Source organism: Humulus lupulus, chromosome 3 (assembly GCF_963169125.1).
Source record: "Humulus lupulus chromosome 3, drHumLupu1.1, whole genome shotgun sequence".
Lineage (NCBI taxonomy): Eukaryota > Viridiplantae > Streptophyta > Magnoliopsida > Rosales > Cannabaceae > Humulus > Humulus lupulus.
In genome coordinates this window covers 266,477,242-266,549,330 of record NC_084795.1, presented here as the reverse complement: position 1 = coordinate 266,549,330, position 72,089 = coordinate 266,477,242, and the positions used below count along the sequence as shown (strand labels likewise).

Below are 72,089 nucleotides of genomic sequence, written 5' to 3'. Positions count from 1 at the left end.
CAGTGTCCCAATGCCACTAGATGTTGAGAACTTTATGGCCAAATGCTTAACGGACGAGACTACCCCCAGCCCAATTAGGGTTGGTCTCCCAAGCAGTACGTTATAGGTAGATGGGGTGTCTACCACTATAAACTCCATTATCTTGGTCACTGAGACTGGATAGTCTCCCAAGGTTACTAGGAGCTCGATGGATTCTGTGTTGGCTATCCCTTCTCTTGAAAACTCGTACAACGTCGTTGCATAGGCTTTCAAATATCGAAGTGTGAGTCCCATCTTTTCTAAGGTGGCCTTATAAAGGATGTTAACTGAGCTCCCATTATCTATCAGGACCTGACGCACTCTTTTGTTGGCTAGCTGGATTATAATGACCAGAGGGTCGTTGTAGGGAAACTTGACATGCGATGCATCCTCTTTTGTAAAAGTAATGGGTTGAGTTTCGACCCTTTGTTGTTTTGGAGCTCGCGGTTCAGGCTCATAGGGAGATCCATCCCCTGTCTTGAGCTTGTAAACATTTTTTTCTGGGCATTTCTACCCGACCCAGTGGAGTGTGGTCCTTCAAAAATGGTTACCACATCCTCCCCATCTATTGGGGGAGGTCGATCATCCTCTCGCTCGCGAGGCTGTATTCTGCTAGGCAGGCTGTGTAGGAGTTGTCCTCTGTCCAGTCGGCGCTTTTAGCCAGATTTCTATTTCTTACATATTTCCCAGAATATCCTCTCAAGATCAAACCTTCGATCTCATCCTTCAGTTGCTGCATTCATCGGTGGTATGTCCGATGTCTCTATGGAATCTGCAGTACTTGTTGGTGTCTCTTTTTTATTTTTTATTTTGCATTGGGTCAGGTTGTCTAAATGGGACCTAATTTTCATTTGCGATAAAGATTTTTTCCTGAGTTTCAGTAAGCTCGGTATAAACTGTGTAAATGGAGACATACTTATCTCATTTTTTCTTTTTTCCCCCGTCCGCCTCCGAGTTATTCCCTTCATTTTTCTCTCTTTGAAGGGTTGTCTCCCGAGGTTCGAGATGTTAAGGGGGTAGTCGAGGTCGAGGCTGAGTTAACATTCATTGTTGTAGTTATAATATGCTAGGGGTTAGTTTTAATGCTGGCCTTGCCTCCTCTACATTGACGAATCGCTGAGCCCTTTTGTTGAACTCGGTTATAGTTCTTATCGGTTTCATTTTCATATCGTCCCAAATGGGACTTCCTTGAAATATCCCAGATCGTACTACCATAATATGACCACTGTCATCGACATTACGGGCTCATGCCACCTCAATGTTAAACCTTGCCAGGTAGCTTTTTAATGACTCACCTGACTGATGTCTAACATTAGTCAAACGTGGCCTTCAATTGTTTCTTGAACTCTTTTGCTAATTGCTCCCAAGATGAATTCGAATGCCTTCAAAACTTGTCAAACAAGTTTTTTTCTGGTCCTCTCAGAGTGGTTGGAAATAGCATGCACCTGAGCTCGTAACTGACGTTGCTAGCGCACATATTGTGTTAAACATGCTCAGATGACTGTACAGGTCTGAGTTCCCGTCAAAAGGAGCCACGTGGGATATCTTAAATCCGTAAGGAAACAAAATATTCGATGTGTGTGGAGCAAAAGGCTCGAGCTCATCATCAGAGTCGTCTGCCTTCTCCTTATTCCTTTCATCTTGAAGGAGTCTGATTGCTCTTTCAAGCTGGTTAATTCTTTCCTAGACCAAGTCCACCGAAGGTTGAGCTTGCACTTGGGGCAGCTGGTTATTATTTGCGAAAACTCCAGCTCCCTGCCCTAGTACAGGGTTATATTGATTCCCACATACTGGCTGCACGGGCTCTTTTCAGCTATTCAAATGTGTTCGTAAATTCAGGTTTGAAGGATTAGCCTGCCCCCGGTTTTGATTTAAATAATCTTGAAGATCAGGGTTGTTGTTCTCCTAATTCCCAGTACTCCTAGGCTCGGTATTATATACACTCACCGACCTACTGAGGTCCAAACTTCCACTCATGAAACTAGCATTTCTCTCTGGTTGTATGGCTTGATGGTTGCGAGGTGGATTTCTATTGACCCTCTCACTTCAGTCATTTGTGACCTCGACATGTGACTTCCTACTGGCCTATCTCCTCAGGGAGCCTCTTTCTCGCCCCCGTGTCTGGGTCGAGCTCTGTGGTTCCTGTCTCGGCTGCCACTCTGAGAAGGTCTTTGAGGTGCCCGCTCCTCTGTCTGGTTCCTACTGGGAGTAGGCTGGGGTGCCTCTCGAACCAGAGATGGGTGTCTTATTGGAGACGAAGGATGCCTTATAGGCAATGGCGGGGGCCTTCCATTGTTGGGTCTGGAATGTCCAGAATTGGATCAGACTGGCTCTGGGTTATTCTTGAAAAGCTCGGGGTTAGTGTTCTGAGCTGCTAAGGGAGCTCGTTTATTCCCCATTCCCACAGTTACACTCACCGTAGGATTGCCAGCAATAGTAGTTTAAGTATTCCTCCCAGGGCGACCGTTGTCAATATTTGCCCTGGGCCTGTTGGGCCCTTTGTTCGGCCATTTTGGCGGTCGTACTCCTGCGGGGATTCCCTCTGGTCCTCCAAGGGGGTGCCTAGGCCTTAGTAGCCTGCCTGGCCTACTCTTCATTACACCGTGTTGCTTCGGCCAGCTGCTGGCGATTCTGCTATTCCATAATGGGCATGTACCTCTCAGGATTATAATAAAGATCCTCATCAGGCTTGGGGGTTGGAGCAGGTGGCCCCTTGGAGTTGGATGATGCACTTTCTTCATCTAGGCCCTGATCTACCATAGGTTGCTTACCAGGCCTTCGCAGGTAGTTCTCAGCCTGAGGAGTTCGTTCCTCAGGGATTTATGGCAATGGTCATTCACCAGTTCTTGTATCGTTCGTGGTGACCATTGATGTTATGCAGGAGGTTTTAGATTAAACAATATAGAGATTTTCTTAATGCTTTCAACGAAAGCACCAAACTGTTGATGCCATTTTTCTTTAACTTAATTATGAAGAGCACTAAACAACGTTTCATAAAAAATAGAAGAACTCACAAGCTTTTTACGTGGTTCAGCAGTTAAAATCTGCCTAGTCCACGAGTCAACATTATTGATCTTAATATACTCTCAAAGCCTTTTCAGAAAGCAATTTGGAAGAGTATTCTCAATAAAATTTGTGCGTGAGTACAAATGAAATTCCCCAGGCTATTTATAGGCCTGGATGACAGAATATCTTCCCCCTATTTCAAGAATTTACAATCAATCATTCAAATTATGAAATAAATGCAAATAAACACATTAATTACATAATATCCCATGATAATTGGGATTTAATATATGATAGCAACAAATCGCTAAGGAATAGGGATTTCCTAAAAGCTGCTGCATGGGAAACGCCTTCCTGAGCTCGATTGTAAGGTTTACGCACTTTCGTGACCGATCCAGACTTCGAGCTCGTCATTCCAATCAACCTCCTCCTCATCTAGTGTTTTCATCGAACTCCTTCTTTGGAGAAGATCAGTGCTTTCGATCCTGCAACTTAAGCTCAAACTATATAACTCATGCTCAGGTGTTAAGAAATGAGCATGCCTGGAATCATATCAAACTATACAAGTGTACAACCAACACTTGTCGTTTTCGAGCTTACTCTTTTCGAGCCTACATTTTGAGGCTTATTTATTCATTCTCGAAATTTGGGTGTAACATATATAGTGTATACCAATTAGTTATTTGAGAAAATAGAAAGGAAAGAAAAGGAAGTGGGGGAAAAATTGTAAGGGAATGGAATTGCTTTGCCACCTAATTTTAAATATAATAACAATTCCATCATATAATGTAATGGACTTTCCAATAAAAAATATTTTCCCACTTCCTACTATGACAACGAAACGGAGCAACCTGATGTTCAAGAGGGTCACCATATGGCCATCCCCACTGGAGAAGGTACATCTGGACAACGTCGCCCTAGAAGACAACATGTGGACTAGGACAATGCTGGAAGTTTAGCCTCACGCTCACCAAATTCCCATCCTGGGTACGTGATAGCCATTGAGATGGAAATTTCCCAGCTAAGGAACCACCTTGCCAAGGTCAATTGGAAAATTGAGGATATTTTAGCTCGATTACCCCACCATACAACTAATGCTAACGTCGGAAGGAGGCAAAGTGGGTCCCACAGGTCCCACAGGAATAATCGACCTAATATCAGACGTTTTGTCCGAACTGCGACCCCGAGTTTCATACCTTTTGAACAGATTCTGCGAAATACTTAACTTGTTAATCCTCGTAGGAATAATAATTCAACTCACACTCCCAGGAATCATCCTAGCAAGACAGGACGAGCTGTAACCAATTCAATGAGAAGAGACGTCCCAACAAATCCACCTGTGCCTCGACCAGTAGCTCCGGCACAGAGAAATGAGTATGCACTGCCTCCAACCCTGGAAATTGGAGTATATCAAGGGCGAGTTAATCTAATATTTCCCAATGGAACAGGGTTAGCTTCACCAATAAGGCATCCTCCATCATCAATTCGACATCCAGCACCACCTCGCCCATAAAGGAATGCCCCAGCTCGAGGGGATAGCAGGAGAAACCGTGCCCCCTCAGAAGACACTTATATCTTGCGATCTCACGCCAATAATCTAGATCCTCGATCCCTGCCACAAGTTGTAAGCTTCATGAATGGGAGCTATTGGACAGAAAGCCAGCACGGAGGCAGGTCTGGGAATGCTCATAATCCAAATTCCCACAGGCACGAGAGCGACCTAATGAATCATTTAAGCTCTGCATAAAGTCTTCGCTCCAACCTGCAATCCGACCTATGTGAACATCTGAATACACAAAGAGGACATCTAGCTCTCCACAATGATTTGAGTTATACTCAGGCCAGGGGGAATCTGTCTATTGTACTCGAAAATGGGAATGTCCTGCCTAACTGAGCTCAAGCTTGGACGAATAATAACCCATCTAACACATACAATAGGGTCCTGAATGAGCTAGAGACCAAGGATTCAACCCTCGAGCCACTGGCCTTAATGGAGGAGGAGATGAAAAAACTCTTGTGGAAAGAACATTGATGACTGTGATTCTGATGAGGAGCTCGAGCCTTTTGCTCCCCATATTGCGGTAGCTCCGTATTCTGTTGGCTTTAGGATACCGACCACGCCCACATATAATGGAACCACTGATCCATCCAATCACCTAGAGACCTTCAACACTCTGATGATGGCCAACAATGTAACCATTGACCTAAGGTGTATTCCGTTCCCGACAACATTGACCGAATCAACCAAACTATGGTTCAATAAATATAAAAAAAAAAAAAAAAAAACATTCAATCACCTCCAAGAAAAAATTGTCTTTCGAGTTCAAGAGACAGTTTCAGGCTGCAAAGATACCTGAGAAGAGGCTGATTCATTGGCTAACATCAAGCAGCAGACCGGTGAATCCCTGAAGGCATATCTCAACTGATTCACAAATGCAGTTGCCTGAGCTAGAGACACTAATGATAGCTCTAAGCTCATGTCCATGAGGATGGGAATTACCGTAGGAGGAGATTTGTGGAAGAAATTTCAGGGAAAATGAGTGAAAATTGTAGATGAATTCTTGGCTCGTGCTCAAGAATGGATAAATTTAGAAGAGGCAGAGTCTACTGTCGCAAGAACCAGCCAGACCCTCTTTCAGCCCACAAGAGTGGTAACGAATGCTGCAGCTGTGCCTCATCCCACTACCCAGAATAACTAGTCAATGGGCAATAAATAGAAAGAGAATGGTGAAGGCGACCAGAATGGGTCCAAGAAAAAGAAGCACGGGGATAAAAATACCTCCATCTACACTGCCTATACTAATTTAATAGATACGCGAGAGTGTACTTATTTAGCTAACTATACTCACCTTCCATGGAAGAAGCCCGAGCCCATGAAGCGTCAAAGGGCGAAGAGAGACCCAGCTAAATTCTGTCGGTATCATAATGACATTGTCCACAACACTGATGATTGTTGTCAACTGAAAGATGAGATCGAGACTCTCATCCGAGCTAGACCATTAGCATAATATGCTCAAAATAGGGTAGCTCCTAGTCAACTAGCTTAGGCAAGCCATACCAACCCTCAACCAGCTCAAGGAAATCAGATCATCCCTCCTCCTGTCAAAGGGAGAAAAATAGCCGCAATTGTTGGAGGGCCCTATTTGGCAGGAACAAGCAACAAAGCCTAGAAAAGGTATATCTAGGAGCTAAAGACACACGATGGCACCGAATTTGTATCGAAACAAAGGTTATTGAAAAAACAATGGTTGGAGAAACAACCAATCATTTTTACGGAAGAGGACACTAGCCACATCCAATTCTCACATAATGACCTGCTGGTGATAACCATCCAGCTCACCAATCAAAGAGTATGAAGGATACTGATTGAAAATGGGAGCTACGTAAATGTGTTATTTAGGTACACCCTTGAAAAGATGGGGCTATCTGTAGCCGATCTTAAGGCGACCTCAATGACCCTCTATGGATTTTCGGGAAAGGGAATGGTAGCCATAGGTACGATGGAGCTCGTGGTGATGTTAGGGAATGATGCACGAGTTGTAGCTAAAATGGTCAAATTTGTAGTAATCGACTGCCCATCCGCCTACAATGCAATTTCGGGGAGACCTGTGCTGATGGCGTTTAAAGCTGTAACTTCAATTCGCCATCTGGTCATGAAATTTCCATCATCCTCAAGGATATGCACTGTGAAGGGAGATGAACTCACTGTCAGGATATGCTATAGCATTGCCATGAAGGAAAAATCACAACCCGGGCAGCAAGCCATGGTAATAACCGAGGATAATGAGGAACCTCAGGCAATGGTAGTTGCCAGAGAAGTGGAAGAACCTCAGGAAGTCAGAAATGAGGTTGCCCAACCCAAAGAAATTGATTCGAGAATAGGCGAAGACAGATCTGAGCTCCAAGCCTTAGAGGAGCTAGAGGAAATCATCCTTGACCTAGAAGTACCTTTGAAAGTGGTAAAGGTTGGGAAAAATCTCAGAGCTGAAAGAAAGAAGGAGTTGGTCAAGTTTTAAGAAGAAATCTTGACGTCTTTGCCTGATCGCATGAGGACATGGAAGGGATCAGTCCAAGCATGATGATGCACACATTAAACCTGGACAAAAACGTACATGCGAAGGCGCAAAAATGAAGGTTTTTGGGAAAAGAGCAAGGAAAAGCTCTTAAGGAAGAGGTAGCTCACTTATTGAAGTGTAGGTTCATCAACATGGCTAAATATTCAACCTGGATAGCCAACCCCGTTTTGGTCCCGAAGCCTAATGGAAAGTGGAGAACCTGCATCGATTTTTCTGACCTCAATAAAGCATGTTCTTTGGATTATCTCCCACTACCTAGAATTGATCAACTAGTAGACACAATGACTAGTCACGAGCTTATGTCCTTCATTGATGCGTATTCTAGATATAACCAGATCGCGATGAACCGTACCAACCAAGAGCACACCAGCTTTATGACCGAGCATAACGTATATTGTTACAAAGTTATGCCATTCGAGCTAAAGAATGTTGGTGCAACTTACCAAAGACTGGTCAACAAGATATCCATTAACTAGATCAGGAAAAACATGGAGATGAGTGTTGATGATATGATCATAAAGTCAAAGGTTGCCTGACCATGTTTCCAACTTGGAAGAATGTTTTGGCATACTGCAAAAATACGACATGAAGTTGAACCCCCATAAATGCACCTTCGAGGTCTCATCCAGGAATTTTTTAGGCTTCATAGTCAATGCAATGGGGATCAAGGCAAACCCAGAAAATATCAGGTCGCTATTGGAAATGCCTTTTCCTAGGTCGCGAAAAGAAGTACATAGTCTAACTGGATAGGTCCTAGCCCTAAACTGCTTTGTTTCAAAATCCACAAACAAGTGTCTCCCCTTCTACAATTTTCTTAGGGGAAATAACCGATTCGAGTGGACTGAAGAATGCGAGCAGGCATTTTAGGGCTTGAAGAACCACTTGGTTAAGCCCCATATATTATCAAAACCAGTCGCTGGGGAATGTTTGTTCTTATACCTAGCAATAATAGAAAATGTAGTTAGTGTCATATTAGTTTGGGAAGAAAATCAAGTGCAAAAACTGTTATATTACATGAGCAGGAGACTTCTTGGAGCTGAATCCAAATACCCTCTGATCGAAAAGCTCACATTTTTTTTTATCCTGGCTTCGAGAAAGATAAGGTCATATTTCCAGTCCCACACAATCGACGTCTTAACCAATCAACCTTTAAGGCAGGTCTTGCAAAACCCTGAAACATCGAGATGTCTATTGAAGTGGGCCATTGAACTTAGCACAAGTTGCGGATAGCGATCAAGGCCAAGTGCTTGTTGATTTTGTGGCAGAATGCATGGGTTACCAGGATGAACCAATTAGGGAACTAGTGTAGGAATTATGGAAACTCTTCATTGACAGATCATCCAACAAAAATGGATCTAGAGCTGGGATAATCCTAATATCACTTGAAGGGCATCAATTTCATACAACTCTGAGGTTTTTTTTATGCATCCAACAATGGAGCGTATTACAAGGCATTCTTGGCAGGAGTTTGAGTAGCAAAAGAACTTAAAGCAAATGCAATTTAGTGCCACAATGATTCTCAGCTCATTGTAAATCAAATATTAGGATAATATCAAGCTTGAGGAATCAAAATGGCGCCTTACCTGGCTAAGGTTAAATATGAATTGTCAGAATTTGAGTTCTATTCCATCGAGTAGGTTCCCCACGAACAGAACACTAATGTTGTTGCTCTAGCTCAACTCACCACCACCAAGGAAGCGGAGACAATAAATGTGGTCCCCGTAGAATTGTTGGAACAACCAAGTATCGAGAAAAAATTAGTGGAAGTCAGAGTAATTTGTGTAGAACCAACCTGGATGACTCATATTGTCGAGAACCTTACAACCGATAAACTACCACAAGATTGAAAGAATGCAAGAAAATTATTGTATCAGGTCCCACGGTATGTTATGGTCGAAGGAATCTTCTACAGGCGAGGCCATTCATTGCCTCTCCTGCAATGTGTTCTACTCGAGGAAGCACAAACCATCATTTGAGAAATACACGAAGGGTTTTGTGGAGACCATGCAGGGGAAAAACTTGGCTCTGAAGGTATTAAGGCAAGGCTAATTTTTACCTACACTTAAGAAGGACTTGACCTCGTATGTCCTAAAATGCGATAAGTTCCAGTGTTTTGCCACAATTGCTCGAGCAGCACCCATGGAGTTGACCATGATTTTTTCGCCTTGGCCATTTGTTGTATGGGGGATTGACTTAATCAACTCATTGCTAACTGGAAATGTAGGAGTTTTCTATGCGATCGTTGCCATCGACTGCTTTACTAAGTGGGCTGAGGTCGAGCCCCTGGCAACTATAACCTCGAAGAGAGTCCTAGATTTTGTCATGAAAAACATAATATGTTGTTTCTGACTCCCAAAAGAGATCATGTCTGACAATGGAACTCAGTTCGATGGTGACCTTTTCACAATTTTTTGTGAGAAGTACGGTATAAATAAGAGTTTCTCTTCAGTGGCGTACCCTTAAGCTAATGGACAGGTTAAGGAAGTAAACAAAACCTTAAAGGAGAGTTTAAAAAAGTGACTAGAAGAAGCTAAAGGGCTATGGCCTGAGCAACTCCCGCAAGTACTCTGGGCCTACCGGACCTCACATTGCACTTCCACTGGACACACTCCCTTCTCTTTAACTTTTAGAAGTGAGGTTATGCTCCTAGTCGAGGCCTTAGTGATGTCACATAAGCAAAAAACTTTCAACCAAGATCGAAACCATGACCTACTTAATGCATCCCTGGATTTAATCAAAGAGTAGCGGGAAGAGGGCTCAATTGCAGCTCGCCCATTACCAGAAAAGAGTTACTCGCTACTTTAATTCGAAAGTCAAAGGACGTAGACTCGAACTAGGTGATTTAGTGTTCTTAAGGGTATTTTTGGTAAACAAAGATCCTAAAGATGGTGTATTGGGACCGAGCTGGGAAGGATCCTACCATATCATTGAAATCTTGTGTGAAGGAACCTTCAAAATAGCTCGGTTAAGTGGAGAATTAGTCCCACGGACCTGGAATGCTCTACACCTCAAAAAAATACTATTAGCAATAGGAAATCTTTGTTATATTTTAATATTTTTAGCATTTTTTTCTCTTCCTTGTAAGGCTTGTTTATAAAAGCCATTATTTTGTTCAAATTTGAATAATAAAGGGTTGCGACGTATTTTAAACATGGGGCCAATTTTTTCATTTTATCCTTGTAATTTAGCATGAGTTAATTATGTAAAAGTGATCTAGAATATTTATAAATTATGATCGCTTGGGTGGCATATAACCCTCGAACAGTCTTTGAAATAATCGGAAAATTTAGATAAAAAATTTGTGCAACTTAGAATTCAGAAAATTGACTACTCTATGACTTTTTAAAGCTCGAGTAGGTAATTTTGAATGCGAACTAATTTAAGAAAATTCAAAGTAATATAAAATCTAGAGTTCAACTAGGTAATCTTGGATATGACTAGATCTGAGGCTTGATTCTTAGCAGGTGTAACGTTACTAGGCGAACGAACTCCTAGATATAACCAGGTGATCGACCATAATTAAGTGGTCGAGCCATCAGGAATTTATGTCGATCTAAAGATAACCCCTATCACTATGAAAATGTAAAGGATTTTTATTTTTTATTTTTATAAAAAAAAAAGTTCATAAACATGGCTAAATAATAGATGAAGGGGAACAAAAAATATATTATAAAATAATAAACACGATGTGAATAACTCAAGGAAAAATAACCTCGAACTAAGCTCGAATGAGATTGTCTCAGCTTTTGAAAGTCAAATTACAAAGTGTTCAAAGAACTCGAAATGAAACATAAAAAGAAGAAAAAAAAAAGAACACCCTAGACATCACTGAGCTCCGACATCATGCTCATGTGATGTCACATCTTCACCATCCCCATCAGCAGCCCTAGAAGTCTCCACGGTCTCGAAGGGCTCTTTCGATATGCGGTCCTGGAACTTAGAGAGGTATCACCCCCAAAGTTGTGCATCCAGATATGAGAAGTCTCATTCATAGTTATATGCCCAACACTGACAAAGAATTTCCCCCATAGATCCCGTTGCCTCAACAACCTTCTGGTTGGCCTTCTCAGCATCTTGCTTGGCCTTCTCAGCATCCTGCTTGGCTTTATCCTCGACCTTAGATAGCCTTCTCTTAAGCATGTGAACTTCCTCAAGTTTCTTATTGAGGTCGTCGATCTCAACCTGCACCTGATCTCAATGTTGGCTGACCTCCATGACCTGTCCCTTAGATATTCACTCGTTGTCGTAGGATGCCTCCAGAGCGGCCCTGGCCTCGTCCCTTTCAGCTCGAATCCGGGCGATGCTTCAAATTTGGGCTAAACTAGACTACAAAAAAAATGCCAGGATTAGTTTGTGAAAAGAACTGAAGAAAAAAAATATGTAGGTAAAAAGGATAGCTTACAGTTACATTCATTCCTAAGGTCGACTCCAGGACATTCTTCTGGGAATGCTCCTCTCTGGCCCTTAGGTCCTTGATGTTTACCTAATTGGTGAGGCCCACTAGGTGATTTTCCATCTCATGGAGGGACCCACGAAGTGCCTTCGAGATCCTTCTGACCTAGAGCAGAATAAATGGAAGCTGCACAGATGGGGCCTCTCCTTGTATAACTTGAGGAATCGAAGCAGGATTGTAAGGAAGAGGCGGAGGGGCTTTGTGAATGGTAACTATTGTAAGCCATGCTTTCATCTACTTTGGTTGTTGTTCCTACGGGGTAAAGCTAGTACCTATATCTTTTGTAGGGGGTCCAGTGGCAGCTCTGACTCCAGAGGTGGTTTTCTTTGATGTTCTATGTCTCTTGACGATAGGCCCACCTCCGGCCCCAGCAGGCTTGAAGGCACTCTTTAGGTCCATATTTTCGTCTGCATGAGAAAGAGAAAAATAGTCAAATCCAAGGAATGAGTCAAGATAATACAAAGAAATTAGGAGAAAATCCTACCCTCGAAGCTAGAAGAGGAGACGACTATGACTAGCTCCGGATTCTAATCTGGGCCGAACTTGACCTCTAATTCACAAACGGCCAGAGGAGGGGGTGAATCTAGAAATATTACCTCACGAGGCTCACTAGGACTGAGCACCTCAACCGGGCTAGGTTCATACTTGGGCTGGGAAACACCAAAGGCATGATTACCCTAGAAAATAGACTCCCAGGTAAGAAGGTTGGTCCCATACTAGTTAAAAATGATTGACCTGAACCTAAAGGTCTTGTCTATTATTAAAATGTATTTGAGGAGGACATGTCTTGAGAGACTACTAGATGATCCATGCATTGTTGAAGCATGATATCTAGGTCAGGGTTTTCATGATGGAAACTCTTAACCCATCTTGGGTCATCCCATGCCAAAATAAATTCGGCAACAGCTCGGTTTATCTAGAGCAGAGGTGCCGGCTGCTCCCCCAGAATTTACTCGCCCTTGTATTTCCTCAATTTTTAGGGCCTTCTCAATAGGCCTTTTGCGCACCAAGGGAGTGACCTCCTCCTATACTTCTTCCTCGATCTCCTCAATGACTAGAGCTCAAGCTCTCAGCCTTAAGGTCTCACCTTCCTTGATTAGACTACACTTAACCATTGTACCATCATTTACAACTGCCCTGTAATCCTTATCTTGGATAGTGCGGTTGGCCAAGGTTTTGTATTGACCTCCCAAGGTCAGGGATCGCTCCGTCCTCTTGTAAATAGTTGTACGAGACAACAACTTTATCAGAATCAATGTTTAACTAAGCAAAAATAAAGGATTCAGATAAAGAATTCACACGGCTGGGAAACTTATGAGGACAATTGAAGTATCTATGCTCGCAGTTCTTGAACACGTTATATGTCTTTAAAGTCACTCGGATGGTTGGGGAGGTCAATGATGGAGGCTGTGTTGGGGTGAGGTAGTAGAAACCATCACCTCATCCATTTGACTTTGGATGGGCTTTGAGGCAGAAGAAATACATAATATCGGCAGGGATGGGGACCTCCCACTCGTGCTTCAAAAATAAATACTTCAACCCCGCCAGGAGTTGATACGAGTTTGGGGGGAGCTGGAATGGTGCCAGTTCAACGTAGTAAATTACTAGTCCATGGGAAGGAAGGAACCTGCCTTTAGGTGCTCATCACTCCAAGCCCCAAAGTCATCCTGAAGAGGGGTGCAGCTCCACTCTCCATCCAATGGAGGGCGGGAACCAAGTCTTTTGGAACCCATTTCGACCCCATGGCTCAGCAAGATTTTTTTCATTTTATCCTAAGTCTTTATCTAAGACTCGATGTGTTCTGCCTCGAAGAATGCATCGGGGCCAACCTCAACTTTTCTATCCACCACTGGGAAAAAGTAGGGAATGGGGGTCTCGGAGGCGACTTGCTTATCTTTATTTTTGTTTTGGGAGGAGGAGCTCACCACTGATTTCTTCTTCATACTGGCCATAATTTAGTTTGCCTGGTGACAAAGTAGCCTATTAGAGGCGACCTAAGATATAACCTCACTTCGATAATAGAAGTGAAGGCAACCTAGAGTTTTGGATTTTGTCTACTTGACCTAAGTTACCTACGAGCTAAATTCTCACCTGACGCTATTACATGAGTTCACACGCGATTAGAAATCACGCTCTACAACCTTGGGAAACCTTGATACTTTAAGATTTGCATGTCAGGCCCAGTACCTCTCTGAGAAGTGGTTTAATGCAAAACCACTCTAGATACTGTGACCCTTAAGCTACCTAGAATTGAACCTAAAACCCCTCAAATCTTCAAATTCAGATATTCAAACATTCCTCTCTCAAACCTAGAAAACCCAAAAACTGACCCATTTTTTTGGTGCATTATTCCTAGTCGTTCTGAATGCTATCAGTTTTGGCCACATATAAAACCTAAACTATACTCGTACTAGACTGAAACAAGTCAAAAATACTGGAAAATTTCGTAAAGCTTATTTGAAAAGAGGAAAATACAATTTAAACCATATATAATTATACTTACAATTTGGTTTCTTGGTCGAAGAAATAAAGAAGGTAAGGGAAGAACAGGAAATGCTAAGAGAATGTGAGGTGAGAGTCTGAAAGTTCCTGGGAAACAAAGGAATGCAGGGAGCTTTGAGTGTTTTGAAAAAGAGGAAAGAAATGATGAAAATTAGAATGCAAATGTGGTAAGGCTTAGGCTTGGTTCTCATATTTATATGTAAACTTCAGGAAATGATCTAGGCCACATGATTAGATCAATTCGAGATCTAAGGGTCTGAATTAAATAAACCAAGTGGGGGGGGGCAAATGTTGTACCCCAAAAATCACAGGCTGAATTACTTAGCACGAGTTAAAGCTGGCAGACAAGCGATTGAAGAAAATGTACATCTTATTAACTCTGGAGTGAACAACTTACTTTACTGCCTACGTCAACCAGAGAGTTTCCAGATCTCCTCTTATGCCAAGAACTTAGTTCGAGGTACGCATCCTCTTGATCACCCTTGTGAAACTCCGGACATGACCCGGACCAATTCGCATTGGTCTTCTAACATCCAGTTTGATGAGTGTGCTCAGCTCGCAGAAGCCCGACTAAGACGCACTATGAAGGATCCCACACGACTCAGAGATTCCTTGAGAGCACCAATTTGTTAACGCAGTTTTCAACAACATGGGATTTAGAAATCTGATAATAGAGATACTAGGCTTTTAATAAACCAAATAGAAAGAAATGACAAAAAACAAGAACACAAAATGCTCACACAATTTTATGTGGTTTGGTGGTTAAAATCCACCTAGTCCATGAGTCACTCTTATTGATATGTTTAGGGCTCTTGATGAAATTATTTATGACAATTTCAGCGGAGTTTTTGCATATAGAAAGTCGATCCCTTTTTATGTCTATTCCCCCTATATTTATAGGAGATTCTCATGGATAGTTTGTTGGGGTTTTATTCCCAAATTCAAACCCAATTTCTTTGTAATCTCATTTATTATCAATAAAATAATAGAAATCAATTTTTGACTTGGTCCATCACTTTGCTCACATGTTTTATTTTTATGATTATTTGTTTAATATAAACTTTTATTAAATCCTGAGCATATAGCTAATCGTATTTATAGTGACGTAATCACAGTGGAATATATATATGATTATATGTTCAAACATAAGTTAGTCATAAGATTAGTCAGTGCACAAGACACTACTTTCCAATCTACGATATGAACTATTTACACATTATAGTGTTATGTTCTTTCTAGAACATTAGCAAAGTAGATAAGATCGGATGTATTTGTTACATCGGAGTGGACGATATTGACAGTAGATAGGATAAGTAAACATACCGTTATTATATATTCTAGTCATATCATATAGTTGACCATAGGTCAATTCAATCTCAATTCTAAGTGGTTAGTATTCTAACTGATTGTACTATTTGAGTTCTTTGACTTGTTTGTTACTAGCTTACCCTACAGACTAGCCCATACTTACATCTTGAGAACTCGGTAGTATAATTGAGTGGGAGTGTTAATCATAGATATGAACATCTATAGCTTCTGATGAAGAAGTAAAATGATGGTTTCCTTTTAGTTTGGTTCAACGTGCTAAATGATAGAGATCTCATTTTAGTAATTAATATTAGTTTACTGAAATATCATTTACAAGTAACTAAGTGTTTTAAGAATAAAATACAATGAGGGGTAAAACAGTATTTTAGTCCCATCTCATTGTAGACCGTCTATAGAGGATCGAGTGACAATTATGGTTGTAACAATGGATAATTAATAATGTAATATCCTGGATAACCAAGACCGTTACACGGTGTGTTTATAAAGGTGCTAGACTTGCTAATCAAGTCATTTAGTTAAAAATGTGACACTAAAACCATAATCGAACTAGGGTTAAAAGATTTTGGTCATAAAAGATAAATTTCCTTTAAATAAACGTTTGATACACAGGATCCCAAAATTAGGGTTAAATAACAATTTACAAAATTCTAAAGGTTATGTACAACCACAAGCCACTCTAATGGAAAAATAGGCATTTTAGGTTCTCCTATCCCTGTACCATCCCTCGGCCGTGGTGGCCGAGCAGTCGGCTATGTACATTCTGCCCCCAGAGCTCTCCAATTCAGGGTTGGTCCAACTTACCCTTGCCTTTACCTGCACCACGTAGCACCTGTGAGCCAAGGCCCAGCAAGAAAACCATAATGCAGAGCATAACCAATAACAGTAATCAAATAATTCACAAACCATACAACCAAACACTCAGCAGACCATAGCATTCACATAATCAGTGATATCAACCAACAAACCAACAATCTATCTTCCAGATATTCAACACGCCATAGTCATCAGAAATTAACAACAGTAAACATATCATACAATATCTAGGGTCGACGCCCTTAGGCCGCACCCTCTATTTATCCCACTAACTCTAGCTCACTTCAGCCGAGCTCAGTGATTATATAGTTAACCTCAGCTACCAATGGCTGAGCCGCGTCCTGTGCGCAAATATCAATTCTGACACTCTTAGGTCGTTTATTTCATGCTCACATGGCATAACATAGACATACAACATTATATACAAGTATGGGGAACCCTTAGTCCCAACATAGCCACACAAACGAGTGCATACCTTTGATTCTGAGTGGAGAAAGTGAACTGATTTCGAGCACGGTCCTTAGCCTCGAGCCTCGACAATAAACCTAGTCACAAACTTCCAATCAGAAATAAAATACCTAGGGAACAAAACTAGCCTCTGGGACCTCAATTTCTACTAAACCGGGTAGTAGAAATTTTCCCGAGCACCTAGGTTCAAACCTCCGAGCCCTAACAATACCTAAGATACTTCCAAGACCAAACTTCCGAGGTGGGTCGCGAGTTGGCTTAGCAAGTCGTGACTTGCCCCAAGTTAGAGGGCAATCTCCCAAGCCAAAGGGGAGGTGGGTCGCGACTTGGCCAAGCAAGTCGCGGCGCTCCCCCAACTCAGAGAGCTAACCAGACCAGAAGGGCCACATGCGTCGCGGCGCCCCCAGGATGGGTCGCGATGTGTCCTGCGAACCCAATGGAAACCTGGGTTTTCCCCTCCTTCTCTCATCCAAGAACACTCAAACTTACCCAAAATTTTACGCAACAACTTTCCCCAATTCAATCATCAATAAAGCTACGAATTTTAAGAATAATCCATCTATCTTAATCCTTAAAACCTCAGCAATAAACTTGAAGTCACTAATAAAATTCATCAACTATTAACACCCCAAGAACTTGTTCTAATTCCATCATCCAATTCAATTTCAAGAGTCCAAACTTACCTAGACAACCCGACAAAAAAATCAGAATTGAAAGCCAAAATTCTTACCTCAATATAGCAGTCTTCTCCTCTGAATTTCTAGCTCCAACACCCAGCTAAATTACCCTTTAATTTCCTTCTGTTTTCCTCCAAAAATTCCCATCCCAAGCTTAGCACATGCTCTCACCTTAAAGAAAAGCTTTGATATCCCAAATGGAAGCTAAGGAGAGAGATACGTGGGAGAGAGATGAGTTGAGAGAGAAAATAGGCTGAAGACTTCTACTTAGACTTAGGTGAGTGTTTCTTTTCTGAGTTTATCTCTAAGTAGCCTAATATCTTAATTACCCCTCCAACCATCTCAATCCTTCTAAGGTGTCTAAAGGGGCATTTTAGTCATTTTTCTCCCAGTTCCCACTAATTCCTCGAGTGTTCCTAATATTTACCACTTAAATCCTGTCATCCAATTCATCACCAATTATTTACCCAAAATCTATAATCTCCAATATATTCCTTAAATTCCCAAAAATACCCCCAGGCTCTCCCGAGCTGGCTATAATTCCCCACTGTAACTATTTCGCCAAACTGATCACTAGGACTGTCTCGAGCCACATGCTGCAACTATATCCACATAATAATGTGGTCTCAAGAATTTACCACAAATAATCACATTTATGCCCTTAACGAGCCAAAATTACAAATATGCTCCTATAAGCTAAACAGGGCCCGCATGCATATTAATACTCATAACCATGCATTTCACATATTCATATAATCATATAAGCATGCTTTTCACATAATCATGCATTTAATCATTTAAATCACACATAACCCAATTATGTCATCCCGGCACGCTAATCAAGGCCCTTAAGCCTTATTAGTGATTTTGGGTCGTTACAAATAACATATCTATATTTGTTATAGAGCGTTCTATGAATTCAAGAGTGAAATTTTGAGTCTTTAGTACTTCTTTGAGTCTTTTGGGATCCTTCAATGTGCGTCTTAGTCAGGCTTCCGCAAGTTGAGCGCACTCCTCAAACTGGATGTTAGAAGACCAATGCAAACTGACGCGGGTCATGTCCGGAGTTTCACGAGGGCAATTAGGACGATGCGTACCTTGAACTAAGTTGTTGCCATAAGAGGCGATCTGAAGACTCTCTGGTTGTCATAGATAGTCAAGTAAGATTGAGCAACTCACTCCATAGTTAATAAGATGTATGTTTTCTTCATACGCTTGTCTGCTAGCTGTACATCGTGCTGAGTAATTCAGCCCGTGATTTTTGGGGTACTACAGTTTAATTAATAATTTAATTTTTTGTTTTAAATTTTGTGTATATAGTTAAGTTTTTTTATGTTATTGATATTTTATTTATATTATTAATTTGTTTATCGTATACATTTACCATTTAAATATTGATATAATATTTTGTCAATTGTTTAAGTGATTCCTCTAGTCCTTGCTGGATATATTTGAGAATCACGGAAATACTTCTTGATGCTCAATGAGAACATTGCCCAGTAGTTTATCAATCTAAGGCTAAACTTATTGTACCAATATTTGGCGGCTTCATGTACGTAGTCAAGAAACATCTACTCCGAGCCCCCAAAGAAACATGACTAAAAGACAAATTTTAAACCTCAAAGTAAAGTTGTACTAGAGGAAATTGAATCCTAATAGTATTATTCAATCCATATCACCATGGATAGACTAATACTAATAGAAGGAATCAACATCTCAACAAGAAGCAACTTTCTGTCTGCTTCATCAAGAAGGATTCAACATCTCAACAAGAAGCAAATGACATGTTTGCGAGATGAGGATAATGTGAAAATGAGTACAAGTTAATAATGTCAGATAAGCAGTGTTCCCCTGGGCCTTCTGACACAATATGGCTACAAGCTACCTCCACAACACAGTGCAGGCAAACACCCGACCACATTGTGGTAATATTTGCCACCACCACTACTCAACTAAAAGGCAATAAACAATTAACAAGTGTATACCTTACAAACATTCCATACAAGAGGATGGATATATAAATAGAGCTTATAAAATAAACCATAAAAAAAAGGAGCACACCTCTTTGTAAGGGGTTGGAACCCAGGTTTTCTGAGAAATATACAACTCTTTTCATTTTCTCCCTTTGAACTTCCCTTTTATTATTGCGCTAGTATTCTTCCATCTTGGTTCTACTCTTAATACATTGTTCATGAAATTCTTGCATTAACATGTATTCATTTCATGCTTTGGGTGAGGGTATAACTAGAAATTTGTTATAAAAAAAACTGAGTATATATTTAAACATTTCAAAATGTGGCTAAAAGTTTAACGAGTTTTCTTAAATTAGGTATATATATTTAAGCTCTTATGATACTAGTTAGACTTTTCTTTGCTCAAACACTTGGTATTTTGCTTGCTGAAGTTTCTTATGTTTACCCAAAAAACGGACTACCTGATGACGTGGCAGGATTGGTCTACACGTGGGAGGCACGTGGTTGTTTTAAGTAAGTGTATCCTGCTCGACCATCGACCAGAAGATTATTGGTTTATCAAGCATCATACTTATGTGCGACCAGCCTGGTCGCATATATTCATTTATTTCCTTCAGATGTGCAATCTTGTAATTATGCATTAATTGTAATTTCTCTTATTATCTAGATACGCGAGTTGTAATTGTAATTAAGGCCCATTGGCCCATGTAACCTTCTTGAGCCTATAAATACAAATCAAAGGGCTCAAGGGAGGGGACTTTTGGGGACTGGGAGAATTCTCAGAGAAAATTATAGTGTTATTATTCATCGAAATTTTAATCATCCTGAAGCTTGTGAAACTCGTGAACCCTAGTTCATTGATCACAGTGTTGGGAGTCCACATCAATAAGAACACTAAGTGGACGTAGGTCATTACCATTTGATTGGGGTCGAACCACTATAAATTGTTTGTGTCGTTTACTTTTTCATCTTGATTTCTTCTTGTTTTCATCTCATTCTATATCGTTTATCAAAATTCGTATCGTTGACCAATTCGAGGGTCAACATTTTGGTGCTTTCATTGAGAGCTGAACTCAAGACTTTCAGAAAAATCAAATGGCAAAAACATCCAAAAAGACAGGTTGGACTTCTAGTGCTGTATCCACCCAGCCTCCTCCACCAAATGTGGCTGAAGATGAACCACAGTTGGATTTTGAAGAGGAGGAAATGGATTCTGAGACCCTGAGGAGAACATTGATTATGTTGCAGGAGGAGTTGGCCAATCTGAGGGCCAATCAAGAGAATTTGGTTGAGATGATGGTGTTGCAACAAAGGGAGATTGATCGTCAACGTCAAGAGTTGAATGACCAGTAGGCTGACATGGACCGCTGACAAAGAGATGCCACCGCCGCCCTAGAGGTAGCCATTCAGTTGGCACGGGGACAACCTGCGCCAACTTTTCAACCAGATCAGCCACCAAGTGCACCACCACAACAAGTTCTAGACCCAAGTCCTCCACCTTAACCGGCAAGCCCTCTAATGCCGGAGCAACATCCTGCTGCTCAATAGGATATTCCATTTCAAGATCCTGAGCAGCAGCCACCTTCTCGTGCTAGTCGAGATAATCCCCAGTGTCAAAGGAAAAATAGGGTCGAGCAGCCTCCCCGAAGCCCTAGACACCAAACTGTTGAGGAACCGAATCCACCGAGCAGGGGACAACGTCCTTCTGCTAACAAAAGGCATGGCGAGTCAGGCTCTGTGGTTAGGGGCCCCCCATGACATAATAATTCCTGGGGACCCACCGACCAACGCAGGCCTCCCCCTGACGCTCAAGAGGCACCAGCAAGAGGAGGAAATAGTGCAATCAACAAGTCGCGCCATGTCCAATCACATTTTCGGGACGATCATGATTACAAAGAAGCTGATTCCGGCCGAGGGAATGTTGTTCGAGGGCAAGGAAAGAACGATGGAGAAAGAAACCCCACCAAGAGAAAATAGGCCTGCGAGCCAAAACGCTGGGGGGCAGCCTAGGCAACCTAACGTCTTTGACCGGTTAGGAGCTATCGAGCAAAGGCATAGAGATGATGACTTGAGGGATTTACTCAACGATAGGAGTGAAAGGCAGGATGAGTATGCTCCTCCAGCACCAGTCGCCCCAGCAATACCAGACGCAGTGCACGCTCAAATTGATGCGCTAAATCAGGTCGTCCAGTAGCTGGTGGGGAGCCAAACATCCCATATCGAGTATGATCGGAGAAGAGGCACTCCATTCATACAAAGAATAGCAATGACGAAAACACCTAGCAAATTCAAGATGCCAGTATTGCCCAACTTCGATGGATATGGGGACCCGGTATCTCATGTGAATAAATTTGAGATACAAATGGACATCCAGAAGGTGTCAGATGATGCTCGCTGCAGAATCTTTCCAGCCACCCTATCTGATACTGCTCAGGAATGGTTTTTTAAATTCCCTCCTGCTAGCATAGTGTCATGGGAAATGTTCGTGAAGGAATTCTACAGGCAATTCTACACTGGTCGAGTACATCCGACTGAAGCCAACCAACTGGTCGAGATTCGCCAGAAGGAATGAGAGTCTTTAAAGGAATATGTCTAGTGTTTTATGCGAGCGGCAGCTAGAGCTAAAACGGTTGGTGATGAGGGAAAGATGATGGCACTTACTGCTACAGTGCGGCGCCACTCACCCCTCTAGAATAGTTTGAGGAAGAATGGGGTGAAGAGTACCCAAGAATTCCTTGGTCAAGCAGACCGATACATTAAGCTTGAGGAGGCGATTGCCAACGAAGGGAAGTCACCAACAAAAGACAAGGGACCAAAAGAAGATCCCACTAAAGCCACCAACGGGTCAGATAAACCAATGGCAACGTCAAAAGCAATGGGAAAAATGGTGGAAAAAGGGCGAACAACGAGTCGTCAACGTCTGAAAATAAGCGCCCTAAGGGCAATAGGTACGAGCCAAGATTCACCAACTACACGACCCTTGTCGAAAGCAGAGCGGAGGTGTACCAAGCGACCAACACCAATGTCCCTTACAAGGGACCAGCGCCAATTATGAAGGATGTCTCCAAGAGAGATACAACGAAGTTTTGTCATTTCCACAATGACTATGGTCATGACACCAATGAGTGTAACCAACTGAAAGATGAAATTGAGTTCCTTATCAGACAAGGACTCCTAAGGAGATATGTACGAGCCACTGGAGGTTCTCAGCGAGAGGCTCAAGGAGGCAACGAGTAGGTGCCTGTATGCCAACGCTTGCCCCCTTTATAGCCAGCTCTTGTGGCGGGTACATTGCTAACCATCTGTGGAGGCCCACACCTTGTAGGAGATAGTGGGAAGGCAAGGGATCGATACACTCGGACCTTATGCCTTGACCAGGACATCGAAATGCTGAATGTGGAGGAGCGAACTCCCAAGAAAGCTCAAACAGAGGAAGAGCTAATAACTTTCTCTGAGCTTGATACTCAGCATGTCCGGTTCCCTCATTCGGACCCTCTGGTCGTGGACGTCCAAATAGCCAATATGATGGTTAAGCGGGTGTTAGTGGACATAGGAAGCTCAGTGAACATTTTGTACAAGTCTTCGCTGGAAAGAATAAAATTGTCAGTGAAAAACCTGGAGCCATGCAACCAAACCATTTATGGTTTTTCTAGTGAAGGGCTCGCGCCAAAAGGGTCAATTGGGCTTCTGTTTACAGCAGGAACTGCACCTGCAAACAAGACATTACTCACTTCTTTTATAGTAGTTGATTGTCCTTCTGCATACAATGTTGTGATTGGAAGGCCTATTCTAGTCGACCTGCGAGCCATAACCTCAGTCTGGCACCTCGCCATGAAGTTCCCAACTGACGTGGGGATAGGATGCATGTTGGGAAACCAGCGAGAAGCGAAGGAATGCTACAATTCCTCGATTACTAAGGTGAAAAGGGGTGGATTGAGGGAAAGAGCCGGAAAAGAGTTACAATTGGTCGATGAGGTATAAGCCCAATCAAGTGAGCACGTCACCAAATAGGGTGTTGCCCAAAGTGAGGAGAGAGATTTAGATCCTCGCTTTGGGGATTTTGATGAAGAAGTAGGACCAGTCGAGGACCTCGAGGAGGTCCAACTTGATAAAGCATATCCGACCAGGGTTGTGAAAGTCGGTAAAAACTTAGAGACAACAGCAAAACAAAGATTGGTGGAATTTTTGAAAAGGAACCTGGTCGCATAAAGATATGGTTGGAATTGACCTAGCAGTTATCAGCCATGTCCTGAACATAGATAAAAGTTTTCCACCAGTACAACAGAAAAGGAGGCTGCTCGACAAAGACAGATTAAAGGCTTTAAAGGAAGAAGTTGAGAAGCTAAAGGAGAACGGATTCACCAGGGTAGCATTTTATCCATCGTGGATCTCTAATCTCGTACTAGTTTCCAAGCCGAATGGAAAATGGAGAAGATGCATGGATTTCACAGGCCTTAATAAAGCCTGCCCTAAAGATTGTTTCCCGCTCCCAAGGATTGACCAACTGGTCGATGCCACTGCAGGGAAAGAGATCCTATCATTCATGAATGCATACTCTAGATACAATCAGATCAGTATGCACCCACCTGATGAGGATCACACTAGCTTTCGGACCGATACAGGACTTTACTGTTACAAAGTAATGCCTTTCGATTTGAAAAATGTTGGTACGACTTACCAGCGACTGGTCAATCACATGTTTAAAAAGTTGATCAGTGTAAACATGTAGGTGTGTTGACGATATGCTGGTTAATTCGAAGAAGGCAGAAGAACACATTGGGGACCTGCAAGAGTGCTTTAACATCTTAAATAAATATCAGATGAAGTTGAATCCCCTTAAGTGTTCCTTCAGAGTTGGATCAGGGAAATTTTTGGGATTTATAGTGAACTCACGAGGTATCGAGGCTAATCCCGAAAAGATCAAGGCCTTGGTCGATATGTGTTATCAGGTAAATTAGCATTGGTGACGTGGCAAATAATTTCTTGATACGTGGCTGACACCTGGAAGCATCTGTTAGAGTATCGACCAAGGGACACACCTGAAGCAGGAGAGGCCTATCTTTGCCGCGACCAGTCTGGTCGGTGGTTCCGCTAGCAGAACAACATTTATGGGAAGATCTTTGTGAATCCCGAATTTATCTCATACAATCTTTTGAATATCCCACCATTCAGGGTATAATATCTGCAACAATAATCTGTAACCCTCTTTGAGCCTATAAATAGCAAGATATAGCTCAAGGGGAGAGGACTTTTCTTTTGAACGAAAAAACGATAGAGAGAGATAGAATTTCTCCCAAAACACTTGTATTGCTTTAAGTGAAGTGCTGAAACTCATTGAACCCAAGTTCTCTGATCACACTTCTGATTTCATATCAATATAATTCTAAGTGAACGTAGGTCATTACCAGATCCTGGGGCCGAACCACTATAAATTTATATTATTTTCTTTATATTTGTCCATATCATTCATATTTTGACTCCGCGTCAGTTGGCCAAATCGTGGGTCAACATTCTGGTGCTTTCATTGAGAGGACAATTCATTGCCGTTAAGAAAACTGATGGCGAAAGCAGGAAGGAAAGCTGGCCAAACTGCCGCCGCTGCACCGTCAAATCCACCACCTCCTCCTCCATCCGCAAGCATGGCGGAAGATGAGCCGCAACTAGATTTTGAAGAGGAGGAAATGGACGATGCAACGCTGAAGAGCACCCTGGGCGCATTGCAAGAAGAATTGGCTAGTCTGAGGGCCAATCAAGAGACTGCCGCAGAAGCCATGGCAAGGCAGCAGCAGGAACTTGATCGTCAGCGGGCGGAGTTGAGCGAGAGACAAGCAGAGGTGGATCGCCGCCAGACTGAGGCCATGGCAGCCCTCAAAGCAGCCTTGCTATTGGCAAGAAATCGGGCCGCACCTGCCTCGCAGCCTAACCAACCTGAGAATGGGCCACCTCAGGAGGGTCCCAATCCTAGCCCGCCAATCCATCCTTCAAGTCCGCAAAGGCCCGAGCAGCCTCAGATGCCCCATGATGACGTCCCACTGGACCCCGAGGCAAATCCACCAACCCAAGCTGCTCGAGGTAATCCCCCGCAGCAAAGGCAGAATAGGGCCGAACGACAGCCTCGTAGTCCTAGACGCCGTGAGAATGATGGGCCACACCAAGCGAACAGGGGTCACTACCCTCCTGGTAACAGGAGGGACTCGGAGTTAGGCTCTACGGTCCATGGACCCACACGGCATGATAATGCACGGGGACATCGCGACCAGCGCAGGCCACCCTCTAACGCTTGGGGCGTTTCTGCCAGAGACGGGAATAGAGGGAACAGCCAATCTTACCACAGCCAATCAAGGTTCAAAGATGGCCACGGATACAACGAGGCTGACTCAGGCAAGGGCAATGCTGATGGGAGGAACGGAAATAGAGGTAAAAGCAGGAGCCAAATACCTCAAGGTGACCAACCAAATAGGCAAGATGCTGGGGGGCAACCCAGGCAAAATAATGTCTTCAACCGACTCGGAGGTAGCGAGCAACGGAGAAGGGAGGAAGACCTAAGAGACATACTCAATGATCGTCGAGAGAAGCATGGTGAGAACATCCCCCCAGCAGAAGAGACCACAGCTATTCCTACTGCATTGCAAGCTCAGATAGACACACTGAATCAGGTTGTGCAACAGCTGGTCGGGGGAAGAGCCTCTTACATCGACCACGATAGAAGAAAGGGTACTCCTTTTGTCCAAAGGATAGCCAACGCCGAGACTCCCAGCAAGTTCAAGATGCCTACACTCCCGAACTTTGATGGATACGGGGATCCCGTCTCGCATGTGAATAAGTTTGAAATCCAGATGGACATTCAGAAAGTGTCCGAAGACGCTCGATGCAGGATCTTTCCTGCAACACTTTCTGAAGCCGCGCAGGAATGGTTTTTTAAGTTCCCACCTGCAAGCATAGTTTCCTGGGAAATGTTCGTAAGGGAGTTCTACGGACAGTTCTACGCGAGTCGTGTCCACCCAACCGAAGCAAACCAACTGGTCGAGATCCGCCAGCAGGACGGAGAGTCAGTGAAAGACTACGTCCAACGATTTATGAGGGCGGCGACTGGAGCAAAAACAGTAGGGGACGAAGGCAAGATGATGGCCATTACCGCAGGGGTAAAGCGTTGCTCTCCCCTCTGGAAGAGTCTCCGAAAGGAAGGAGTTAAAACGACCTAAGAGTTCTTGGATCGAGTCGATCGTTACATAAAGCTCGAGGAAGCCATTGCTGACGATGGGAAACCCTCGAACAAGGGTAAAAAGGCCGCCGAACCTTCCAAAGCCGCCAATGGGTCCAAACCTGATGGCAACGACAAAGGCCATAAAAACGGCAACGGTAATGGCAAAAATGGTGGGAAACGGCCATATAACGAGCCTTCCACCTCCGACAATAAACGCGCCAAGGGTAATCGTTATGAACCTAGGTTCACTAACTACACTGCCCTCATCGAGTCTCGAGGAGAGGTTTACCAGGCCACAAGCTCTAGTGTGCCTTACAAGAAACCTGGGCCCATTCGAAAAGACATTTCGAAAAGAGACACCACCAAGTTCTGTCGTTACCATAACGACTACGGACACGACACTAATGAATGCAACCAGTTAAAAGATGAAATCGAGTTCCTTATAAGACAAGGACACTTGAGAAGGTACATACGGGCCTCGGGAACTTCCCAACGAGAAGCTCCAGGTGGCAACGAGCAGACGTCTACACGCCAGCGCTCGCCACCATTACAGCCTGCCCCGTAGCCGAAACGCTCTTAACCATCTGTGGAGGCCCGCACCTCGCGGGAAATAGCGGAAAGGCCAGAGAACGATATGCTCGAACTCTACGCCACGACCAGGACATCGAGATGGTGACTGTGGAGGACCGCGCGCCGAAAAAGGCTCGCTCAGAGGAGTACGGGATAACCTTCTCTGAGGACGATGCCCAGCACGTCCGGTTCCCACATTCCGATCCGCTGGTCGTGGATATCCAGATGGCCAATATGATGGTAAAAAGAGTACTGGTCGATACAGGAAGTTCAGTGAACATCCTGTATAAATCAACGCTGGAACGCATGAAATTGTCCGTAAAGGACTTGGAGCCCTGCAATCAAACCATATACGGCTTCTCTGGAGAAGGACTCACACCAGCCGGAATGATCAAACTCCCAGTAACAACGGGTACAACGCCTGCCTCAAGGACAGTACTCGCCACTTTTGTAGTGGTCGATTGTCCTTCAGCGTATAACGCCGTTATTGGAAGACCCATACTGGTTGAGCTGAGGGCCATCATCTCCATGTGGCATCTAGCCATGAAGTTCCCAGCAGACGCAGGGGTAGGATGCGTTTTGGGAAACCAAAGGGAAGCCAGGGAGTGCTACAACGCCTCAATCACAAAGGCAAAAAGTGGAGCGTCGAGGAGCGCTACCCCAGAACGATTGCAGATGACAGAAGACAGTCAAACCCAATCAGTTGGTAAAGTCACCAAATAGGGTGTTGCCCAAAGTGAGGATATAGATTTGGATCCTCGCTTTAGGGATTTTGAAGAAAATATAGGACCCATCGAGGACCTGGAAGAGGTCCAACTCGATGAAAAAGACCCAACCAGAGTCGTAAGGGTTGGGAAGAATTTAGAACCTACCACAAAGCAGGCACTGGTGAGATTCTTGCAAGAGAACCAGGAAGTTTTCGCCTGGTCGCATAAAGACATGGTTGGGATAGACCCTGCAGTAATCAGCCATGTCCTGAACATAAACAAAGCCTTTCCACCGGTGCAACAGAAAAGAAGGCTGCTCGATAAAGATAGATCAAAGGCCTTAAAAGAAGAAGTCGAAAGACTTAAAGAAAATGGGTTCATCAGGGTAGCGTTTTATCCGTCGTGGGTCTCAAATCCGGTGCTGGTCCCCAAGCCAAACGGCAAGTGGCGGACCTGTGTGGATTTTACAGACCTCAATAAAGCCTGCCCAAAAGACTGCTTCCCACTCCCGAGGATCGACCAGCTAGTCGATGCAACTGCAGGACATGAGATCCTCTCGTTCATGGATGCGTATTCGGGTTACAACCAAATCAGCATGCACCCCCTGACGAGGATCACACCAGCTTTCGGACCGATACGGGCTTGTATTGTTACAGAGTAATACCCTTCGGACTGAAAAACGCAGGTGCGACTTACCAACGACTGGTTAACCACATGTTCAAAGAGCTAATTGGGATAAGCATGGAGGTATATGTGGATGACATGCTCGTAAAGTCCAAAAGGGCAGAAGGACATGTGAGGGATTTGCATAAATGCTTTGACGTGCTGAACAAGTATCAGATGAAATTAAACCCCCTCAAATGTTCCTTTGGAGTCGGATCAGGGAAGTTTTTGGGGTTTATAGTGAATTCAAGAGGAATCGAGGCCAACCCCGACAAGATAAAAGCCCTGATCGACATGAAGTCGCCGAAGAAAATCAAGGATGTACAAAGCCTGACCGGAAGGATCGCTGCCCTGAGTAGATTCATCTCAAAATCAACTGACAAGTGCGTTCCATTCTTCAATCTACTCAGGGGAAATAAGAAGTTTGAATGGACGGAAGACTGCGAGCAAGCATTCCAGACCTTAAAGACTCATATGTTGCAACCTCCCATCCTATCAAAACCAATCGAAGGAGAGACTTTGTATATTTATCTGGCGATTACCGAAGTTGCTGCTAGTGCGGTACTAATACGGGAGGAAGAAGGCGTACAGAAAGCTGTTTATTACGTCAGCAAAAGGCTCATCGGTGCAGAATTGAAATATCCACCGATCGAAAGATTAGCATATTGCCTAATCCTAGCCTCCAGAAAGTTGCGTCCATACTTCCAAGCCCATCCTATCACAGTTCTGACCGACCAGCCCCTTCGGCAAGTCCTCCAAAAACCTGAGGCGGCCGGACGACTGTTAAAATGGGCGGTCGAATTAGGACAGTTTGATGTAACTTATTCACCGTGAGCAGCAATAAAAGGGCAAGCCTTGGCCGATTTTATTGCAGAGTTCACCGAACTCCCCAACAGTGAGCTGCGCAAACAACCTGACGCGCCCATGCCTCAAGACGAGACTCCTTCGTGGAAGCTATTCACAGATGGATCATCCAATGAATCCCACGCAGGAGCGGGAGTGATATTGATAACACCCGAAGGGCATCGATTTCACTGCGCAATCAGGTTTGACTTCGCAGCGTCAAACAATGAAGCAGAATACGAAGCACTCCTCGCTGGGCTGAGAATGGCCAGGGATATGAGTATAAAAGCGCTCGATGTTTAAAGCGACTCTCAGCTGGTCGTGAATCAGGTCCTGGGAGAATATCAAGCGCGAGGATTAAAGATGATGGCCTACCTTAACAAAACGAAAGATTTGCTAGCCCAGTTTACAAAGTACACCCTTCAGCAGATTCCGCGAGACCAAAATTCGAATGCAGACGCCTTGGCCAAACTTGCAAGTGCTAAAGATGCTGACACCTTGAACATAGTCCCAGTAGAGAGATTAAGTAAACCAAGCATAGATGTGGTCAAAGCCAACATGGAAATTCGTGCAGAAGATACATGGATGGCCCCTTATCTGGAGTATCTGACAAATGGGACATTACCAGCAGATAGAAACAAGGCCAGAACCCTGCAAAGGCGGGCTGCTAGATACATAATGCTCGACGGTGTTATGTACCGAAGAGGATATTCAATGCCACTGCTCAGGTGCATTACATCAGAAAAAGCTAAGGAACTCATGAAAGAGGTGCATGAAGGCTTCTGCGGAGATCACGCTGGGGGGCAGAGCTTGGCGAAGAAAGTGCTTAGACAGGGCTATTTCTGGCCAACAATGAACGAGGATTCAATCGAGTACGTACGAAAATGTGATAAATGTCAAAGGTTCTCCAAAATCCCACGAGTAGCACCAAACGAGCTAAAACAGATGCAGAGCCCGTGGCCTTTCGCAATATGGGGAATAGACTTGATTGGGTCACTTCCAACAGGAAAAGGAGGAGTAAAGTACGCAGTTGTAGCAGTCGATTACTTCACGAAATGGGTAGAAGCTGAACCACTCGCAACTATCACGACCAAGAAATTTCTCGACTTTGTCATCAAGAACATTGTATGCCGGTATGGTTTGCCCAGAAAGATAGTGTCAGACAACGGGACCCAATTTGACAGCGACCTGTTCACCGATTTCTGCGAGAGGCATGGAGTTATTAAGAGTTTTTCTTCAGTCGCGCACCCCCAAGCGAATGGGCAAGTCGAAGCTGTAAACAAAACCCTCAAGGACACCCTGAAGAAAAGCTTGAAGAAGCTAAGGGAGCGTGGCCGGAACAGCTACCTGAAGTCCTCTGGTCGTATAGAACATCTCATCGAACAGCGACGGGGCATACCCCATTTTCTCTAGCCTACGGATATGAGGCAATGTTACCTGTCGAGTTAGATCCCCCCTCACATCGGCGTTTGACTTACGACCAGGACACGAACAGCCAGTTGATGATGGAGTCCTTAGACTCGATCGATGAGATAAGAGAAAAATCTCAACTCCGAGTTGCTGCTTACCAGCAAAAAGTCGCCCGGTACTTTAACTCCAAAGTTAAAGAAAGAAAATTCAACATCGGAGATCTGGTGCTACGACGAGTTTTCTTAAATACCCGCGACCCCACTGCTGGCGTGCTCGGACCTAACTGGGAAGGACCTTACCAGATTGAAGAAGTCCTTCACCCAGGCACCTACAAACTTGCACGCTTAAACGGAGATCTCGTTCCGCGCTATTGGAATGGAGAACACCTGCGCAAATATTATCAATAAACAGCCCTTCTTAAAGGACTGGCTTGTTTAAATTTTTCTATTAATTTTTACAAGTTTTGCAAAGAGGGTTAGCCACGATGTATGGCTAACTGCTCGTATATGTAAGATTCTATTTCAGAATCACTCGTAAAGACATGTTAGTCCATTTTTAATACGAGATTATAAGGGACTGTGCTCAGCCAGTCATTCTTGCCAACCTGTTGTGAATTTACATTTGCAAGTATTTGTTCATTACGTGTGTTGTTTTGCTGTATCACAAGTATCATTTTTTCTACACGAACAGGAATGTTCGAACAGGCCATGGTCAAGGCAAGTGACCGAGGACCTAAAGCTCCCCGATCACTTGGGGGGCATACAAGGCACATCGATAGCAAAGCATACTCTCAAGGTATGTAAACACATGAACAAAATGAGTGAAAGCATGCTGCAGTACTTAGTGTATTTTTCAAAATTTATGTTTTGTTAAATCATGCCAAAGTACTATGCTAAGTTCGGTCATACGGACAAATGTTATAATAAGTAAAAATATTATAGCACCAAGAGTTAAGCTTTTACACCGCAAGCATTGCTGCTTGGATGTAACTGTTCAAATAAAAAAGATTTACTACCTGTGCAGCAAAGTTTAAAAAGAAACTAGTGTCTTTACATCACGACCCGTGGATCGCATGTTCAAAAAGAAAGAAAAATAATTAATAAAAGTTAAGAGGCCTGGGGGGCAGGAGGGTCCTGGGCAGCATCCTGGTCAGTCACTTCCTCGATGGTTTCTTCTTCCAAACCAACGACACTTGGGGTTGCAGGAGTCGCAGCTCTTGCCTCCTCTTCAGCCAGTTGAGCAGCGCACCGGGCCAACTCCGCAGCTCTGACTTCCTCTGAAAGGTAGCTAAAGTCAGCACCCTGATTGTGTTTCCAAAAGTTATAGAAACATCGGAGTGTGGTCCTTTTGTACTTTTCCAGATTCTTGGAGTTGTCAAGCTCCAACTGCTGCACCTTGCCCTCAAGAGTGGCGATAGTATCGTCCTTAGTCTTGACTACCCCCTCCAGATGCTTGATCTCGCGGAGATGAGTTTTGTTGTACGACCGGTACTCTTCCCTTAGCTTAACCGCTGCATCTTTTGCAGCTTCGGCCACGGACAGTTTGGTCACCGCTGCATCCCTCTCTCGGACCATCGCTTCCAACTCCGTAGCATGCCTGGCCTCAGCAGCCGAAAGCTCCTCGGCTGCCTTCACCTGATATTTCTCGATAGCTTTTGCCTCGACCTGCTCGACAAGAACCTGAGCTCGGGTATGAGCAGTAGTGGCAGAAAGCAAGGCCTGTGCACAAAGAAAAAGGAGTTAGGACTTATCACAAGGTTTAAAAACTACAAGACTTGAAGAATAAAGAAACACTTACGCTGGAGATCTCGTTCAGAGCCCTATTCAGGATCTGGTCGACCGGTAACTCTTCAGCTTGGAGCATGGCGATCCCAATTTGCTCGCCTTTGCCTATGCAGTCAAGACGATCCTTGGCAGATCTGATGGCACGGCTCACGAGCCTAGCCCCATGGGCCTCTTCACGAGAAAGATGCTCCCTAGCAGGCGCAGCTGGAGGATTGAGCCGAACAGGAGTATTTTGCTATTCGGAAGGAGCAGGAGGAGGAGTAGGAGTTCGCCCAGTTGGCGCAGGATTTTGCCCAGTTGGTGTGCCCTGAGGAGGGTCATCTGGTCGACTCTTTTTGGCCGAAGGGCCTCGACTGGATTCACCAGCCCTCTTTCTTGATCTCCGAGAGAGTTGGGGGACTTCTTCTTCTTCCTCGGCCTGGTACATGTCGAAGATGTTGGGAGTCGACATATCTGCATGAAGGTAAACGCAAGGGGCTAATAAGGAAAGAGAAAGGTGAAAGTAAGTAATACAACAGAAAGAAGATAGCAAAGTAAATACCTGAGCTACAACTACTGGTCGTTACATTATCGACTCTATTAATCATAAACTCATTTTCGGGCATGAAGAAGTCTGGCCCTAAATTTGGAGCATATGTAAAGTTACCGTCCCCGTCAAACATATGACAGGGAATTGGCAAACCATTTAAAAGCGAAATAAAGTTACCATTGTCATCAGAGGACTCTCCCAAGTCAACAACAGGCTCTGTGGCCTTTTCTTTCCCCTTGCCTTGGGGAGAAGAAGGCCTTTTGGCAGAAGGGCTACCCGTGGGTTCCCTGATCGAAACTCCTGTTGGCCTCCTCCTGAGAGAAGGCACAGGAGGTTGCTGCTCGGGAACCCCCTCGGCAGTGGCTTCGTCCACCACGGACCCTCTATTTTCATGGCGAGGAGCCAGGAGGCCAGACGACCTCAAATTCTTTTCAATGATCAGGGCCTTGACGCTTTTCGCTGCGTCAAACATCCTGGCCAGAGCATTGGACCTCAACACCATGTCTGGTGTTGGAGTCGAACGTAGCCAGGGGCCTGAAAAACAGGTCAAAATTGAGAAAAAAATGAAAGAATATACTCTGGGGAAAAGTATCGACCAGCGAAAGGCAAAGCTCTTACCTCCTCTCGCGAAGGCCAAGTTGTTACTGGCTATGTTCGGAGTAAAGAAGTACTCCTTATTATAATGCCCCACATTCGAGACATGAGTAGTACCACTCAGGAACGACCGGCCGGTTTCCTGGTGACAAAAGTGAAAAAAGCCCGTCCCGTTGTGCTGAGGATTGGACTTGAGGTCGAAGAGGTAGTTGACCTCATGAGGTGAAGGTTCTGGCCACTTGTTAAGTTTGTACAGGACATAGAGTGCAGCCAACATTCTATATCCGTTGGGGGTTATTTGGAAGGGGGCGACGCCGAAATAATTGGCCACCCCTACAAAGAAAGGATGAAGAGGGAGATAAGCCCCTGCTTCAATGTGATACCGGGACCAGGCCCTGTGCGCTCCTCCTGGACGGTTAGCCCTCTGGTCTGCAGTAGGACGTGTAATGGTTACCCCCGTAAGGGGGAATTTTCTGAAGCAATTGGCGACCATCCGAGGGGTCATCGAACTGGTCGGGGGAGTGTACCACTCGACATCAGGCGGATTCCTATGACGAGGACGAGCCCTAGTTTGGATGTTAGGGTCAGGAACAAGATTCTCTCGACCACTGGTCGAGGGAGCCCCCGCCTGCAAGCCAGGCTGAGCAGGAGAAGTAGGGTTACTTTCAGATTCGGGCGTTTTCTTGCCAGAAGACTTTGAACGGGCCATTGGAGAAGAAGGATGTGGTCTGGAAGAGGCTCGTGAGAAAGGTATCTGGTGAATGCGATCGTTTGGTTGTTCTTCTCCCTCGAGCAGTTGGGCGAGGAGGTCGTCGTCGATGGGTCTCTCACCTCCCCACAAATCTGGCATTAAAATCTGCAAACAGAAGAATGGGGAGGTGAGGTCAGAGGAGTCTAGAAGGCTTTTAGAATAACGCTGGTCGAGTATAAAAGCTAAGCCTTTATACAACAGCATTCTAGCAAGAAACTAAGTCTTTCTGTGCAAACAGTTTAAAAAGCGGATCAAAGGGTGAAAGTGAAGGGTTTTCCTGAAAAGCTTTTTCGACTCCCCTTAGGGCAAGAAAAATTATTTTCAACTGGCTTGAAAATCGAAATGCTACTTCGATTCTACGTCCTAAAAAGCACTGATCCTGGGTTTTAAACCAACTCATAAGCCTACTCTGCCTACAAAAATATTCTATCTATGGGCGCTTAAAAAACCAGAAGCCAAGAGACTCAAACAGTACACTATTAAAAAGCATGCACCACGAGAAATTAGAAGCATGAGGTTTCAAGAAACTTACCAGTGAAAATGGTCGTGAAGGTGGAAGTGAGAGCTTCAGGAGTCAAGAAGCCCACCGTTTGAGTCTTGAAAGCACAAGAAAACGTTCGCCGGAGAAGGTAAAGCTCTGGTTTTTAGGGTTTTCGGCAGGGCAGTGACGTGCGTGAAAAGGAAAGAAATGGCTCTGGTGATCTTATATAAGTTTGTCTCTGATATTCAAAAGGCGTGATCATTAATTTTCCCTTTTCGAAGTATGGGGAAACGTGATGGCCGTCAAAAGTGTTTCTGGGGAACTGAAAAGCCATGATTAGACAGGAGTAGTTTGCTTTTTTCAAGAACGCACGAAGGGTCCTGACACGTCAGGAGGGGTTACCGAAGAGTCATACGTTCAAAGTTTATTCACTGTTCGTAGTAAATAAACTTTGGGGGGAAAATGTTATCAGGTAAATTAGCATTGGTGACGTGGCAAATAATTTCTTGATACGTGGCTGACACCTGGAAGCATCTGTTAGAGTATCGACCAGGGGACACACCTGAAGCAGGAGAGGCCTATCTTTGCCGCGACCAGTCTGGTCGGTGGTTCCGCTAGCAGAACAACATTTATGGGAAGATCTTTGTGAATCCCGAATTTATCTCATACAATCTTTTGAATATCCCACCATTCAGGGTATAATATCTGCAACAATAATCTGTAACCCTCTTTGAGCCTATAAATAGCAAGATATAGCTCAAGGGGAGAGGACTTTTCTTTTGAACGAAAAAACGATAGAGAGAGATAGAATTTCTCCCAAAACACTTGTATTGCTTTAAGTGAAGTGCTGAAACTCATTGAACCCAAGTTCTCTGATCACACTTCTGATTTCATATCAATATAATTCTAAGTGGACGTAGGTCATTACCAGATCTTGGGGCCGAACCACTATAAATTGCTGTGTTTTCTTTACTTTCGTCATTATATTATTTTCTTTATATTTGTCCATATCATTCATATTTTGACTCCGCGTCAGTTGGCCAAATCGTGGGTCAACAATATGAAATCGCCAACAAAGATAAAAGATGTTCAAAGTTTAACCTGGAGGATTGCCGCTCTAAGTAGATTTATTTCTAAATCCACAGACAAGTGCATTTCATTTTTTAATCTACTTAAGGACAATAAAAAATTCGAGTGGATGGAGGAGTGCGAGCAGGCTTTCCAAGCTCTAAAGTCTCATATGTCGCAACCACCAATTTTGTCTAAACCGGTTGAAAAAGAAACTTTGTTCATCTATTTGGCAGTCACAGAATATGATGCTAGTGCTGTCTTGGTAAGAGAGGATGAACATGTGCAAAAGGCTGTGTATTATATAAGCAAAAGGCTAATAGGAGCAGAACTGCGGTATCCGCCCATTGAGAAATTAGCCTACTGCTTAATCTTAGCCTCCAGAATGCTGCGACCATACTTCCAAGCTCACCCCATCACAGTATTAACCGACCAGCCCCTACTGCAAGTCCTACAGAAACTAGAAGTCGCTGGTCGATTATTGAAATGGACAATTGAACTTGGACAGTTTGATATTTCTTACTTGCCACAAGCAGCAATAAAGGGACAGGCTCTGGCAGACTTTGTTGCAGAATTCACTGGACTTCAGGACACTGAACCAATAGAAAAGCCTAAGCCTCAGAGCCAAACTCCCCCTTGGAAATTGTTCACAGATGGCTCTTCCAACCAGCATAAAGCTGGAGCGGCATAGATTCCACTACGCAATCAAATTCAAATTTACAACGTCTAATAACGAAGCCGAATACGAAGCTTTGCTCGTAAGATTACGATTAGCCAAGGATATGAATATAAAGTCGCTTGAAATCTATAGTGACTCCCAATTAGTGGTTAATCAAATTACTGGAGAATATCAAACCTGAGGTCTGAAGATGGTAGCTTACTTGAACAAAGCAAAGGATTTGTTGGCACAATTTGAAAAATATACTCTCCAGCAAGTACCTCACGACCAGAACTCAAACGCTGATGCTTTGGCCAAATTAGCAAGTGCAAAGGATGCTGACACCTTGAATATAGTGCATATTGAACGGCTATCCGCCCCAAGCTTCAAAACAGAAGAAACCTCTCTGGTAATCCTATCAGCGGACACGTGGATGGCACCATTTATTGAGTACTTAATGCATGGCATACTGCCGACGGATAGAAACAAAGCAAGAGCCCTCCAGAGGCAATCTGCTCGGTTTATCCTGGTCGACGAAATTTTATACAGAAGAGGGTACTCAATGCCACTCCTAAGGTGTGTTTCTAAAGAAAAGGCCAAAGAATTAATGCGAGAAGTCCATGAAGGTTTCTGCGGAGATCATGTTGGGGGCAGAGTTTATCAAAAAAGATCCTAAGGAAAGGATACTTCTGGCCAACAATGAATGAAGACTCTATGGATTTTGTTTGAAAGTGCGACAAGTGCCAAAGATTTTCCAAGATACCTCGAGCAGCCCCTAATGAGATAAAACAAATGCAAAGCTCGTGGCCATTCGCAGTGTGGGGGATAGATTTGATTGGGTCTTTGCCCACAGGAAAAGGCAACGTCAAGTATGTTGTGGTTGTTGTTGACTACTTCACAAAGTGGGCCAAAGCTGAGCCACTTGCAACCATAATGACCAAAAAGGTGTTGGATTTTGTGGTCAAGAACATTGTGCGTCATTATGGATTGCCAAGAAAAATTGTCTCAGACAACGGCACGCAGTTTGATAGTGATTTGTTCACAGATTTTTGTGAGAGGCATGGGATTATCAAAAGTTTTTCTTCAGTAGCTCATCCACAGGCAAACGGACAAGTCAAGGCTGTCAATAAGACACTAAAGGATACTCTGAAGAAAAGGCTTGAAGAAGGGAAGGGGGCATGGCCAGAGTAGTTGCCTGAAGTCCTCTGGTCGTATAGAACATCTCATCGAACAGCAATAGGCCATACTCCATTCTCCTTGTCCTATGGGTATGAAGCTATGTTTCTTGTTGAATTAGATCCGCCATCACACCGAAGGTTGGCATACGATCAAGATGTTAATAGCCAGTTATTGATGGAATCTTAGGACTTGGTCGATGAAAGGCGTGAGCAAGCCCAACTTCGAGTAGCAGCTTACCAACAAAAGGTCGCCCGGTACTTCAACTCTAAAGTACTTGAAAGAAAATTTAATGTGGGAGATTTGGTACTTAGAAGAGTTTTCCTCAACACCCGCGATCAAGCTGCTGGAGTGCTTGGACCTAACTAGGAAGAGTCATACCAAATTGAAGAAGTCCTTCAACCAGGCATCTACAAACTTGCTCGCTTAAATGGAGATCTCATTCCTCGCTATTGGAATGGAGAAAACCTGCGCAAGTATTATCAATAAACAGTTCTTTTTAAAGAATTGGCTTGTATTAATTTCAATTTTTACAAGTTTATGAACAAGGGTTAGTCCGCCATATGACTAATCGCTTATAAGTGTAAGATCAAATTTTTGATCACTCGTACAAACACGATTGTCCATTTACTACGAGAAATAAAAGGAACTATGCGCAACCAGTTATTCTTGCCAATTATTGTATTTATTACATGTATTTGCTCATTACGTGGGTTGCTTTTCTATATTATCATTTTTATAAGTATTTATTACAAGCAGTAATGTTCGAACAAGTCTTGGTCAAGGCAAGTGACAGAGGACCTTAAGCTCCTCAATCACTTGGGGGGCATATAAGGTACTAGGCAAGCAAAGCATATCAGCAAGTATATGTAAACACACGAGCAAAATAAGGGAAAGCATACTACGGTACTTAAAGTATTTTTCAAAATTTTGTTTAAATTTTGTTAAATCAAAACAAAGTGCTATGCGAAGTTTGGTCATGCGAACAGATATTATAATAAAATGAAAATATTATAATATCAAAAATGAAATCCTTTACACCGCGAGCAGTTGCTGCTCGGATGTAATTGTCAGTTAAAAGGAAAAGCCGCCTGTGCAGCAATAAAATAATAAGTTGTCTTAACATCACGAACCGTAGTTTGTGTGTCTTAAAATAAAAATTAAAGTAAAATAAAATAAAAACAGATAAATTTATGAAGCAGCCAGAGGATTCTGCTGAGGCTCTTGAGGTTCCTGGTCGACTGTGGCCCCAGCATCTTCGTTGACACCCTCAATGCTTGCTGCTAAGGATATCTCAAGAGATCCCCAAGCCTTTCTCTTCCTCTTCCAGGCGAGCAGCACACTTCGCCAACTCAGCCTCCCTTATAGGGTCAGGTAGATAAGTAAAATCAACCTTGGGGTTACTTCTAGGAATTAGAGTTATTTTTATGCTTTTAAACTTATATTTTTTTACCAAGGAAGAATGATTTATGATGTTTTGTAGTAGTTTTATGGTGTTTCCATTAAATATTAATTAAAGTAGGATAATATTAAATAGTATAGTAATGCTGGGAAAATCTATAAAAAAAATGTTGGTTCATTATCTTGATAGGTGGTCTTTGAGTTTGGAGCAATTTGAGAAATAATTGAAGTGTGAAGTGGAATCAGAATTTGAGGAATGTTGTGGCATCGCTGCAGCATTGCATCCTGGCAGATGCTCTATTTTGAGGGTCCACGTGTGAAGTTTCAAATTTATGGTCTTTAACTCATTTGTTGTAATTGTCTTAATTGGGCTGAAATTAATTGATAAAAGAATATGTGGGCTTTAGTTATATTTTGGGTCCATTTGTGGTAAAGAGGACAAAAGGAATTAAAAGATTAAAAAAAAAGAGTCCCACGTGACCCAAAAGGAGGAGATGACCTAAATGTATGGGGAGTCTTCTTTCTTACTAGAGTAATATACGACTGAGAGAAGAAAAAAAATATATACCAGCTGCCTGGTGCATATTGAAGAGACCTTTATTTTTTGGCAGCCATTAATGTGAAGAAAAAAGAAGGAGAGATGATTCTAAGGAGGAAGACAAAAAGAGAAGGGCTATTTAGGGGACACTCCACAATATTCTTGGCTTGCTTTCTTCCCCTTTTCTCTTAGATCTTAATTCTTTCTTCCATTTATTTTGTGTTATGGATGATTATAATTTGGGTTATTTTGTGTTTGAAGCTATGAACTAATTCTCTTAAAGTTAGGATAATTAAGAAACTTTATTATGCAATTGTGGAACTTTGCTATTGATGCTTAATGCTAATTGAGGTTTATTCATTCAAGTAATTTTCATGCTTAATATTTACTATTGCTTGATCATCTTTAGTAAATGATTGAAATAATTGAGATTGCGGAAAAGGATTATAATTATTGGACAAAAGACTTGAATGGTGCAAGATTAATTTCTTTGATTTTAATTTTGTAAGGGTATAGACATATATCTTTGCCTTGCATAATCTAATAGAATTGGTGCTTGATATGAAATTCTTGAAATTAAATTGGCTTAGACATAAGTAATTTAATTAGAGAATTAAACCCATTTGATTTCGACAAAAACTTATGGACTTGATTAAAATCTTGATTAGTAAACTGTCAGTGTGCCACAGCATTTTCATAGCATTGTTTCCAGTAATTGCATAATAGAGAGAATTAATTATCCTAGCTTACCATTTCATTATCAATTAATTTTCATATTGCATTCCATTAATTTAGATTTTAAATTCAGCTATTAGTAATTTTTAATTGCATAAAAAAAAAAGAAAAAAAACAACTTCCAATTGAACTTGAGTTTGGTTCTTTTATTTTTAATCATTTTGCTAGATTTTAATTTCACAATTTAAGCTTAAAAACAATCCTTGTGGATACGATATTGGGTTCTTATCACCTTATTACTTGTTGACAGTGTACACTTGCACTTAGTATCTATTTTACACTAAAGTCATTTATTGTGACATTAAGTATCTCGCAATTTGGTTTAAATTCTTTTGTGCTAACTTGGGTGATTCTCATGCAATTTCAGGTTTATACAGTGTATGAACGAGAATCAAGACCCTGAACTACTTCCCATTGATCTAGAAATCGAGCGTACCTTTAGAAGAAGGCGAAAGATACAAAAATCAAAAAGAGAAGTAGTAGTGATGGATGTTGAGCACGGGACTCAATAGGGAGCCGCTCAAAGGGCAGCAAATGTATCAGGAGTTGCTCAAAGGGCGGCAAATCTAGCAGGAGTCGCTCATGATCCACCAGTAAATCTAGCAGGAGCTGCTCAAGATCTAGTAGCTCAAGGGGGAGTAGCTGCCAACAATGGGCAAAATACAGTTATTGTGGCTGATGACAGAGATCGTGCTATCAGGAAATATGCTCTCCCCCTCTTCAATGAGCTCAATATGGGCATCGTTAGACCAGAAATTCAGGCAGCACAGTTTGAATTGAAGCCAGTCATGTTCCAGATGCTTCAAACTGTGGGTCAATTCAGTGGGATGCCAACAAAGGATCCTCACCTTCATCTTTAATTGTTCATTGAAGTGAGTGATTCATTCAAGCTGCCCGAAGTGACAGAAGATGCACTGAGACTAAAGTTGTTCCCATACTCCTTGAGAGACAGAGTTAAAGCTTGGTCGAACTCTTTGCCATCTGATTCTGTCACTACTTGGCAAGAGTTGGCTGAGCGGTTATTGATGAAAGTATTTCCCTCCCACTAAGAATACCAAGCTCTGCAATGAGATTACTTCATTTTAGCAACTTGATGAAGAATCTTTATATGACGCATCGGAGCGGTTTAAGGAGTTGTTGCGCAAATGCTCTCATCATGGCATTCCTCATTGCATCCAGATGGAGACATTTTATAATGGTCTAAATGCCCATACTAGAATGGTGGTTGATGCTTCAGCGAATGGGGCTCTTCTTGCTAAGTCCTATAATGAGGCATATGAAATACTTGAGAAGATATCCAACAATAACTATCAGTGGCCCACTTCTAGATTGTCTACAGGTAGAAAGGTGGCTGGTATTCATGATGTAGATGCCACCACTTCTTTGGCAGCCCAAGTATCCTCTATTTCTAATATGCTTAACACAATGAATATGGGGATGAATCAATCAATGGGGCAGCCTATGGGGACACAATTTGGGCAAATGGAGAACATTTCTTGTGTGTATTGTGGTGAGGGTCATACTTTTGACAACTGTCCTTCCAATCCAGCAGCTGTGTGTTACATGGGGAACCAAAAGAGAAATGGTCCTTATTCTAATTCCTACAACTCATCATGGAGGCAACACCCCAATTTTTCATGGAGTAATCAAGGGGCTGGCCCAAGCAATTCTTCTATGCCTCCAAGACCAAATTTCCCACCGGGTTATCTCCCACAAGCACCACAACAACAAGCAATGCAATCTAGCTCTCTTGAGGACATGTTGAAGGAGTATAGTGAAGAATGAAGCCATGATCCAAAGCCAAGAAGCATCATTGAGAAACTTGGAGATTCAAGTTGGACAACTTGTTAATGAGATGTGTAGTCGACACCAAGGTTCATTGCCAAGTGACACCATAAATCCAAGACAAGAAGGTAAAGAGGAGTGCAAAGCAATCACTTTGAGAAGTGTGAAGGAGTTGGAGAATTCCAAGAAAAATTCTGGGCATGAGGGTGAGCCCTCTTCAATCTAAATAAATGAGGAAATTCAAAAAGATGTTGAAATTCCTAGTGTACAAAAATCTGCCTCTGCCCAGAATGTTGCAGGAATGCCACAGCATCAGCACCCAGACAGCTTAATTTCAAAGCAGCCACCTCCATTTCCCCAACGGTTTGAGAAGCAAAAGCAAGATGCTCAATTCAAGAAATTTCTAGATGTTTTAAAGAGGTTGCGTATTAACATCCCACTTGTGGAAGCCCTTGAATAAATTCCCAACTATGCGAAATTTTTGAAAGATATTCTTACAAAGAAGAGAAGGTTAGGGGAGTTTGAAACTGTAGCTTTAACCAAGGATTGTAGCTCATTCTTGCAGAACAAGTTGCCTCCTAAAATGAAAGATCCAGGTAGTTTCACCATTTCATGTACTACTAGAAACTCTTATAGTGGGATGGCTTTGTGTGATTTGGGTGCTAGCATAAACTTGATGCCAATGTCTGTGTTCAAGCGATTAGGGATTAGAGAGGTTAGACCTACAACAGTTACCCTTCAACTAGCTGATAGATCCCTCGCTCACCCTGATGGAAAAATTGAAGATGTGTTGGTAAGAGTTGACAAATTCATTTTTCCCACTGACTTTATTGTTCTAGACTATGAGGCAGATATGGAAGTGCCTATTATTTTGGGGAGGCCATTTCTTGCTACATGTAGAACATTGATCGACATGGAAAAAGGGAAGCTCACAATGCGAGCTCAAGATGAGCAAGTAACGTTCAAGGTATTCAATCTTATACGTTCTCCAAATGAGTTGGGGGAATGTTTGGTCATTCATGTCATGGACTCTACTATGGAGGAAGGAGCACCCACAAGGTATAGCAAGAGAGTGAGGATGAGGCTACCTCCTGAAGAATTTTAAAGCAACAATGAGATAGGGGCAAGTATAAAGAAGGCATCGCATCATTTGCAAGAGCCACATACAAAGAAGAAAAAGAAAAAGAAGTGTGGTAGGAAAGCTCATTCCCAAAGGTTCGAAGTGGGGCAGTGGGTTTGTTTCTCTAATCCTCAGATGAAAGGAAACTCCAAACATCTAAAATCAAGCTTCACCAATTCATTCTCTGTAATCAAAGTCTATCCTTGTGGTCCATTGGACTTGCATGATGAGAATTCAGGAAGAAAGTTTAAGGTGATTGGGAAATAATATAAGTTTGGGGGTAATGAGGTTAAGCAACACAAGACCTCGGCCACCTCACTTCATCTTTGAAAAGTCAGGTGTTGAGCTGATGTGCTTGACGTTAAAGACATACTTGGAGAGCAGCGAATTTATTATATATATATATAGTATATATAATATTTTGTTTTTGTTTGTATTTTTCACCTCCCTCCTTCATTGTCTATGTTGTGGAATTGAATGAGTTAATGTTATGGTGTGGCTATGAGGATTCTTGTATTGTTATGGGTCAATTGAAGCAATTTTGGGCAGGTTTCAAGTCAAGTCGTCGATGTATTTATGGCTGGTTTCCTGATAATTTGAATTCTGGAAAGTCTGGGAGTATGTTGTGACTATGATGTTAGGCTCTTTATTAATGTTGCAGCATTGAAACTAGGCGAAAAAAAATATAAAAAAAATTGGAGCTCAATCAGAGAGCTATCCGCGAGAACGGGGGTTTCAGCCATTCAGCAGCCACCAGTGATGTAGAGGGAGTTTTTCTTTGCCTTTTTGTCTTGTTTATTTTATATTCTTTTGATTTGATGATGCTTTATTTCTAGTTTCTTTCTTAATTCTTATGGTTACTATTGTGTGTTGTGTAGCAATGAGGACATTGCTCTCTCTTAAGTTTGGGGGGGAGTGTTGTTTTTATTTGCTATTGTGTCGTTTTAATTTCTTGCAAATTATTGTCTTAAGTTTTAGATGTTTTTTAGGGGTGTTTTGTGTAGAGTCTAGAGTCTAGGTTGTTTTGGAATCAATTTTTGTAATGGTTGTGCTTAAGTTTGGGGGAGGGCTCAATGATAAAATTTCAAAGATAATGATAAAAATGATAGCTTTTGTGTGTGAATGAGTCTTTAGTACTTAAATTTTTTTATGCTAACTGAACTTTAGTGAAAGTGTGAATCCAAATCAATGCACATAGTTCAACCTTGAAAATTCTGAAGTCCTAGGAAAAGTTGAGTTTGCATGAAGGTTCAAGTTTTTAGCATTGGTTTGATAATTCCCTTGAGGCGAAATCCTAGGAGGCTTAGCAATTTAGAAAGGATTTAGGCAATTTTGTTGGATCGTCTGAGCCTTTCAAGCCTACCTTGTTGAATATTATCTCTAGTTAACCCATCTTGAGCTTAATGGCCTATTTTTTTATTATTACCCATGAAATTAAATAGCCCACTCCTTTGTGAATATCTCTATTTTCTTCTCTACCAAACCTTAGGCTTAGTTTGTCTTGGACACAACCTTGTGTAAGTTTGGGGGAGTGAAAATCGGGGTATCAATTTCTTGATTATCATTGTTATTCATATACATGCATATGCTCAAATTTAATTTAGTTAAGATTATGTCATTGTTATTTTATTTTCATTACTTATTCAAAAAAAAATCAAAAAAAAAAAAGAAAAGAAAATGTGTGTTGTAAATAAATAAGTTGTTTTTATATAGTTTGTATTTGTAATAATTGAGCATATGTTTTGTATTCAAAAGAAGTGGGAAAATTGGAATTATTGGGTGAGTTTAAGGGTTCATTTTATTGAATAAAAAATGGGCAATATGTTTGTGAGGTCCAAGGAAAACTAGGTTGAGGTTTTAGCTTACAAATGTTCATTTCATCCATACCTTTAGCCTAGCCTACATTACAACCAAAAATAAAGACCTATTGAACTAGATTTCTAAGCTAACTACATTAGCGGAGAGGGGTTACCGAGTTCAACATATGAAATCATGAATTGAACCTTAGGATTGTTGCTTAACTTGATCTAGGGATTTGGGATTGATTGGAAAGGACTATTCACACCGGAATAACATTCAAATCTTGGTTTTGTTAGCATTTTAATACTTGAGGAATTTGGTTTGTGAGCATGTTTGAGTTATCATTTGCATCATTGATTTGAGAGCATTATCCCCACTTTTGCATATCCTTTGTAGATTGATTCCAAATTGTATGTTTTGATTTTGTGTCTTTGTTGTGTTGAGTTGTTTTATTTAGTTTGTGTCTTTTGTGGATTTTGTGTCTTTTGTGTTTTGTTTGTGTCATCACTCGGGACGAGCAATGAGATAAGTTTGGGGTTGTGATAACTCTAGGAATTAGAGTTATTTTTATGCTTTTAAACTTTTTTTTTTTTTACCAAGGAAGAGTGATTTGTCATGTTTTGCAGTAGTTTTATGGTGTTTCCATTAAATATTAATTAAAGTAGGATAATATTAAATAGTATAGTAATGCTGGGAAAATCTATAAAAAAAATGTTGGTTCATTATCTTGATAGGTGGTCTTTGAGTTTGGAGCAATTTGAGAAAGAATTGAAGTGTGAAGTGGAATCAGAATTTGGGGAATGATGTGGCATTGCTGCAGCATCGCATCCTGGCAGATGCTCTATTTTGAGGGTCCACGTGTGAAGTTTCAAATTTATGGTCTTTAACTCATTTGTTGTAATTGTCTTAATTGGGCTGAAATTAATTGATAAAAGAATATATGGGCTTTAGTTATATTTTGGGTCCATTTGTGGTAAAGAGGACAAAAGGAATTAAAAGATTAAAAAAAAAGAGGCCCACGTGACCCAAAAGGAATATTGAAGAGACCCTTATTTTTTGGCAGCCATTAATGTGAAGAAAAAAGAAGGAGAGATGATTCTAAGGAGGAGGACAAAAAGAGAAGGGTTATTTGGGGGACACTCCACAATATTCTTGGCTTGCTTTCTTCCCCTTTTCTCTTAGATCTTAATTCTTTCTTGCATTTATTTTGTGTTATGGATGATTATAATTTGGGTTATTTTGTGTTTGAAGCTATGAACTAATTCTCTTAAAGTTAAGATAATTAAGAAACTTTATTATGCAATTGTAGAACTTTGCTATTGATGCTTAATGCTAATTGAGGTTTATTCATTCAAGTAATTTTCATGCTTAATATTTACAATTGCTTGATCACCTTTAGTAAATGATTGAAATAATTGAGATTGCTGAAAAGGATTATAATTATTGGACAAAAGACTTGAATGGTGCAAGATTAATTTCTTTGATTTTAATTTTGTAAGGGTATAGACATATATCTTTGTCTTGCATAATCTAATAGAATTGGTGCTTATATGAAATTCTTGAAATTAAATTGGCTTAGACATAAGTAATTTAATTAGAGAATTAAACCCATTTGATTTCGACGAAAACTTATGGACTTGATTAAAATTATTGATTAGTAAACTGTCAGTGTGCCACAACATTTTCATAGCATTGTTTCCAGTAATTGCATAATAGAGAGAATTAATTATCCTAGCTTACCATTTCATTAACAATTAATTTTCATAGTGCATTCCATTAATTTAGATTTTAAATTCAGCTATTAGTTATTTTTAATTGCATAAAAAAAGAAAAAAAAAACAACTTCCAATTTAATTTGAGTTTGGTTATTTTATTTTTAATCATTTTGCTAGATTTTAATTTCACAATTTTAAGCTTAAAAACAATCCTTGTGGATACGATATTGGGTTCTTATCACCTTATTACTTGTTGACAGTGTATACTTGCACTTAGTATCTATTTTACACCAACAGATACCTCGACCAGGCACTGAAGGCGCCCCTAGGCAAGTTTGCCCGCTGGTCAATCGAAGGCTTGATTAGGGTTATCCCAGGAAGTCTGTACTTCTTGAGATAATTCCCTACCATCCTAGCTGTAATAACACTAGGAGGTACAACATACCATTCGTCCTCTGGTTGAAGGACGTCTCGAACTCGGGCTTTTGTTTGAATTTCTGGCTGGGAAGTGTTTTCAGGTTGAGGGCTGATCGAAGGAGTTTCAGCCCGAGGAGCAAGATGATTGGCAGGAGGTTGGGTTGTTTTCTCTTTCTTTTGAGCGATGGATTTTACGCGCCCCATATTGTTATATTATTTCATATAATATAATATTATATTAAATAATGTGACAAAATGTGATTTGTCCCACAAATGTGATTTGTCACACCTTGTAACATATTATTGAGAGTCACAAAATTGGACACATGTGTGTGCCCAAATGTGACATATTTTGGAGTTACAAATTTATAACTCCCAAATATTACCCAATAATGTGTATATTATATGTTACACATTTGAGATTGGATTTCATAAAGCCATAATGAAATATGGCTATTGGAGACATGTTTTTAACTCCCAATAGGTGTTTGGAGGTTACAAAATCACGTGGGAAATGATTTGGGACGTTTTAGAACGATTTGGAAAATGGCATTTTTTGTGCCGAAACTAGGCTGTGGCCGCAGCCACTGTCTTTCCCTGGTCGCAGCCTGGGGGACAGAGGCCAGTGGCCGCGGCTAGTGAGGCTGACAACCTATTTGGATTTTCAGTTTTTTCCAAATTGAACGGTTCTAACATCCCAAATAACTCCCAAATCTCTATTTTAATTCCATAAACACCCAATTAAACCTTGGTAACAGCCATGGGGGTTGGTGGAATTTGAAATCCAAAGGGTATCTCAAACTCTATAAATAGGATCCTAATGCTCACTTGTAAGACATACCATTTTCCATCCACAAAGCACTTGGTTGGAAAATACACCATAGAGGCTTGATAATTCCACAGAGCTATTTCCTCAAGAGAGAGAGCCCTTAGTGCTTAGAGAATAGGGGGAAATAAGCTTTTGGACAAAGGTTTTGAACCTTGTTCAAGTTGGTGATCCCCACTACTCTACACTTTGGTTGTGTGAGAGTTTATTTTTTCATTGATCTTTTCATTTTGTTGTTCTTCTTGTATTATTAGTGTATTGAGTTTGTAATCCTCTTCTCTTATTCCTATTTACATATTTATTGGTATCTTTTGTTTTAGGATTTTAGTTATTATAATTCTCTTCCTTCTCTTATTTCTATTTACTTGTATTTTTAGTAATTGAGTTATAATATTTATTTAATCAATTACCTTGTCTATTGTATTTTTTGCATAGAGTTGTATATTGGTTTTTCCATATTTCCATTGAAAAATAATATATATTCTCTAACACATATTGGTTAGACTGGTCGAAGGTCTACTTGTGGGGTTATGTTGAGAAAACGGAATTTTCGAGAATGATAGCGATGAATGTTCTTGATCTTCGAGCAGTAGCTCGAGCAAGTCATCGTCGATCGGCCTCTCACCTCCCCACGAGTCGTGCATGAAAATCTGCTAACAGAGAAGGGGAGATGAGAATCTACGGCCAATAGACTAAAGAAGTGGAAGCGTTGGGATAATGTTGCTCGTGTATAAAAGTTAAGCTTTTATACGACCAGCAGCACCCTAACGTAAACACTAAATAATATGCGAACAGCTTGGAAAACGGATTAAAAAGCAGAAGTGAAAAGTTTTTCAGAAAAAACATTTCGACTCTGAGACAGGGCGGGAAAAACCCAGTTTTTTCTAAATGCCTAAAAATCAAATTTTACTTCGATTTTACGCCCTAAATCAATAATCCTAACTCCCAAGCAAATTCCTAAGCCTCATTTAGTTTTTTTTTTCTTATCCTATCATGTTAATACCTACATGCCTGATTACCCTAAATCATTTCTTCAAAAACATTCGGGAACTCAAAATCCAAAATAAACCAGAAAACTGAAAAGATAAATATTGCATGGCATCTCAGAGACGAAGAAGTTCAAGAAACTTACTTGGACAAAGATTGATGCAAATTTCTGAGACGTTGAGTCGACCTGCTGAATAGAAATTCCACAGATCGTCGGAGTCGTATGGGTTTCCTAGGTTCTTTAGGCTCCGTTCTTGAGTGTTCTTGAGGAAAGATGGATAGTAAAAAGTAAATATGAAGGGGTATTTATATTGGTTGAAGCATGGTTAATGAGGTAATGATGGGGTGATTTTTCGAGGCATGGAAAAATGTGATAGCCATCAAATCACTTTTTGGGAAACTGCAATGACATGATTGGTTGCCTTTTTTCGAGAAGGCATTGATGGCTCTGACAGATTTGACAGTTCACACGGAAGGTCGATTGTTAAAGTTTACTTTATGCTGGTCGCAGTAAAATAAACTTGGGGGGCAAATGTTTACCCAAAAACGTACTACCTGATGACATGGCAGGATTGGTCTACACGTGGGAGGCACGTGGCTGTTTTAAGTAAGTGTATCCTGCTCGGCCATCGACCAGAAGATTATTGGTTTATCAAGCATCATACTTATGTGTGACCAGCCTAGTCACATATATTTATTTATTTCCTTCAGATGTACAATCTTGTAATTATGCATTAATTGTAATTTCTCTTATTATCTAGATACGCGAGTTGTAATTGTAATTAAGGCCCATTGGCCCATGTAACCTTCTTGAGCCTATAAATATGAATAAAAGTGCTCAAGGGAGGGGACTCTTAGGGACTGAGAGAATTCTGAGAGAAAATTATAGTGTTATTATACACCAAAATTGTAATCATCCTGAAGCTTGTGAAACTCGTGAACCCTAGTTCATTGATCACAGTGTTGGGATTCTACATCAATAAGAACACTAAGTGGACGTATGTCATTACCATCTGATTGGGGCCGAACCACTATAAATTGTTTGTGTCGTATACTTTTTCGTCTTGATTTCTTCTTATTTTCATCTCATTCTATATTGTTTATCTAACTCCGTGTCGTTGACCAATACGAGGGTCAACATCTTATATATCATTTTCACTTCTTTTTGGCTTTGAACAATATTTCAACCTATCAAAATTAACTAGGTATTAATTATTCCGATATATAAACTCTTTTGTCTAATTTTTCAAGATCTTATTTGCATGCTCTTTGGCTAAACACTAAGTTTTTGTTGGGTGGAGGAAATTTCTCCTCCAATTTTTATTGTCTATCCTCTTCATCTGAATAAAAATAAAGTTATTCCAAAAAAATAAGTATAGATTTTAATTTGCACTTGGGCCTTTGCACTTAACATTTAAGCATAGCATGACCCACAAATTGTGTTGTGTTTAATCCAAGCTCATATTTTTCTTGTCATGCGAACTCGGATCATGATTAAAAACTTGACCCATATTTATTACACTTGATAAGGAGGTTAATTTGGTAATTTCATATTTTTCCAGCTATATACAATCATCACCATTCATCAGAGGTCCATCTAATTTTCCCCAGCATCTTAATAAACAATTTACTTTTGGAGGCCACAACTTTCCATTAAGCTCAATCTTCAATGAGAAAGACAAAAGAAGAAACCCTAGAAATTGTTTGATAACTCAAAAAAAAAAAAAATCTCATTAGAGTGACTCTCCTTACTTTGCTTCCGTGATATTGACATTTTAGCCAGACTGAAGTAAGCTCATCGCCGTTCCCCATAACTTCACGACTTACAGCATGGTAAGTCTATGTACCCATTTTGGGTGTTTTCAAATTTTGGAACTTAGCTTTAAAAATGTTGTTGTATGTGGTCAGACCACTCCATTATAATATCCATTTCTGTCTTTTGGAAATCAATTATTATTGGTTCACTATGTTCTGTATAGTGCACTATATTCTTTAGTTAGAGTATATTTACTTTTTACTTTTTCCGTTATTTTCTTGTTTAATTTTCTTGAACATGCATTTTATTGAATGCTTGCTGTTCCTTAAATGGCGATGAAGTTTTGATAATAGTTCAAATATGGGTGTTTTTTTTTTCTTACTTAAGAAAAGGAAGGATACAAAGGAATTTCACGAGTCTTTGATGCTGTTATTAAGAAATGTGCAGTGTGAATGTATATTGGTTTGGCTTATAATATGAGTGAATGGATATGATTTGATTGTGCCGTGCAAGTTTTTTTTCTTTCTTATTTCCAAAAAAAAAATAACTTAAAAAGTTTAAAGTAAATGCTTAAAAATGTATTCAAAGAAGTGTCAAAGACAAAGGATGAAAGCATTTTAGATTTGTGCTAGAGAATGATGAAAAGAGTGGCACAAGAAAGAAAACTGGAACATTGGGGAAGTTTCATGTACATTTCTTCTTAGTTTCGTATAGGATGTGTATATAAACATAATATAGGAGGGGCTCATGTGCCCTATATAACTTTCATCTTAATTGGAAAATTGAGTACAGAAAAGTTTTCACAATTGGTTCGGTTTTGAGGATTTTAAAATTTTGAGTTGATTAACACGTTGCTATTACAATTGGGATTGCAATTTCCCTAGTTTAATAATTGTGTTCTAACATTGTCTGCTGTGCTAATTGAGCGAATTGCTAGCTTTGCATTCAGCTTTACATTTCAAGGAAGAAACATAATACTATACAAGGAACTACGTTTATGAATTGCACCATTTTTTTGTTAGAAAGTATGTCGTGTTTCGATTACTCAGGTGCCTAAGTTTTTTGTTTGTGTTGTGGCTGTATGTTGTTATAATCTCAAAGAGCTGCTCATTTTTCAATTTGTATTGCTTTTGTGGTTTTGTTATGATTTTTCTTGTTAATTTGTTTCAATATGCTGGTTTGGTATTTTGTCAATAGCATTTTATTTCATGGTAGTTTTTTTATTTAATTAAATCATTTTTTTTTAAATAAAATAGGATTTGCTGCCAGTGAAATCAATTGAAGTATGATAGAACATGAAATTTCTAGAGTTGCATACTGGGCAGGCTATATTTATTAAGATCAACCAATTGCTTTTTGGGTGGGAAAATGGCGTGCAATATAGATGAGGCTGCTAGGGCTAAAGAGATTGCAGAAAATAAGTTCTTTGCAAATGACATTATGGGTTCAAAGAGGTTTCCTTTGAAGGCTCAGACTTTATATACTAAGCTTGACGGTATCCCCAAATTGTTATTATCAACGACCGATGTATATATTTCTGCTGAGAACCTTGGTGATTTTGAGCGAGAAAAGGAATAACACTCCTCATCTTATTTTGCTAATTCAAACACATCAATGAGATTTCGCTTTTAATTCTACAAGTAAATAACTAATTCTGAATCTGATTTAATAATCTAATTAAAGGTCAATCCAATTATAACTCAGTCTAATTATGTACAAGTAAAAAACACCATAAAATTGTTAAAAAATAAATTTAGCAAAAAAATGAATATGCACCTTTATATAGCATTAGATGAGCTTTTTTTTATAGATATTTCATACTTTTAGCATGTCAAAATTTCACACAAGTTGTCAAAATATGTAGACATGTAGTCGAAATATTTAGACAAGTAGTCGAAATACCAAACAAAATCAGTTTAACAATATAAAGTTGATCTAATATTGTAAAGATACAATTAGATTAATTTAACAACTATATAGTATTCATCACGATCTAATTGATCATCTTATTATTAAGGTTGATTATGACACTCAATCATCTTACTAGTTTGACTATGATATCCACCACTCAGTCCTTAATCATCAAGTGATGATTGATTAACAAAGTTTTATTTGAAACATGTAAATTAGGATCCAATAATGGCGATATACACCTTTATTTAGCTTTGTTAGATTTTTTTTAGCATTAATAGGCGCCTATAACAATTTGATACTTGATCTTGCGAGCTAATTGAAATCCATTTCCACGAGTCTTCATTCTTTTTCCACAATCCATCACATAATATCACAATGGTTTTTGATGACATCTGAAGAAAAAAATACGACAAACAAACAAATATAAGTTATTGGTGTTACTTAGATTAAAAAAATGAAAATGGCGAAAATCATAAAAATTTGGAAATTCGACAACTCGTCTAAACATTCGACAAGTGTTCGAAATATACATGACATGTTGTCTGAAAATTCAACATGTCTAAAATTTAGACGGGTGGTCGAAAATATACAACGATTGGTCTGAAATTTAGATAGCTGGTTTGAAATATCAGACATCTTGACGAAAAATTTAACAGGTTGTCAAAAAATTATGTGTTTCTCTATCTTCGAAAATGGCCTAAACCACCATTAATTTTTTCATATTTCCAAGCTTTAACCTCTACAAAACTCCAGAAATAAACCTAATTCCTTACTAATATTTTCAATCTACTAAACACAATCATTTTACTTTTTTAATATACAAAAAACAACATCAAATCTCATTTTTAATAAAAACCTATATAAATTAACCTTTAAGTATTTGAGAATGTAGATGGTGACCATATTTATAGAGAGACGTGGGTGGCGACCTGTGATGGGTAGTGGCCGCCAGTGGTGAGGTGGTGGTGGCAGCGGGATGGGGTGGGTGGTTGTGGATGGGTGTGAAAGGATGAGTGAGATGAGTGAAGAAGAATGATAATTTTAGGATTTTTGTTTTATTTTAGCATTATTTTATGGGCTCCTTGGTAAAATAGCCTCTTTTTATAGTGCAATTTGCACTTTGGCCTAGTTTCAATAATTTTTAGCTAAATGACCTCTTTTATTAATGAATTTTTTTGTATTACCCATTTTACCCTTAAAACAAAATAATAATAAATTAAAACAAAAACCCTAAAAATGATCATCTTCTTCCTCTCACCCATCCACCCACACCCATCCACAACCACCCACTATCATCCCACTGCCACTACCACCACCACCGGTGACCACTGCACCTTGCCACTGCCACTGCCGGCGAACACTGCTCATCATCGGTTGCCACTGTCTCTCCACAAATCCGGCCACCACCCATTCAAAAGGTTGGTTTATATTTTTATGAAAAATGAGATTTTTTATATTGTTTTTGTACATTTAAAATGCAAAATGATTGTTTTAGTATATTGGAAGTATAAGTAAGGATTTAGGTTTATTTCTGGAGTTTTATGGAGGTTAAAGCTTGAAAATCTGAAAAATTTAATAGTGGTTTTGGCCATTTTCGAGATAGAGAAACCCATAATTTTTTGACAGCTTGTCTAATTTTTCGATAAGAAGTCTGATATTTTAGACCAGCTGTCTAAATTTCAGACCAGTAGTCGTATTTTTTCGAGATGAGAGGTTAAATCTCAAGTTGTTATCAAACCAGTGAAGTTAATTCCTCCAGGGAGACCAAAGAATTCATTCGAGATGAGAGTTTCGAAAGGAGAAGACTAATTTTGCACTTGAATCGTCACCAAAGAAAGTAAAGGGTAAGGTTTCTGATGTTGATGGGGAAAAAAAGCAATGGAAGTGTTCCGATTGTGGATGTTATGGACACGACAAAACCACATGCAAGAAATGATTATTTTTTTATTTATTTTGGACTTGGTTTGAAATGTAATGTTTTGATAATATTGTGTGATTTCATATTTTGGACTTGGTTTGATATGTAATGTTTTAACTAGGTTGTCTGAATATTGAAATTGGTTGTTGATAGTTTTAGACTGCATATCAAAAATTTTAACTGGTGGTAAAAAAATTTAGGCAGATTGTCTAAACATAACACAGCCTGTTGAAATATACAAACAGGTGGTCAAAAATTTTAGATAGGTTGTTGAATTATAAGACAACATGTTGATATATATAGACAGATGGTCGAAAATGTTTAGACAAGTTGTCGAAACTCATGACTAATTGTCAAAAAGGTATAATTAAGATCTAATTCTACATGATAAAGTATTGTTCTAATACTATGAAGATAATCATCATATCAGTACCTCAATACCATATCTACCACTCAATCATTGATCATCATAGTAATTTGATTGAAATATGTATCACTCAATATGTAATCATTATAATCTCATAAAGATTATGTTTTGTTTAACTTTATAAAATGTTAATTGGGATATTATAATTAATATATATATATATATATATTGTTATATAGTTATTGGAGCATTTTTGTACATTTCAAACTTTTTGGACAACCTGTGAAAATGTTTAGATATGCTGTCGAAATTGAGACAGGTTGTCAAAACTCACAATTAATTGTCAAAAAGGTATAATTAAGATCAAATTCTACATGATAAAGTATTGTTCTAATACTATGAAGATAATCATCATAATAGTACCTCAATTGGATATCTACCACTCAATCATTGATCATCATAGTAGTTTGATTGAAATATGTACCACTCAATCTGTAATCATCATAATCTCATAAAGAGTAAGTTATGTTTAACTTTATAAAATGTTAATTAGGATATTATAATTAATATATATATCGTTATATAGTTATTTGAGCTTTTTTGTACATTTCAAACTTTTTGGACAATTTGTGAAAATGTTTAAACATGCTGTCGAAATTTGAGACTACTTATCGAAATGTTTAGACAAGTTGTTGAAACTCACTACTAATTGTCAAAAATGTATAATTAAGATCTAATTCTACATGATAAAGTGTTGTTCTAATACTATAAAGATAATCATATTATAGTAGTACCTCAATAAAATATCTATCACCCAATCCTTGATCATCATAGTAGTTTGATAAATATTAGAATCCATTAGATCCATTGATCATAATAGTTGATCATCATAGTAGTTTGAAGGAAACATTTACCACTCATTAAGATTAAGTTTTGTTTAAGTTTATAAAATGTTAATTAAGATATATGATGTTTTATTGTGTTATTGGAGCCTTTTTGGACATTTCAAACATTTCAGACAACTTATCGAAATTTCAGACAGCTTGTCGAAAGTTTTAGACAGGTTGTCGAAACTTCATACGAGGTGTCGAAAGTATGAGACAGGCTGTCAAAATTTCAGACGAGGTGTCGAAATTTTTAGATAGGCTGTCGATATTTGAGACTAGCTATCGATATTTCAGACTAGTTTGGTTTTGGGATTGAGTTTTCTTAGGAGCAAAAAGGCCTTTTTGGATTGGGGAATAAGTCAAGGTGAGGCTTTGGGCTAAACTCTAGCAGATTCACGTTCATCCCCTCTCACTCTCACTTTTGGTCACTCTAAAGAACACACTTAAGGAAATTCTTGAAGGTCTTTTGAAGTTAGTGGAATTTCTTGAGAGAAGGTGGGATTTGTTGATGTTAGGAGTTGCTCATGACACTCAATCATCTTATAGTTCGACAGGTTATTATTAATTTTGAGAGGTTCTGTACCATTTTCGACATACAGTCTAAAACTTAGAATACTTGTATCAATATTTCAACAGGTTGTCCAAAATTTCGACTACCTGTCTAATGATTTCAACATGCAACTTGATATTTAGACTGCCTATTTCAAAATTTCGACAGGTTGTCTGAAATTTCAACTGTTTGTCTGATAATTTCGACTGCCAGTCTAAAATTGTCAAAATTTCCAAAAAAAAAAGATCCAATAATTAAAGCTAAATAAAGTGCATATCATCATTATTGGATTATAATTAATATTTTTCAAATAAAATTTTGTTAACCAACCATCACTTGATGATTAAGGATTGAGTGGTGGATATCCTAATAAAACTACTAAGAAAGGTCATGATATCATTTCAACCATCCAAAGTAGTAGGTTTGACTATTTTAGGATTATTTTGAAGCATCAAAATCACATACATACAAAATAATATTGCATCGAATCGTAGAACTTTAAATGAAAAATACAAATCTCTACTTTGGGACATTCATTGCATAATTTGCTTTAATTTTAGACCACATGTGCACTTACGTGCACTTAACCAGGGAAAGAAATGTTTTTCAGTAATGAAATTATATATGAGTAAGACATATGATCGAGTTGAATGGTCTTTCTTAGAGATCGTCATGCTCAAACTTGGTTTTGCCACACCTTGGGTTAATTTGTTGATGAATTGTGTTCGTTTTGTTCCCTATTCATTTAATATCAATGGCAAGGTCAAGCATGTGTGCTTTCATCTTCAACTCTTTCTTATCTACAAAATATTGACTAACACAATAATACCTCTTCAACAATACTTGTTGCATTTCAGCTTGGTATACTACCAACATGACTTGTTTCATTACAATGATCATCATGGCGTACATGAGGAAGTGGACCATGGTTTTCTTCAATAGTGTTAGGTGCAGAACTAGAATCAAGAACATTACATATGTATGCACCATCAAAGAAATCATCAAAAGTTCTATTTTCATGACATGAGACATTCAAATGTACCTCAACAAGATCATCATTAATATTGTTTCTTTCCCCCTCTTCAACATCACCGTATGTGTCATCATCATCATCATCATCTTCTTCTTCTTCTTCTTCTTCTTCTTCTTCTAAACCAACATCATTATCATCGTTTAAACCAGCATCATCAAAATCATCATCACTAGAAATGTCTGCAATAGAATCAACATTTGCAGTAGAATCAATATTACTAACAAGTTTATCCTTAGTGAGTGTATTTTCCATCTTCTTTATCAAACTCACACATAATGGAATCAGATCACGCTCTTTCCATATAAAGAAACTAGCAATGTCTTTACTATTCTTTATTGCAATCAGTTCAATATTCACCATCGTCGTTACCTTGTAAGTTAATTCTACATCGAAGAAGTTGCGATCGATTTCTGTAACTTCATAAATATGTTCAACTAACTCCTCAAAAGTGAGGTTAGTTTGAACCAAACTTGATCTTGATCGTGAGCCATTTGAAATCTATTTCCATGAGTCTTCATTCTTTTTCCATAATCCATCATATAATATTACAATGTTTTTCGATGACATCTGAATAAAAAAATACGAAAAACAAACAAATATAAATTATTAGTGTTACTTAAATTAAAATATTATATAAGAAAATTAAAATCTGAAAATTCGACGCCCTGTCTGAAAATTCGACAGTCTGTCTGAAAATTCGATAAGTGGTCGAAATAAATGACATGTTGTCTGAAAATTCGACATGTGGTCTAAAATTTAGACTGGTGGTCGAAAATATACTATGACTAGTCTGAAATTTAGACAACTAGTCTGAAATATCAGACAACCTGTCGAAAAATTAGACAGGTTGTCAAAAAACTCTGGGTTTCTCTATCCCCGAAAATGGTCAAAACCACCATTAAAATTTTCAGATTTTCAAGCTTTAAACTCCATAAAACTCCAGAAATAAACTCAATTCCTTACTAATACTTTCAATTTACTAAAAAAAATAATTTTACTCATTTAATCCACAAAAACAACATCAAATCTTATTTTTAATAAAAATTCATATAAACTAAGCTAGTTGGCCAGATTTGTGGAGAGGCGTGGTGGTGGTTGTGAAGGGCAGTGGTCCCCAGTGACTATCCCAGGTGGTGGTGATGGTGGTGGTGACGGCGGGATGGGGGAGGGCGGTTGTGGGTGGGTGGGTGAGATGAGTGAGGAAGAAGAAGATAATTTTAGGGTTTTTTTGTTTTAATTTAATATTATATTATTCTAAGGGCAAAAAAGGCAATAACAAAGTTTCATTAATAAAAGAGTTCAATTAACTAAAAATTGTAATAGTGTAAAATACATCATAAAAATAGGTTATTTCCACCAATTTTTCTTATTTTATTTTAAAGGCAAAATAAGTAATAACACAATTTCATTAATAAAAAAGGTTATTCAGCTAAAAACTAAGTGCAAATTGTTGTATAAAAATATACCATTTTAGCCAATTAGTCATATTTTAGTCTCATTTATTTCTCAATTAATTTAGTCCAACTATGATTACATATTACTAAACGTGTCGTAATGAAAAATGAGTAAAGGAGAAAACCCTAGAATAAATTATGAAAGAATACTTTGCTTTCTCACTTTGCTTCTGTCAAATTTGACATTGCTGCCGGACGGGCACCACCAGCTCCGCCCTACAACGACTCCCATCGGTCCCCGCCACTGCCAGTGCGACCCTCCGCCCAGATCCCCAATCCGCCACCACTCGTATCATAACATGGTAAGTCTAAGTGTAACCCGTTTGAGCATATTCAACGTTTGGAATCTCGGTTGAAATATTTTCTTTATGGGACGAAACCTCTCCATTGTAGTGTTTGTTTGTGTCTTTTGTGATTCAACTCTTTCTCCACTCTATTTAAGATAATGTGTTTTTCTTTAGTTGAGAGTTCATTACTTAGTTCGTATTATTTTATTGTAAATTTTTAGTAGACTTGCAATTTACAGATTTCTCAGATGCTGCTTGCATGTAATTTTTTCCCTCCACGATTTTATGGTTTTAAATATGTACAAAAATGATCCTAAGAATTGCTGAAAACGAAGGAAGAAAGCATTTTTTTTTTACTTTGCGGCCAATATATGTGGAGATGAGTGAACTTTAGAAGTCGTGCTTGACAGCACAGGCGCAAAAACTGTAATATTGGGGTCATCTACGTGGGGTAGAAATGTTATTTACTGTCAGGTTCTTAATATTATTTTCTTTTTACTGATGATAAGGGTAGTTGAAATGAAAATGTAGTCGAAAACATTAACATTTCTGCTGGAGATTGATTTCCAGTAACAGATGGAGAGTTTCTGTCATTGTTTTGGATTCTAGGGAGGGAATTGTATATAGATTGGTATAGGAAGTGTATTTTGACATGATATTGGACGTGCCTATGTAACTTTACTTTAAATTTGTGATTTACCTTAATTGGAAATTTGAAACTCTTTTTAAGTTCTAAGAAGTTCTCACAAATGGTTCAGTTTCGGGAATTTTAAATTTGAGTGTGAAAGGTTGTGCAAAAAGAGGCGAAAAAAATAGTGATGGAGCTATGGAGATCTGAACTTGGTTTTCTCTTTTTTGATCCCTATTTCTCAGCCAAGAGAACACATATACTATGGTAATGTAACACAGTTCTGTTCTGTGTTTTTCACTTGAATGTATTTAGGGTTTAGGATTTCATTACGTGATATCTTAATTCAACACCATTTTTCTTTTAGGTTGAATTTGAGTTGACTATCATAGACCCATGGATGATGCTGTTTCAATTTGGTTTTTTTATTCATTTTCATTTAGTTTAATTCTAGCTTAGCATTCAATTTAACATTTGGAGGAAAGAACATGACTATAAGAATTATGTTGTAAATTGCATTTTTGTGTCATAATATTTTAAATGAATTCCTTACATTTGTTGTTTATGTCATAATTGTATGGAGGAAATTATAATCTGAAAGAACAGCTCTGTATTCATTCTGTAATGCATTTGTGGTGTGGTTCTATTATGCTTTTTCTTGTCATTTGGATTTGAAATGTTTATTTCTTTTTTTTTTTGTTTATTTATTTCTTGACGAGTAGTGTCTAATTTTTAATAGGTTTTTTCCCCAATAGGATTTTCTACCACTGAAATCAATTGAAGAATGATAGAACATGGAACTTTTAGAGTGCTCTTTGATAGCTGTTTATATTTAGATCAACCAGCTGCTTGCTGGCTGTTACCATTAAATTTATAATAAGCACACGAAGATTGGCGTGGAAAATGGAGTGCAATAAAGATGAGGCCGCTAGGGCTAAAGAGATTGCAGAAAAGAAGTTCTTGGCAAAGGACATTATGGGTGCAAAAAGGTTTGCTTTGAAGGCACAAACTTTATTTCCTGGACTTGAAGGTATCCCCAAAATGTTATCAACGCTCGATGTATATATTTCTGCTGAGAACAAGATAAGTGGAGAGGCTGATTGGTATGGGATACTTGGTGTGGATCAAAAAGCAGATGATGAGACAGTTAGGAAACAGTATAGGAAGCTTGCTCTTATGCTTCACCCTGATAAGAACAAGTCCATAGGAGCTGATGACGCTTTTAAGCTTATTTCACAAGCATGGGCTTTGTTGTCTGATAAAGCCAAGAGAGTAGCTTATGACCAAAAGAGGAACTCAACAATGAGTCAAAAAATTTCTAATACAAGTGCAAATGGATCAGCAGCATCAGGGGCGAATTCCACAAAAACTACTACATCTAAGGCGAAACCTCCGAAAAGTACCACTTGTGCAGGTTCCTCAACTCATAAGCCAGAGGTGAATTCCACAAAACCTAGAAACTCTAGGGCAAAGCCTCCAAAAACTGCCCCTCCAAAAGGTCACTCCTCAACTCCTGCTTCATCTCAAAAGGCAGGGGTAAATTCCACAAAAAATACAGAATCTAGTGCAAGTCCTCCGATGTGTACCACTTCAGCAGGCCACTCAACTGCTGCTTCAACTTGTAAACCAGGGGTGAATTCCACAAAAACTAGAAACTCTAGGGCAAAGCCTCCAAAAATTGCCACTCCAGCAGGTGACTCCTCCGGAACTCCTGCTTCAACTCAAAAGCCAGAGGTAAATTCCACAAAAAATACAGAATCTAGAGCAAGACCTCCCAAATGTACGACTTCAGCTGGCCACCCAACTCCTGCTTCAACTTGTGAACCAGGGGTGAATTCTACTAAAAGTACAGGATCTGGGACAAGTCCTCCAAAATGTACCATTCCAGCAGGTCATTCCACAAAAAATACAGAATCTAGTGCAGGGCCTCTGAAAAGTACCACTCCAGCAGGTCACTCAACTCACAAGACAGAGATAAATTCCACAAAAAATACAGAATCTAGCACAAGTCCTTTGAAAAGTACCATTCGAGCAGATCACTCAACTCCTTCAAGTCAGATGCAAAATTCCAATACCTTTTTTTGGACAGCATGCCATCGCTGCAAGAAGGACTACAAATTTCTCAGATTTTATCTTAATCATAAGCTCCAATGCTACGATTGTCATGAGCCATTTCTTGCAGTAGAAACAACTCTGCCTCCTAATGGCTTGAAGTCACCAAAATCTTTGCAGCAACAAAAGAAGTCAATTAAGCAAAAAGCTACTAAAAAGACATCTAATCCAAAAAAGAAAAGTTCTGCCTCTCAAAATGCAGGAACTGGAGGGCTTAATGGTTCAGATACACAAAACCAAAGCAAGTTTGATTGGGCTACATTCTCGAGAACAACTGGTGCTTCAGCTGCTGCTCAAGCTGCAACTATGGTACAACAGGTCTTTCATACGCTTAAGAGAGGATTTGAGGAGGTCCATGCAACAGCAATGGAAAGAGAGGAATTGTGGCGAAAGAACCGCCGCTCTCCTAGGAAGATGAATGGTGATTCTTCAGTGAGTTCTAATATCGATGACAAAATGTCAAAGCATCATGCCAAAGACACAGAAAGAACTAGTAAAAAACCAAAGAGAAAGTGATGACATTAGGTCTAGTAGTATTTTGGGGCTAATTTCTTACTGGTAGGAGTGCCTTGGTAGTTTAAAGTTTTCTTTTATTTGTCTGTGTAAAGTTTCAAGCTTGAACCTAATTTCCTCTTTAGTTAAAGTTTGTGTACTGACAAATTATGTGTTCGTGTACATATCTCTATACAAAGCTGAGGCTAGTAACCTTGGGTGACATTAAGTTGCCAGAAGAGCTTGGAATATGGACAAATTTAGACTACGGATATGAATAGAGCAAGTTTTACTATGCAAAGAATCTGTTGTCCTGATTGAGGCAAGGTTACAACAGCGAGAACTCGTCTCTCTCTCTTTTTTTTTTTTTGTAATAATAATTTATTTATCTCAAAATTTGAAATAAGAAAATAAATAGAATTTATTTATCTCATCATACAACTAAAGAATGACATTTTTAACATTCTGCTTGAAATGTGGGTACAGATTTATGTAGCACTTTTCAATTGATCGGCTGCTAGGGCTGGGATGGGTTGGCCGGGTTGGGGGTATTAGAATGAGCCAACCCAATTACATCCACATAGAGAATTCTAACCCAATTAAAATATTTTTAATATATAACTCAACCTTACTAATTACATTAATAGTTAGATTGGGTTACAATTCATTTAAAAAGATGATCAAGTTAAAACTTAAAATGAAAAAAATTATGTCTTGGTAGTTTCTACTACCAGTAAATACTTAACAACACAAATATTACAATTATTCAAATTCCAAACAAAAGTAATAAAATTATTCCAGTTATCTATTATAGCAACTAGATAATTCATAGAAATTTAAACAAAATAAAAAACTTGAATCTATCAACAATAACAGTGAGTGTCTTGATCTTCCCATTTGTTGTTGTCTTGTCCTTGAGTTTATTGTCTACAATTCAAAAAACCAAACTAACACAACTTATTGAAAATAAAAAGCATTAAAGAAAAAACAATATTTCAGCAAAAACAATATGACAAATATGCACAAAATAATCACTTATTTCAGCACTAATTTATTTCAGCAAATAATTTCAGCAATAAATATGTTTACGACTCATCATCTGAGTAATATTAACCAAATAATCACAAAAAAATACCTATTCTTTGACAATTGACACTTTGACATCAATATTTCTCTTTTTCCTTTTATAGTGCCAATCCTAATGTAAAAAAACATAGTATAAATTAGTTAGCAATAATACAAATTAATATTGAGACCTCCCGCGGTCTTTACCAAGGCTATTGTTATTATTGAAACAAGATTATTTCCATTAATTACCAGATTATTGTTTCATCCCAAAGAAATAAAAATCAATATGATTTTGTATATTTCTCTCCACAGTCTTATTATTATTATTATTATTATTATTATTATATTGCTGAGACTTTATTAGACTTTTATTGTAACTGTTTAATATAGTTTAATAATGAAGTTCTATCTTCCCAAAACCACATCCCTTATTCGATCCACAGGTAAAAATTTATAAATAAATAAACAAAAAAGACAACACAACACAACACAATACATACGTATATTCTTCACTTCTTTGACCATGAAACCAATAGAGAAAAATATGAGCTAGGGCTTCAATAGTACAAGCAAGTAGATAAAAGATAATAGCAAGTAGGTGTATTTCGGAGTGCATAATAATGAATAATTATGGTAATAACAGTGAGACGTATATAAATATGTCTCACATACTTTTTATTCATAGGCACTTATTTGCTCTCATTATAATCGAGCACCACTTATTTAATAAGTATAAATATATATATATATATATATATATTGATGGTAAGAATTCGTCAACGAATTAATGTCAGAAAACTTAAAGGCTTAATAAGAAATTTATAAACTTAGAAAAACTTATAGAAATTTAGAGAGAAATTGCATAAGAACAAGGGAAGAAAACTTGTATATTGCTCTTAGAATGGCATAGTGTTACCAGAATCCTTCAACCCCTTTCAATGACGAAGTAAGGTCCTATTTATAGGTGAGCTCTAATGGCTCTTGGTACATTGTGGTCCCGAACGGACAAAGAGTTATATATCCAGGCTGTAGGTGGTAGTGGTGTTGGAGGAGTGGTGGTCGGCTCTAGTATATGTCAGGGGTCTACAAAAGTACCCATGCCTTGGTACCATGTCGTACCTCCACTACTACGAACCTCATAGGCATGCTGGGGGAGTCCTTACTATGTACCATTCTTGTACTGCCACTACTTGTCTAGCGTGGACATCGTGTCCGTACTCTAACTCCTCTTGGTTTGTAGATGCATTATGTACCTGTACAAGCTCCTCGAGTCATACGTAGGTTTTCACCCTCACAAGGTACCTTATTCCTATGAGCTTCAAGTATTGAAATCCTTATATGTTATCATGGATGACACAGTTCCAAGATACCTGGGAGGCAAGGACCTTGCGAGACGACCCTATGAAAATGAGACGTGAGGGGCCTCTCGGACCTTAGGCGCGATATCTTTTGCGCAAGGTACGACATCGTAGGCAAGGCATGTGCCTCACGACACAGTCAGCACGAGATGTGACACCAGGAGTGAAGGATGACCTCGCGAGACCCTTGGTGCGAAGCGAGGCTTCGTAGGCGAGGTTGTGCCTTATGGGACCTTTGACGCAAGGTGCAAGACTGGGTAAGTGGGGTGGCCTTGCAACACATTTGGTGTGAGTCGCGCCATCATAGGCAAGATGTGCACCTCCGTGAGAACCTCATCGCGAGACGCGACGCCGCGTACGAGGGGACCTCGCGACACCCTCGCCGCAAGGCGAGGCGTGTGCTTCGCGAGACATTCAGCGCAAGACGCGACGCCAAGTGTGAGGGGTGACCTCACGAGACCCTCGACGCGAGGCAATGCTTCGTAGGCGAGGCGTGTGCCTTGTGAGACCTTCGACGCGAGATGCGACGTTAGGTGCGAGGGGTGACCTTGCGAGGCACCTACATGCGCGAAATGCCTGATAACTCTAGGAATTAGAGTTATTTTAATGCTTTGAACCTGTATTTTTATCAAGAAAAGAGTGGTTTAGGGTGTTTTGTAGTGTATATATTTTAATTTTGTCAAATATTAAATATAATAAGATAATATTAAATATTAGTATAATGCTGGAAAAATATATCCTAAATTGTAGAATTTTATCTTGGCAGGTGGTTGGTAGAGTTTTGAATATTTTGAAAGAAATTGAAGCTTGAAATGGATTCAAGATGAGGGAATGCTACAACATTGCTGCAACATCGCATTCTACCAGCCAGCTGTTTGGAAGGCCCATGTGGGAAACTTAAAATTTTTCTTATCCAACTCAGTTTTTTGGACTTATTTTAAAATGGACTAGGTGCTACGTAATTAGTAGTGGGCTTTGCTTACACTTGGGTCCATTGGTTCACAAAGAGAAGAAGCAAAGAAGCAAGAAGGAAATAAAAAAGGCCCACGTGGGAGCCATGAAAGGAAAAGGGGAAACAACCATAATGAATATATATGACTCTCATCTTTTCAAGGGAGTAGTGGGGGATATTTTGTGAAGCAGCCACAATTGGAGAGAGACCACAAATGAAGAAGAAGAAAAGGAAAAAGAAAGAAAAAGAAGAAAAGGAAAAAGAAAGAAAAAGAAGAAAATTCCAAGAGTAGGAAAAAGGAAGAGAACCTCCTGGGGACACCTATTGGGGCTTAATTTTCTATACATTGCCAGCAACTTGATCCCTCAAAAAGCAGGTTCCACATGCCATTGGTCCTTGAATTATGCGTTCATGTTCCATAATCTCTACTGGTTCTTTGATAGTGCCAATCTCATATTCCAGCTGCCTGATTTTTCTAAGCAGCCCTGATATGACTTGCTTTGATCTTTCACAAATTTCAAGGTCAATCTAGGAAAAAAAAAATTGCACCCACCCTCTGACTGAAAGTTCAACAAAAAAATAAATTAACAAAAAATGGATACATTGAGCATACTCTCAACTTGAAGCAACTTATGATCCTTCTCCCAGGATTAGTGTATGTCCATAAAGTTCTCTTGACCCACGGTACCCCACAATCACAATTGTTGGGAGCCCTTGATTTCGAAAAAGACTTCTTTGTTACTGAGTTGCTACGAGGGCTTCTGTGAGATGAAGAAGAATATTCATCTGTCATTGCAGGACCTATGATGGTTCGTCGAAGGGCACGTAGATTACAGTGTCATCTTCAACCTTCGACTCCGTCTGTCTTCTTCGTGGGAGGCCAGTCCTTTATTGGGGATTTAGGGTTTTTAATGGATAATTGGGTAAACTGGGTATTCTTTTAATTTTATTGTTATTATTGATTATTTTTCAAATTTTGGTTAAGTTTTTAAAATGTTATTTGTAATTATATTTATGTTTAAGCAAATAAATAAAGGAAAGTAATATGGGCCCTCCACGTGTCCGCCATGTCCACTTAACGAACCTGGTAGTGACGATGTTGACGCGGTTCTTCGTCAACAGGTAATTAAAAGGATAAGAGGATGTGATTAGTGCTAAGTAATGAACCGTAACAGATGAATGATCTTAAAACAAAATGGTGATACAAATACTTTTTTAGGTGGTTCAAAGGTTAAAATCCTTCTACTCCACCAGCCACTGTTATTGCTATATTTCTGGTATTCTTTACAGGGTATTCCTTTACACAATAGAATCCAACCCTTTGCAACTCTCAGGGTCTCCATATTTATAGGAGAGGACACCTAGGGGTTGGCAAGGGGGGTCATCCCGTGACCTTCTCACCCATCATGTCACTTCTGTGACATTCATGATTAATTCGTAAAACCTGACAAATGAAGTGTGGTCTAATCAATAGGTAAGGGGGATAATGGGCCGCACGGCCCAACCCAGTCGTGGGTGCCTGAACACGCACGTTTATGTTGCGTGTCCGAGAATTCAGGGATATATCAGACACGTGATGTCTGATATATGCATGTTTACATTGCGTGGTTGACTTTATATAAAGGGTCACAACTTCCAACTCAAGCTCGTACCTCGAACTGGATGTCTTCTTAGTCTGCGGTGTCCATACTCCTGATCCGACTTCTTAGTAATCTTAGTAAGCCTTTCGTTACCTCGAGCTGGCGACAGCAGCTCGGAGCTCGTGACCTCCACGTGGTTGATATAATTATTCCATACCTCAGCTCGCTAATAGCCCGTGGAGAATTAGGGTGTACATTTGCCCCCCAAGCCCCTGCTCGTGGCACACGATGCCACCTGGGGCCACAGTGGGGGCTTTTAGGCTTCCTTGTGGACTCTTCACATTCCGCCCATTACGCAGGCGCCGAATACGTGGAGCATCGTGGTTAGTGACGGTACATCTTCCGAGAACCGCATTAAATGGCCTAGCCTATACTCGGCCGTCGTTTCGCCTTTCGAGTAGAGAGCCTTGCATCCTACATCAAGGCAATCCAACGACCCTCCTCACTTGGCCTTTTATGTATAAAAAGGGGTGGCCACTTTACGCACGGGCCATCCGTTCATTTGAAAATTTTCTTATTTCCCCATCTTCGCCTTCCTTCTTAGCCTCAAAAAACCCTCTTTTTCTTCCGGTTACTGTTCCCAGCGTTCCAGAAGTTCAGGCGTGAGAGCTCCTTTGAGGCTTTGGCACCAGCTATTCCGACGAGGCTCCAACCCAGACGACCCCTTCATCCTCCCCGCAGTAAAATACTCTGTAAGTTTTCTGCTTATGCATGCTTTAAATTTCCTCTTCACTGTAGCTTAGGTAAATTGTTCATGTAGCCGCATGCAACATTCTGTTGGTTTTTTGTGGGTATGATAGGCGTAGGTTTTTATTTTAGGGCATCAATCGTAGAAAAAACCATTTAGGAGCATGAATCATAGGGTACGTTTTCTGGGGAAATTTTTTGGGTAGGATTTTTGGTATGCCTGTTTGAAATATCCAGCCTTTTGGGTGCAAAACCGGGTAGCTTAGGGGACACGCTTCACAGGCGGTTTCGCACTGTTTGCCTACTGAAACTTTCCTTTCAAGGCAAACTTTTATCCTGACCCTCCTGACACACGGATTCCGAGTTATCGGGGATCCGTTGGGAGCACAGGCGCGTGTTCATAGAACCACGTGGTCTCACTCTCCACGAGCTGAGATTACCTCAACCCGTGCAAAGGAAACTCTTCGCGTTAGATTCTTTCTTATGCTTAGGTTGCCTTTTCTAAAATTTCTTATTTTGTTCGCTAGGCGACCAGATGGGACCAAAGAAGAACGCCCCTAAGAAGACTGCTGGCGGCTCGTCTTCTCAGCAAGCCAAGGGAAAAGAGGTGGTCATGGACTCTCCAATCCCTGTTTTCGGTCCCGCCGTGGAGCAGGAGCTCGAGGTGAGACCCGACGCCTTCTTCGAGGCCGAGAGGATCGTCCTGAAGATCACCGACCAGGGGAAAGTGAATAAGATATTCCTTTCCCACAATATCGAGATTGGGAGGGGCGCCCTAATCGCCCGACCTCCCCTAGAAGGTGAGCGGAGCTGTGCGCCGCTTGACGAAGAATACGCGGCCTGGAGTGACGAGCACTTCAAGGCTGGGGCCTTCCTCCCGCTTGACCAGTATTTTGCTGACTTCCTCAATTACGTGAAGTTGGCCCCTTTCCAGCTCCCCCCTAACTCGTACCATTTGTTAGCGGGGTTGAGGTACTTATTCCTGAAGCAGGAATGGGAGGTCCCCACCCCGGCGGACATCCTATACTTCTTCTGCCTCAAGGCCAGCCCGGAGCAGAGGGGGCGAGGCGACAGGTTCTACTACTTGACCCGTTTTCCAAACACGGCTACGGTCATCGAACTGCTCAGCCACCCCAACGACTTCAAAGACCAGTTCTTCATGTCGACGGGGTTCCGCAATTGCGAACATCACTATTTCAACCGCCCTAGTAAGTACCCTTTGCTCTTAGCTCGTGAGTTGATTATTGGTTATCTTCCTTTATTAGTTCCTGACTTAGAGAGAACCATGCAGCCATTTTCGCGAGGACGACCAAATTCGTGACCCTCGGGGGTCAATACAAGACATTGGTGGGGCTGCCCCCAGCGAAAAGGACTACCGCCAGCTCGTGTCAGACGAGACGATGCTGGCGTGCAAACTAATCTCCCCAGGCCAGACTTTGGCCTTGAGGAGACCGCGGGGCCTCCCTCCAGCTCGTGAGATAGCACCCATCCCCGAGGAGGAGGCCGTGGGAGAAGAGGAAGAGGACGAGGTGCCCCTTGTGAGGCGGAAATGGGCTCTGGAGGTCGCCCAACAAACGGACGAGGAGAGGGCCCGGTCCGGAGCAGCAGCCGGTCCCTCTGGGCAAGGTAATCCTTACATGTTTCGGGACTTAGATAGGGCCACTGCAGACCTTTGGTTAGCTAGGTTCAATCCTAATCAGCCCGTTCAACGTCATCGAAGTGACCCAGACCGCGACGTAACCCTACTCCAATGCGTCGACCAGCTCGTGCTGGATCACGAAAGTAGCCGCTCTAGGGGCACTGTAGTCGTAGATAACACCATAGCTTTTAGGTCGGTCTTTTTCGAGGAGTATGGGACCAATCTTCGGTCGTGGCCCTCCCTTCGGGAGGGTATAATAGTTCCGGGTCTTAGGCAATATGTAGAAGAGTCATGTCCCGAGCCAGATTCGGACCCAGAGCCTCTTCCAGCCCGCGAAGTCATTATCCTAGATTCCCCCGCTGCAGCTCCGGGGCCGGTGGTCGTGACAATAGATTCCTCCCCTAGCTCTGAGGGTAGGATCCCTTTCAATATACTTGAGATATGTTTTCCCTTTAACTTTTGTTGTCTTGTACAAATATTTCTATCTGTATATTAACATTTTGCCTTTGCTTTCTCAGAGGAGATGTCTCAGCCCGGGAGCAACGACCTGCGAGCTATGTTCCCTGGAGGGAACCCTTCCTCGGGGGCCTCTGGCCCATGGTGAAAAAGCTCCGGCTAGCGAAGAAGGCCATCGGGAGTGCCTCTAAGTCCCCTGCAAAGGGGAAAAACCAGGCTCCGGCAGCTCAGGAGAAAGTACCTCCGCCACCTCCTGCAATGAAGATGCCTCCTCCTCCCCCGCGAGTTCCCGACCCTGCTCGGGAAACGGAGGTGCCCACCGGGACCTTATCCACCACCACCCCCGAGGTGCGTGTCCCAGTGAACCCGCAGGCTCTGGAGAAGATCCCCGACGTCTTTCGGGGAACGGTCTACGAGACGGCGAGCTACACCGTGGACCATTACTACAACGCCGTCGAGAGGGACCTGCGGGCGATCGAGACGAGGAGCCCGGAGAACGTGATGGAGTCTTCATTGGGGATGGCTCTCACGGTAAGTTGGCCTAGCCATTTGCATCCCATGTTTGTTTTTTTTTTTTTTTCTCTAAGGCAGTTGCCTTATCATCTTTTTGCCTTGCAGGGTACCTTGGCTCTCCATCGGAGCATATCCCGATCCAGGGCTCGGCTCGAGGATATGAGGGGCGAGCACCAGAAAAATTTGGCTGCCATTAATGTTGGGGTTTTATGCCCTAATTAAAACTCAAATTCTTTGTAATCTCATTTTATTATCAATAAAAGAATAGAAATTATTTTTTGACTTGGTCAATCACTTTGCTCACATGTTTTATTTTCATGATTATTTGTTTAATATAAACTTCTATTAAATCCCGAGCATATAGCTAATCTTATTTATAGTGACGTAATCACAGTGGAATATAAATATGATTATATGTTCAAAATAAGTTAGTCCTAAGATTAGTCAGTGCACCGGATTTACACTGACTTGCCAATCTACGATATGATCTACTTACACATTACAGTGTTATGTTCTTTCCAGAACATTAGCAAAGTAGATAAGATCAGATGTATTTGTTACATCGGACAGGACCGATATTGACAGTTGATAAGATAAGTAAACATACCGTTATTATCTATTCTAGTCATATCATATAGTTGACCATAGGTCAATTCAATCTCAATTCTGAGTGGTTAGTATTCTAACTGATTGTATTATTTGAGTTCTTTGACTTGTTCGTTACCAGCTTACCCTACGGATTAGCCCATACTTACATCTTGGGAACTCGGTAGTATAATTGAGTGGGAGTGTTAATCATAGATATGAACATCTATAGCTTCTGATGAAGAAGTGAAACGATGGTTTCCTTTTAGTTTGGTTCAAGGTGTTAAATGATATAGATCTCATTTTAGTAATTAAATTAGTTTACTGAAATATCATGTACAAGGAACTAAGTGTTTTAAGGATAAAATACAATGAGGGGTAAAACGGTATTTTAGTCCTATCTCATTGTAGACCGTCTATAGAGGATTGAGTGACAATTATGGTTGTAACAATGGATAATTAATAGCGTATCTATATTTGTTATAGAGCGTTCTATGAATTCAAGAGTGCAATTCCGAGTCTATAGTGGAGTCACGAGGAATTAATAAGTTAGTAAATTTATTTGTTAGATTTATGATAACTTATTGGAGCTTGATTTCATAGGCCCATGGTCCCCATTGTACTGATAACTCTACAAAATAGAGTTATTTTACCATATTTTATATGCTAATTGTTGCTTAGTTCTTGAGTTTTTAATTAACTTATTAAGTTTTTAA

At 40.4% G+C, this 72,089-nt stretch overlaps 2 protein-coding genes, 1 long non-coding RNA gene and 1 other non-coding gene across 5 annotated transcripts; 3 read left to right on the top strand and 1 right to left on the bottom strand.

Annotated features, from left to right (window-relative positions):
- Nucleotides 1–41,483: 41,483 nt before the first annotated feature.
- Nucleotides 41,484–41,590, bottom strand: LOC133827677 (small nucleolar RNA R71). The gene has a single exon (XR_009890328.1). It is a non-coding gene; the product is annotated as a small nucleolar RNA R71 (small nucleolar RNA).
- A 626-nt stretch (nt 41,591–42,216) lies between these two features.
- On the top strand, nt 42,217–43,317 carry LOC133825660 (uncharacterized). The gene is made up of 3 exons (XM_062258575.1): nt 42,217–42,418; nt 42,512–42,637; nt 42,701–43,317. Exons 1-3 carry the CDS (start codon nt 42,217–42,219, stop codon nt 43,315–43,317), a joined length of 945 nt encoding a protein of 314 aa, XP_062114559.1.
- A 7,347-nt stretch (nt 43,318–50,664) lies between these two features.
- On the top strand, nt 50,665–52,465 carry LOC133821637 (uncharacterized). The gene is made up of 2 exons (XR_009887718.1): nt 50,665–50,910; nt 52,090–52,465. It is a non-coding gene; the product is annotated as an uncharacterized LOC133821637 (long non-coding RNA).
- Nucleotides 52,466–59,050: 6,585 nt separating this feature from the next.
- LOC133824078 (J protein JJJ2-like) lies at nt 59,051–62,779 on the top strand. Of its 2 annotated transcripts, none has more exons than XM_062256945.1 (2): nt 59,051–59,258; nt 60,627–62,779. In XM_062256945.1, the coding sequence occupies exon 2, from the start codon at nt 60,775–60,777 to the stop codon at nt 62,497–62,499; it is 1,725 nt and encodes a 574-aa protein (XP_062112929.1). In that variant the 5' UTR covers nt 59,051–59,258; nt 60,627–60,774; the 3' UTR covers nt 62,500–62,779. The 2 variants fall into 2 exon arrangements, with proteins under 2 accessions (XP_062112929.1, XP_062112928.1); XM_062256944.1 differs by having other exon boundaries at nt 60,611–62,779.
- Nucleotides 62,780–72,089: the final 9,310 nt, after the last annotated feature.

Bases quoted from the DNA above. Each gene is read 5' to 3' on its own strand.
- LOC133825660 (XM_062258575.1), top strand. From the start codon at position 42,217: ATGATCCAAAGCCAAGAAGCATCATTGAGAAACTTGGAGATTCAAGTT. The intron at 42,419-42,511 runs GTGAGCCCTCTT...AGAATGTTGCAG, and splicing joins GAAAAATTCTGGGCATGAGG to GAATGCCACAGCATCAGCAC. The intron at 42,638-42,700 runs GTATTAACATCC...AATTTTTGAAAG, and splicing joins AGATGTTTTAAAGAGGTTGC to ATATTCTTACAAAGAAGAGA.
- LOC133824078 (XM_062256945.1), top strand. From the start codon at position 60,775: ATGGAGTGCAATAAAGATGAGGCCGCTAGGGCTAAAGAGATTGCAGAA.